Consider the following 72,089-nt stretch of genomic DNA (forward strand, 5'->3'; position numbering starts at 1 on the left):
CACCTCCAGGCTCGGGGTTCGAGGTCTGCATGTTCTCACCATGCTATATATGCTATGTACTTCAGTTTTTGTTCCAGAGCCCAAAGATATGCAGAATAAGTTAATTGGCATTCCCAATTTTCCTGTAGTGTGTGTGCCCTGCAATGGATTGGCACTCTGTCCAGAGTGTACCCTGGGATAGGCTTCAAGCGCGTTGATACTGTACACAGCATAAGCGGTATAGATGATGAATGAACTTAAAATTAAGTCTATTTTAGATCTTTCCATAAGAAATAAAATAAAATGAATAAAGAAAAAGGAAATATTTAGTTTTTTAGCCTTAGCTTATAAATTTTTTAAAAATACAAATTGTAAACTCTTTAAGACAGGCATTTCTTTATTTTTTGTGATGCCGTTCATTTTTTTTTTTTACTTGCAAGACAGTTTTCAAATTTTGTTGCGATATTTGTCTAACTTGTACAAACGTCACATCAGCTAGTCACTTGTCTGTTGTTTCCTACAGTGTGAGTTGTTTATTTGCCAGAGGCAAATCATTTTTACTGTTTTATACCGGTTTTCTGTTGAATAATTTTACTGCCAAAAACAAACCAACATCAAAGGCCCGTTTAATGCAGAAGTCGTTACATGCAAAATGGTTGGACCAGCTGTAATAATCTTTCTAGAATATTTTCTAGACATTTTTATTAGATTTGTTCTGTAAATTAGTTTTTCATGTTCTCCTTTTTTCTTGTTTTTTTGTGCTTTTTGGGGAACGGACGAGTTTCTTCTTCTAAGAAAAACAACGGAATTTAGCTCCAAACAACTAAAATCCGACTCAGGTACGATATAATGGATAATATTCAGCTTGTTCAGTGTGTGAAGTGCAAGATGTTTAGACATTCTTCCTCCGTCGTTAGTGGTAATTTTACTTGTGATAGGTGTGTGTTAGTAAGCACTCTGACGGAAAAGATATCAGCGTTAGAGGAGCGCATCCAGACTTTAGAGAGGGTTAGAGAGTGTGAAAGCAGCGTTATTCCTGTAGCGGACAGTCTGGGTGCCGCAGGCGGAGATAAATAACCGCCGACTCCGGCATTAGAGCCCTCACAGCGGGGCGAGTGGGTGACGACTCAGCGGCATAGTCGTTCAGCCAAAGCAGAAGCTTTACGTTTCCAACAGGTTTGCTCTCCTCAGTGATGCACCCACTGAGAAACCTGAAAGAGCTCTGGTTATAGGAGACTTTATACTGAGACATGTGAAATTAGCCAGGCCTTTAGGGGCGCCAGTGGCAGTGGTTAGGTGTATCCTGGGAGCCAGAGCACCGGACATAGCAGGTAATCTTAGGGCTCTAGGACAGCATAGGTTCTCCAAGATAGTGGTACATGCTGGAGCGAACGATATACGCCTTCGTCAGTCAGAGGTTAGCAAGAATAACTTTTCAGAGATGTTTACATTAGCGAAGGCGATGTCCGATGAAGTAGTATGCTCTGGTCCGATCCCAATGAGACGTGGCGACATAGCTTACAGCAGGTTATGATCGCTGAACCGCTGGATGTCCAGGTGGTGCTCCGAAAACAACGTGGGTTTCATAGATAATTGGAAGCCCTTTGAGAGCAAAGCTGGCCTGTTAGGGCGGGACGGTGTCCATCCCACTTGGGAAGGTGCTGCTCTCATTTCCTGTAGTATAGCTTATGGTCTCAGAAGAGGCCTAGTTAATCGGTGACAATCCAGAGCGCAGGCCAGGGAGCAGACAGACAGGCTAAACCAAACATCAGCTAGCTGCATAGAGTCGTCACCCAGGGTTCATCATATTGAGACTGTGTCTGTTCCATGAGCTAAGCAAAAATGTAGAAAGACCCAGAATGTCTGTTTTAGTAATTTAATTAACATAAATACCACATACTCGGATCACACTGAATGCGCAGCCGGCACCTCTGATCTGAAGCTAGGACTGTTAAATATTAAATCTCTCGCATCTAAAGCAGTTATAGTTAATGAAATTATCACTGATCAGGAATTCGATATACAGTGGAACCTTGGATTGCGAGTAACGCGGTTTACGAGTGTTCCGCAAGACGAGCAACAATTTTTTATAATTTTTTACTTGAAAAACGAGCATTGTCTTAGTTTACGAGCACCGAGTATCATGTTTCACACATGTGCTTTTTGTTTTAACACCGAGCGTCACGTCATCACAAGTGAGCCAACGGTTTTTCTCTCTCTTGCAGCGGAATTGTAGGTAATCGTCTCTCCTGCTGGGTGAATACACACACGCGCGCGTGCTGTGTATGTGTGTGTGTGTGTGTGTGTAATGTGCGTGTGCACACACACACACACACACATTAACGAAGAGACCGTTTTTAAAACCGTTTAAAAATTAGCAAGGAACATCGCTAGTCACACTCGTGTGAGCGCATACTAACGGGATCACTACTGTAAAGTAAACCAACAACAACAACAAAAACAAAAATAATTAAACAGCTCCTCACCTTTAAAAACAGTCGCAAAAGAGAAAAGTGTGTTTGTTTGGCAACCTGAGAGGAAGGGAGCTGTAAAGCCGAGACCTATCGTCTCCCCTGCTGGGTCTTAGTGCTTGCAGTGTTTTTCAGTGTGTGTGTGTGTGCGTGTGTGTGTTTGTGTCTGTGTAAGGCAGAGAGTTTGTGTGTTTGTTTGGCAACCTGAGAGAAGGGGGCTGTAGACGCGAGCGAGCCCCCCTTCAGCCCCCCTTCTCCCAGGTTGCCAAACAAACACACAAACTCTTCTCACAAATTTAATTCATTTGAAGTTCTCTATAGTAACATAACAAGTGTAGCTACAAATATTAAGTCAGCTCAGTCGATTCCACTAATTGTTATTTACAGACCTCCAGGGCCGTACTCTAAATTTCTTAGTGCATTTGCATACTTCTATCCTTGGTATAACGATCATACACGCTGTTTAAAACAGACTGCTCGGAAATTAGAGCGTAAATGGCGTCAAACTAAATTGTTAGTATTTCAAATAGAATGTAAGGAGAGCATCCTGAACTATAGAAAAGCTCTTAGTGTAGCTAGATCAACGTATCTCTCCACTCTTATGGAAAATAACAAAAATAATCCTAGATTTTTATTTAATACTGTAGCCAAATTACCCAGAAATAAGACCACTGGAGAAATCTCCACACCAACTTTGTGTAATAGTGAGGACTTCATGAACTTTTTTAATAATACAATTGTAAATATTAGGCATAAAATTGAGGCTTTAAAACAATGTAAGTTATGCAGATGTTAAACTAGCCATGTCAGATCGGAACTCAGAATACTTTACTCCCCTTAAAGAGAATAAACTCATCTCTTCTGCAAATTCATTAACCTGTACATTAGATCCTGTACCGACACTTTTTCCTAAACAGATAGTACCAGCAACAACAGAACCCCTGTTGAGAATAATTAATTCTTCACTCAGCATTGGGTATGTTCCAAAATCTTTTAAATTAGCAGTTATTAAATCGATTATAAAGAAACCCGACCTTGACCCCTGTCAGCTGTCCAATTACAGGCCGATATCAAACCTCCCCTTTATCTCTTAGATTCTGGAAAAGATAGTAGCGGATAGTACCTCCTATTGGCCTATGATCAAGGTTGTGTAACCAAGCTTGTATTACTCGACCACAGTGCAGCTTTTGACACCATTGATCATAGTATTCCTCTTCACAGATTAGAAATTGTAGTAAGGGGGGGAAGGTCACGTGACCCAGAGCAAGATGGACACTTGAGACTTGGCCCTCTCCAAACCTCGGCATATTGTCTCGTTTTCTTTAAGTAAACGTCATATTATTGGTCAAATTTGGTCTCAGTTATGCCAAAGCCACAGCGTGACAAAGAATTTCCTATCTTTTCTCCGTCTGGCTCGTCCTCTGGTGTGGGGAAAAAAGCGGTGCTTTAATCCATCTGGTATGGCAACTACTGATCAAATTCTAGCAGAAATAAAATCTGTGGCCTCACGTGTTAATAATATGGACGAATCGGTTGAAACGCGGCTGGACACGATTGACACAGCTTTGGGCGATATAAAAACATCTGTGGCGTGACACTTGGCTTTACGAAATGCAAAAGACAGTGGATATGTTATGGCTAAAAGTCGATGACCTGGAGAACCGCGGATGTCGGAAAAATGTGAAGATCATCAATCTTCCGGAGAGGGCAGAGGGCTCTACCCCGCTCGCGGCCTTTCTTCAAAATCTCATCCCGACTTTGGTCGGCCTACCTGCTGACTTCCCGCCGCTGGAGATTGAACGTGCTCATCAGAATTTGGCTCCAAGCCCGTTGGCAAACAAGCCTTCGAGAAGTGTCCTGGTTCGATTTCTCCGGTATTCTCAGAAGGAAGAGGTGCTTAAGGCAGCTTTAAAGAAGCGTGATATCCCCTACAATGGCTCTAGCTTACAGTTTTATTCTGACCTGTCTGCGGAGGTTTTGCGCAAACGCCGCAAGTTTGATGCCGTGGGGAAACTAATGGCCCGTCATGACGTATCGAGGCTTTGCTTATCCAGCACGGTTTCGCTGTCTTTATAATGGGCAGATTCATCTTTTGACAGTCCCGAGACAGCTGCTGCTTTCATGGAAAATCTTGACTGAGATATATATTTATTTTTTTTTCATTTGTTTTCGTTTGTATTGGAGGAACGTAGACTTGACTTTCACTGAGTCCCTGCCTTCACTCTTTACAGTTTTAAATGACTGTGCAACTCATTGAAACTGAACCCATCCTCTTATTTGTTATTGTTATTATTATTACTACTATTATCTTTCATTTCTCTCTTATTTTTATTAATTTATTTGTACTGTTATTGGTCTCAAAACGTTACGCATATAAGGTTTTAGTTTTTTAAAGCACACCTCTTTTATTTATTTAAAGGGGACCCTGATTTGAGTTTTTTCTATTTAACCCGGGGTTTGGATGTTGTCTCTAGCGACTAAGTTCTTATTGTGGTCTTTCAGTTGAGTTAGGACTACGGTATGTCTAATGTGTTTGGTGACTTCATTAGGGGTTGTTTTGTTCTATCGTTTGGGGACAGAATAGGGATGGGTAAGCGCTGCAATTTTGTTTACTGTGTTTCATGGTTTAGTTTTACAAGGTTGACTCTCTGCCATTTAAATTTTCAATCTGTTGCTTTTCATGACTGGTTCACTTAAACTTTTTACCTGGAATGTTCAAGGGATTGGCCATGTAATAAAAAGGAAGAAAATTTTACCTCATCGGAAAAAACAAAAGCCCGACATAGTACTGCTCCAGGAAACTAAACTGTCTGATACTAAAAGCTTAAAGCTGAGGAGAGATTGGGTAGGTCAGGTTGATTTCTCTTCTTACTCACAGAATAAGAGAGAGGTGGCCATTCTTATAAATAAGAATCTACCTTTTAGCCTAGAGCACAAAGAATCAGATCCTGAAGGAAGATTCACTATGATTACAGGCTCGATTTATAATCATCAAATAACGATTCTGAATGTCTAAAAACCAAATCTTGACTCGCCTAAGTTCATATCACATATTATTTTATTGTTTAATTATTATTGTAAAGGTCTAGGTTTTCTAGCTGGAGACTTTAATTGTGTAATGAATGTCTCTCTAGATAAATCCTCGTTTGCAAATGTATCGAATCCCAAATCATCCAAGGTTCTTAACGAATTATGCATAGATACAGGTTTGATAGATACATGGCACACGATACATTATTTTGTCTTTTTGTTTCAGACTGTTTATCTCAATTCTGGTCTGATAATAGAGTCTCCCCAGTATCTTCCGCCATGATTTGGGATGCAGCTAAGGCCACTCTACGCGGTCATCTCATCTCTTACACTTCTCACCTTAAAAGAGTCAGGGAAAGGAATACGAAAAAGCCTGAAAAAGAAGTTTCCAGTTGGTCTCTCTAAACTTTGTAAACCAAGAGATTTGGGGGGTCTCTCGCTGCCCAATTTTTAGCTTTACTATTGGGCTGCTCAACTCAAAATCATAACAAGCTGGATTATGAATAGGCAGGACGCTTTATGGATTGACCTTATTTTGTTATCCCAGAAGATTAGAAACTCTTTGGTTTATTAATAATATCGATCAGATAAAAGGTCTCATTGATAATATAATTATTTATAATACATTACTGATTTGAAAAAATGTGAAAAAATATTTGGGCATTCCTCACATTATTTCTGTCCGTTCTCTCTTTGTATTTAATTCTGATTTTCCAATTCAGATTAGGAGTATTGGGCTGTCGGAGTGGGGTTCTAAGGGCGTGTCTGACTTTTTAGACCATTTGGCTTGTGATACCCTGAAGTCATTTGAAAATTAGAGCAGAGTTTAATATCCTCTCTGTAGATTTCTTTAAGAACCTGCAGGTCCGGCATTTCTTTGAGTCCCTATTAAGGCAGAACAAATTTTGTACTATTTTATCAGAAATGGAAGAAACCATCATTTCAACTAAAGCTCTTAAAGGGGCCACCTCTAAGTACTATGCTTTATTAGCGCACTCAGATTCCTCAGCCTATGACTCTCTAAAATCACTGTGGAAACAGGATCTGGGGGTATTATTTAATCCAGCAGTTTGGACCACAATTTGTGAAGGCATTTTCCCAAAAAGCACTTCAATATCTTTACACGAACAAAATTTAAAAATTTTTCATAGAATTTACTTTACACCTGTTCGTCTTCACAAAATGTATCCAGGCAGTTCTAATCTTTGCTTTAAATGTAAAGCACATAGGGGTACATATTTTCATGTATTCTGGTCTTGTGACAATATCCAATCATTCTGGAAGGGGTTTACTCTGTAACTCAAGAGATAACTGGAAAACATTTTATCCTGTCTCCTGCACTTTATTTGTTGAATCATATTCCTGAAGGCCTTTTGACTTGGACTCCAAGCTCTTGTTTACAACCCTATCATTTTTGGCAAAAAAATGCATTTTGCTGAAGTGGTCCACTCCCCAGGTTCCAACTATTACTATGTGGATATCCCAGCTGTCATCTTTTCTTCCCTTGGAGAAACTAACTTATGATCTTAATCACAGGTCGAACAAATTTTGGAAACTCTGGAAACCTCTCCACTGTTTTTTTGCAAAAACTGAATGTTTATTTTAATAGAGGTTTCTATTTTCCCATCATGTTTTGTTTTGCTTTGCTTAACTTCAGCAGGCAGAAATTTATATTTTCTTGTACATTGCATATTGTTATATTTTTTCAGCGCTGTGGGTGGATGGGTGGGTTTGTTTGTTTGTCTGTCTGTTTGATTGTGTCTGTATTATTTGAAAATCCTTAATAAAATTAAAAAAAAAGAAAAAAAAAGAAAATGTAGTAGGAATTAAGGATACAGCTCTCTCCTGGCTTAGATCCTATTTGACTGATCGGTATCAGTATGTAGACTTAAATGGTGATTATTCTGAATGTTCTCTAGTGGAGTTTGGTGTTCCAAAGGGTTCAGTTTAAGGCCCACTGCTTTTTTCCCTTTGCATGCCTCCTCTGGGCAACATAATCCGTAAGCATGGTATTAGTTTTCACTGTTATTCTGACGACACACAGTTATATGTCTCAGCAAAACCTGATGAGATAAACCAGCTTACTAAAGTTGAGCAATGTGTGCAGGACACAAGAAATTGGATGCTACAGTAATTAACTTCCTTCTGCTTATCCCAGATAAGACAGAAGTTTTAGCCATAGGACCGCGTACAGCCTTTCATTTGAAGAATAGTATTCTTTCACCTCAGAAATATTGCCAAGATAAGAAATATAGTGTCGCTAAACAATGCAGAAAAACTAGTTTATGCTTTTATCACCTCTAGGTTTAACTATTATATTTACATTTAGGCATTTGGCAGACACTCTTATACAGAGCGACTTACATTTTTATCTCATTACATATCTGAGCAGTTGAGGGTTAAGGGCCCAACAGTGGCAACTGGGTGGTTGTGGGGTTTGAACCTGGGATCTTCCGAACTGTAGTCCAATGCCTTAATCACTGAGCTACCCCTGGCCCATTATATTATAATGCCTTACTGTCTGGTTGTTCAACTAGGTGCATAAACAAACTTTAGCTAGTCCAGAATGCAGCAGCGAGAGTCCTCACTAGAACCAGAAGATACGAGCACATCACACCTATCTTATCTTCACTTCACTGGCTCCCTGTGAAATTTCACATTGATTTTAAAATACTACTTTTGACATATAAAGCATTAAATGGTCTCGCACCGCAGTATCTGAGTGAAGTGCTAGTGTCTTAGGATCCGCCAGGCCTACTTCGATCAAAGAATGCAGGCTGCTTATCAGTACCGTGTATTATGAAAACTACAGCTGGGGGCAGACCTTTTTATTACAAAACCCTGAAATTATGGAATAGTCTTCCAATTAGTGTTCGGGACTCAGACACAGTCCAGGCTAAAAACCTATTTATTTAATCAAGCATTTTATAAATAGATTTGCCTTAGGTAAAGGGGCAGATCTGGGGGACTCATGGACGTAGAGTATTATGGTGAACTGGTATGTTTAGATGCTGTCCTCCCCACTCTCATTGATCACTCAGGTTTGTTGACGGTGAGGTGATTGGTTGCTTTACATCTCAGGGAGCCCTCATGTCTGTGTTTTCTTCTGGCTCTCCCTTTTAATTATGCTGTCATAGTTAGTCCTGCCGGAGTCTCTGCTTGCACTCTACAGTAAATATACATTTACATTATACATTACTGTATATGACTGTGACCCGACCTAACTGTTATCTCTTCTCTTCTGCTCTCTCTCCTGCTCTTTCTCTTCCCTCTCTCCCCTTCTCTCTCCTTCCCTCTCTCTCTGCCGAGCTACACATGTTGTTCCTGAGCTGCCAGTGATCCAGACTCCCTCTGCCCTCCGGACCTGTCTGACCCATCCTGGTGCCCCGCTTCTGGTTGGAGATCTCATCACATGGATGCCCCTCTTTTGGTGTGTCTCTTTGGGATGCGTCTCATGTCTGGGGATGGTTCTCTCTACCTAGAAGACGGTTCTGGCCTCGACTGGTGTTGGCAGCTGTTTTTTCTGAGGACTTGACTGTTCAACAGTTCAGGACTGGAATATACTAGACTATACAAGTCTACCTGACTTTTCAATAACTAACTGGACTCCATATTAACATCAATTAACATCAACTGTTATGCTGAACTGCCTGCCAACTAACACACAGTATGAATGCAGATCAATTCCTGGTTTCCTTACCCAAATGAGGATGGGTTCCCTGTTGAGTCTGGTTCCTCTCAAGGTTTCTTCCTACTAACATCTCAGGAAGTTTTTCCTTGGCACTGTCGCCCTCGGCTTGCTCACCAGGGACCATCTGACCATTTTTATTCATACACATTCAAATTCCATACAAACTTAAATAATTCTTTTAATTGTGTAAAGCTGCTATGGGACAATGCCAATTGTTAAAAGCGCTATACAAATAAAATTGAATAAAATTGAATTGAATTAAGCTACTCTCAGGCAATCTTGATTTACCAATGAAAGGGAATGTTTAAAATGTTAGATTAACCAATGATTGATGCAGAGTGTACGGAGTCACAACAGATCTTTACAAAGGCTGAGTAACACATACCAAAAGACATGCAGATCAAAAAAAATTCAAAAATTCAAATTTTATTTGTCACATACACAAACATACACAGTACGAAATGTAGTGAAATGTATTATACGACTGCTATTGACCCTAAAAGAGAATTAAAGTTTACAAATAAGAAATAAATATAAATAAAAGAATACGATAGAAATTAAATAAAAAAATTAAATTAAACTAGGAAAAAAAAATAGAACTAAAAATAAAAATAGAAATGTGCTAGAAAAAAATGGAACTAAAAATAAAAATAAAAATAGAAATATGATTCCATGCTGCATTGTTGTATTTGGATACGAATCTGTGGCACAACAGACATGTACATCAGGAGGTTTAGAAAGACTGCACTGTAATTTTCCACACTGTGTTGCAGTTGTGCCTTCCGTTTTCCATGAGCACAATTACTTTGTATTTTACTTTATGCAATGCTGTGCAATAATATAGTTTTGTCTTTTTCTTTTTTGTATTAGAAAGACATAATCGGTCAATAAATAACAGTACAAAAGCATAAATAAATGCTGTTCAATAATTCAAAATAAATTGTAGGGTGATTGAATGGAAAAAAGTAGGTCAATTGTTAGATTTTAGTGAGGAAGAAGGCAAAATGTCAGAGGCAGTGGGTTGCTCTGGAGAATGTTCTGCTGGGACAATAGAATAGAATTGGTTTAAGAACATGCCAAAGTGTTGACATGCCCTCCAAATTCCCTAGATCTTAGTCTGCGCACATACTGGACAAACAAGTCTGTTTTATGGAGGCCCACCCTTCAACATACAGAACAACATACAGCTGCTAACGTTTTTATTTTGTTTTGTTTTTTTGCAGATACAACAGCACACCTCCAAAGGTCTTGTAGATTTCATGCCCCAACAGGTCATAGCTGTTTTGGCACAGGGGCGGGCACACACAATATTATGCAGGTGGTTTTTATCTCCTAGCTTACTGGTTTACAGTAAAGGGTGTAACTTTATTACTGACTGCTTTTCATATGACATTACTGTATATATGACTTCTTATCAGGAAAATATAAAGTAAGCAATTCTTTGGAATCTGTCACATTTAGTCGGGTTTTTCAATCTTTCATTGGTAATAGGCTGCTAACAGCACATCTTCTCTAAGAAACACTTGTTTGTTTGTTTTTTAACCTTCAGCCAAAGGATATTTTGTGGCAGTTCCAAATGCAGGTACCATTTTCTCCATTAATTTAACAATTTTAATGTTGTATGAAGAGTTACCAAGTGTGCAATAAATGGTGTAACAACTTTTGTAAAACAGATCAATAGATAAAATATTTACATGCTCAAAATTAATCTTGATGGGAAGTTTGGTTCAGTTTTAAGCAGTCAGTTAAAAACCAATCCCATGTTGTTACAGTAACTCTATCAGAGCACTGGAGGTAAAACCTTAAAATAAATAAATATGTGGTCTGTGGCATTTGTGAAAACTGCCTACAGTTGTGATATAGAATTTAAAGAGGTGTGGTATTTTAAAAAGTACTTCTGACATTTTCTAACAACTTTCTGAGTATAAATATATTCAAAGCACTCTATTACATCTGGCATCTGAAAAGATAAAAGACTTTATTGTTGTTGTAGTAATATTACAAAAAATTTTAGTAGCATGCATAGATCAGCAGTAATAAAGATAATATAAGGATATCTATAAAAATAAATTATTATGATGAAAATATAGACGTAAATACAACAGCATACAGTATTTGTTGGCAGTGTGAATGGTGCAAAAAGGCATTGTCAGCAAGCAAAACACATTGCACAATTTATTATAATTTTATTTACTGTACAGTCCTGAATTAAAAGTGTTCAGTGCATTAGGAGCAGCTTGGGAATAAACAAACATACAGACAAACAATCAAACAAAGAGATGAAAAAGATGGTGGCTAAGACAGGGTGATTTTTATTCTGTTAACAGTCTTCGGCAGTTACAGTATGAGTGTGTACAGTATTGTATGTATGGGGTGTGTGAGTGTATGTATGCATGTGTGTGGGTGGAGTGGTGTTGTAATAGAGACTACAGCTCTGGAGAAGCAGTTGTTTCCCAATCAGTTAGTGTGTGTTCCCTACTGAAAAGATACACTTTACTGTATTACAAATATATTTACATTTTCTATAGTACATCGCAAAAATACTAACAAAAAAGTGTACCAATAGGTAATATATTAAACATACTAACATGCCTTTTACCAATTTTTGGAATTAAACTTTTAACATACTTCAAAAATATTGTATTGTATTATAGCAAATTTTCCAGAAATATATTTTCAGGAGGCAGAATGGACAAGAGATCAATCATTAAATCTGGGGCACATGGAAGGTGCCATTTATGAACTACACATGGACAATGGCAGAGCAAGCTTAACTAAGCATGGGTTGATGACATGGGAGATGTTGATTGGGCCAATGTATGTGCTGGTCAATTTCCTTGATGTAGTTTTAAGGAGTATGTCACATGTGGACAGCATTACTCTTTGACCTACACAGGTATTTTGGAGCTGCAGAGCAGTTGGTCTTGCGTAGAAAAAAATCACGAGCATAGTAGTTACAGATGCCCTTATCCAGAGTGGCTTACATTTTAATCTTCCTATACATCTGAGCAGTTGAGGGTTAAGGGCTTTACTCAAGATAGTCTCAAGATACTCTTGATAGTGATCTCATTTAGCCACCTGTTCCTCTCCACAAGGAAAAACTCCGCTTGTGCTGGAGAAGAGAAGGGATAAATGGTTCCATTCTTCACAAATGTGGCTTGTATGGGATGGTTGCAATAAAAAAGCCACTTCTCGAGAAAGGCTACATGCAGTCACAACTGAGCTTTGCAAAAGAGATAAAAATGTAATTATTTGGCCAAAACACCAAACGATATTTCCAGCATAAATCCAATACAGCTTACCATCTAAATAACACTATTTCTACAGTAAAGCATTGATGTGGTAATATCCTGTTATGGGAATGTTTCTCTGCAGCAAGGACTGAAGCACTTGGATGGGGCAAAATGCCTCCCCATTCAATTCTTGAAGAAAATGTGTTGCAGAAAGTTGTCAATGGCCAACGTGACAATAATGCAAAGAACACAGCAAAACTGACCACACAGACCACTTTATTTTAATTTAACTCAACTTGGGCAAAAACTGGTGTGCCATTGAGGAGGTGATAAGCTTCATCTGATTGAGTTTACATCTTCCAATATGTGCCATCCACAGCCTCCTGCAGAACCTAATGCTCGTCCAGCAAATGACCTCCCTCTGAATCATATAAATAGCATTAACTATGACCAAAGTAAATTCCTGGAGAATTGTACCCTAGAAAGGGTGATATTTATTGTTCCAGACTGGGTGTAAAGACTGGGCATGCAGGAGAATGTGAGAGGTCCAATGCTCACACTGTTGTATGTTGTATGTAACTACTGTTCACCATCAGAGACATGCTACCTGCCCTTGACTTCATTGTTCTGTGCTTGAACCAAGAAGGACTGAAATGAATTGCCAGTGATGTAGCGATGACCGAGTTGATGACCAGAGTCCATTTTAACCTGTTGCAATTTCTGCCAAGAAGTCACCTGAAGGTGTTTAAACATTACTTAAAGAGTGAAGGAGATTTGAATGTGATCATGTTATATTGCCAATTTTTTTTTTTTATATTTTATGTTTACTCAAACACATTAATTGCCCTTTGGGTGTGTGCAGCAAGCAAAGTAGGCTAATTTACTTTTGTTTTATTTGGCTTACATGGTGCATGATATGAATGTGTTTATTTTGTATGCTGTCTTGTGTTTGAACAGTTCAACGGTGGATTAATGTGATTGAAGTGTGTGTGAGAAGAGTAAGTCAGTAAGTCAGTAACAGAAGAACCATAGTTTTGTGTACTCCTTTAAGGCACTTAAGTTACTTTCTTAGGAGGCTGAGAAAGTTTGATATGTCTCCAGACATCTTCTCAAACTTCTACAGCTGCACGATCAAGAGCATCTTGACCAACTGCATCATTTTGTGGTACAGCAGTACTACTGTCATGGACCGCAACCACCTGTGAAGAGTAGTGAAGACTGCTGAAAAGATCACAAGGACTTTGCTGCCATCCGTGCAGAGCATTTACTATCGCAGAGTTCGCAGGAGAACTGCCTCCATTCTAAAGGACGCCACCCATCCCAAGCACTGACTGTTCTCACCTCTTTAGATACAGAAGTGTGAGGTGCAGGACTCGGCTAAAGAACTCATTCTTTCTCACTACCATCAAACTCCTAAATAGCTGACAGAAGCTAACAATCTTGGACTACCAACTGTATCTGACTGTTGACACAGATCTCAGGACATTCATTGTGGACTTTGCACAATCATGCACAATAATAATCAATAACAATCATCTGCACAATCATTTGCACAATAATAATCAATAACAATCATCTGCACAATTATTTGCACAATCTGCACAAACCTTTGCAGCTTTGCACACACACTGAATCTTTTTCTTAAAGATATTGCAAACTTTTCCATACACTTGCATAATTTACACACTATGTGGACTGTTTACAGCATATATATATATATATATATATATATATATATATATATATATATATATATATGCTTGCTGACCGTTTTCACCACCTGCTTGCTGGAAAAAAAAGAAACAGTTTAAGCACACCTTCTACTTCCATGGTCTTTTCTGATTTTTACAACAAAATTGAAGGGATCCAAAAATATACAATAATCTCCTTTGAACAGTTGATATTGAGATGTGTCTTATGCTCTGTAAATCTTTCATAATGACTCTCATCTGAGGTGCTCTCATTTCTGAGGCTGGTAACTGTAAATGAACTTCTCTTCCAGCAAGAGCTAGCCATTATATCTTAAAATACTATTTGGCTTGTTGTTCCTTTATTATACAATTCTATTTGTGATATTTGATAGTTTTGAAATCTCCAGGATTGTTCTAAAATGTAGAATATAGATCACTAAACAAAAACACTGAATTAGAAGGCGTGTCCCAACTTTTCATTGGTGGTGTACATACACATACAGCTTGCATGACGGTATGTAAATTTTCTCTCTGGTTTGTTAACAGCAAAGACATTATTTAATTTCTGAGCCAAATTACTTGTTTCTCATACATCTGTTACTTAAGCCCTACTTAAGGCTTGCTCATCAGGGACAATCTGATCATTATGAGTTATATACATTTTACTTGCTCCCATATTTCCATAATTTTCTTTTAACTTTGTGGAGCTGCAATATAAAGTGAATTTTTTTCAATTAAAATAAATAGAAAATTGAATTAAGGGAATAATGAGGGAGGAAAACTTAACAATGTCTAGGGAAAATGTACAATATAAAATCATATAACAGTTGCCCCCCTAAATTTTAACAAAATTCACAACAGTCTGTTAGTCACTTCAAAACACAATCCCTGAGATCTAAATCAAATTAACACTGCATAAGCAATCAGGTGTTGGCAACAAGATAATTACACAAGAATCAAATGTGAAAAATTAAGCTAATAAAAGATCAAAGCTACAGCAGATGTTTACTGTATGTGTAAAGGGGAGACGAGTCCACTTCATTTTTGGTGTGTTTACAAGATGTGCATTCGAAGAATACTTTGAAGTTGGTGGCTTGTTTGCATAGCAGTTAGCACTGTAGCCTTGCACCTCCAGGGTAGTGGAGTTTGCATGTTTTCCCTGTGTGTGTGTGTGTGTGCGTGTGTGTGTGTGTGTGTGTGTGTACGTGCGTGCGTGTTTGTGTGTGCGTGTGTGTGTGTGTGTGTGTGTGTGTGAGTGCGTGCGTGCGTGTTTGTGTGTGCGTGTGTGTGCCCTTTCAACAATAAATCTGGAAATGGAATGAAATTTGACCATTATTACAGATGTTTACTGTAATGCTGTATGTGTACACCTACTGATTGAGATAAATTATAAGTGCAATATACAGTATATGCTTAATATAAATATGTCAATTAATGTTAATATCTCCGTTCTTTATATTACCTGTGTTACAGAAGGAAGACGCACGGCGGTGGAAACTTTCTGTCACAGTGCTACGAGGAAGTTTCCAGCATTCATATGACCTCTGTATGTCGGTATTCTCACACATTCAATTTTTTATAATTTCATTAATAATAAACATGAGCTACTTTTAAATATAAAGTTTTTTTATTTGTTTGTTTTTTTAAAAACTGTTAATATTAAATAAGGGATAAATTATTTAATGAATGGAAAAACAGAACAACAGTGGCTTTAAAATTGTACTATGAAAATTGACGGTGTATTAAAAGACATCCTTTTCACAACATAACAGAACTGTTTTTTTCTCTTATATTGTTACCTGTCTGTATGCTAACGTACTAGTTGTTGTTCACATTCCTCCACAGTTTCATGGCCTGACCTCTATGTGACCTTACACCTACCCACGGCCTCAGTTTGTACTCTGAGAACAAGGACAATCAATAACTGCAAGACACCTGAGTGGAATGAGACCTTCTGCTTTCATGTCTACAGCCAGGTCAAGGTGAGTCAACTAACAGGCTAAAAATGAGACCTTGTCAGAAGGGTTTAAGGGCCTGTCCACACGAAGACGCGTTTCGCTGTATACGTATACATTTTTTATCGTATTGGCGTTTCGTCCACACGGATCCAGCGTTTTAGGAGACTGAAACCGCTATTTTTTGAAACCTGCTCCCAAAGTGGATAAATCTGAATAAGTGGATAAACCCTTGCGTCTTTGTGAAACGATGATGTCATTACATCACGTGTCGGCTGCGTCACACGTAACAGCAACACCAATAATGGCGGACTACATGATTGTGTTTGTGTTGCTACAAAGCCTACTAGCTTTATTAAAGCAAAATCTATTGCTTCTTTGCAACTGTTATGAGCAACAAGCTATAATAGACAACACCATCTTGGTTCGTATACAGCGCGCAAGGTTATGCGCATGCTCAAAGTCTTCTTCTCCGTGTATAGTGTATCTCTATGACAGAATTACAGCGCCCCATACTGGTCTGGCATATATACTACACTGTTTTCAGTGGTTTCGTGTGTACGCAGATATTTCTTGAGATGACGCCGTGTTTACGCAAAAAGATTATCGGATAGGGAACGCACCGGCTTCGTTTGGACGGAGTCTAAGTCTCCTTTGGATTAAGTAGTCCAAACCTGATAAACCTTATATCCTCCATACATGTATATATACACCATTATTTACACAGCCCTGGTTAGCAGCATCTCGGCAGATACTGAGATACTATTAGTGTTTTTTTCATATAGGAAAAATATAAAATTTTGTAAAAAGCACTATTTAAAAAAAATTTATAATAGTACCCTAGTGAAAAAAATACACTTTAGTGTATTACAAATATATTAAAATATTTGCAAGTACATTGCAAATATACCAACAAAAAATTGTACCAGTTAATATAAACATAAAAAGCATACTTATATTATACTTTTACAATTATTTTGGGATTAAACACTTTCCAAAAATATGCAGTAACAGTAAATACACTAGGAACTGTACATAATGGGGTTTTTCTAAGACAGCAAAATTCGAAAAAACTTATCATTAGTTACTTAATATGCTTTGGCATGGTAGGATATGGTATTAATATGTTTAACATAATTTTTTTTACCTGGGTATTAAAATTCCTGTGTCATCTCCCCTACCCATAACGTGCAAAAATCTGCATTATTAGTGTTAATTCCTCGGATTGTTTGTCTGTATGCACTGTATACTTTTCTAGTTTTGACAAAAATATGTGTATTCTTTAAAAATTAATACTGTCTTAAGACTCTTAGTTTTATCCACTAGAATATACTGGAGCTGAATTTGTATGATGAAGACCTTGTCAAGGATGAACTATGCACCAGTATCCTGCTTGACATCAGTACTCTCAAACTGGGTCAGAAAGAGACTAAGGTCTTCATTACAGATGATAAGGTCAGACACCCAAGACATTTACAAGTTCAGAAATGAGTTATCTCATGTTTAAGGTATATGCTGTTTATAGGCATGGTATAATGTAATGCCAATGAAACCTTAATCACCAATTAACAATATTAGAAAATTAAATAGTTAAGGCACAGATATGCTTCCTAATAAAGGCTTTGTGAAGGTTTGGTGAAATTGCCATGAATAGTTTTAAAGTCAGATGATAGAAAAGTGTGATGGTGACGCCCCCACCTCCAAATGATGACAGATAGTGAATCATTTGTGTTGGCTATGCTTCACGGGCGGCAAAAATATTAAATGTTATATAAAATCTTTGCTTTTTGTTCTGGATATGTGCATTGGTTTAAAATGATAAGCTGTTTTAAGGCTGTATGTAGGTATATACATATAAATAAATTAAATCTTTATTATCATTTGCTTAACTAAGAGGAAAAAACTCCATATGTAATATTTACCAGGTTCACCTCATAAAAAAGTTAGCAAGTCACAACCAAACAAAAATGTAAATATTAACTTTGTTACACTTCAACTCTCTTTATACACATTTCTGCACACATGTAAGGTTTAATAAGCTCCATGAGAAGTAATTTAGATTGTTACTGTATAAAATATGCTAGCAAATTATTGTACAGTATATGGGGGAGTTCATGTAGGTACTGTAATATTATCAATATGGTACAACACATACAGTACTTAAATTTGAACTGTCTAGGGAAAAAAGAAATTTTATTAATGATTTTAGCATTTTTGTTTCATCAAGTATATCAGGCTGTTCACACTATTCATCTAAGCATGCTGCTGTGGCTGAAAATCCCTGTTCGGTTTTTAAAGCAAAAAAATGCTTTTACAGAAACCTTAATGTTCAATGTTGACTGTTCAACCATGTGCAGTTCTAAGGAAACAATACACCATGACATTCACAAAGTCAAACAGATCCAAGATAAGATTCTTGAAAAAGCACAGGAGAACTTTATATAAGGCATATTATATAAGGCACTGAAGCACAGTGAATTTCATTATTAAAAAAATGTGATGGCTATCTAGAATTGTCCAGCTTCCAAAAAAAGGGCAACAATAAAGGAGCCAGCAGAAAGCTTTAGAGGTTTTAAGTTTTTAATAAAAACAAGGGAAAGAAAGGGTAACAATACATTCTCCTATATCAGCTGCATTTTCAAATTCAAATTTTTATTTGTCACATACACAGTCATCCACAGTACAATATGCAGTGAAATGATTATACGACTGCCAGTGACCTTAAAAGAAAAGAAAAGTAAAAGCTTATACATAAGAAATAATAGGAATAAAAGAAATACTTTAAAAAATAAAATTAACTAGTAAAATATGCTGTACAAAGTAAAGTATACTGTAATAAGAGAAATACGTTAGAAAATAAGATTAACTAGTGCAAATGTACTGTACAAAGTAATAGTAAAATAAACTTTACAAATAAGAACAAGATATCTATAAAAAAGCAAAATATCAATATATCAAATATAAAAATATAGAAAAGAAAATAGAAATTTGCCAAACAGATTTAGAATTTTTAAATGGCTGTGGTGTGCAAGTATGCAAAAAAGTGACTTTGTAAAGTGTCTTATTTAAAGTGATTTGTGCCGTGGAGTTACAAAAAGATGGTACTTAGTCCTGTGTTGTGTTGTGGTTGAGAGACCTTATCGCCTGCGGAAAGAAGCTCCTCCTCAGTCTCTCTGTGTTGGCCTTCAGGCAGCGGAATCGCTTCCCAGACCGCAACAGAGAGAACAATCCATTGTTGGGATGGCTGAGGTCCTTCACTATCTTTCTGGCTTTGATCCAGCACCGCTTGCTGTAGATTGAGTGCAGGTCAGGGAGCTCGGTACAGATGGTGCGCTCAGCTGATCGCACCACTCTCTGTAGAGCGCGTCTGTCCTGCAAGGTGCTGTTTCCAAACCAGGTAGTGATGTTTACGGTCAGGATGCTCTCTATGGGGCAGGAGTAGAAATTCCTGAGCACCTTGGAGGGCAGTCTAAAGTCTCTCAAGCGTCTGAGGTGGTAAAGACGCTGCCGGGCCTTTTTTACCACGGTGTTGATGTGACAGGACTATGACAGGTCCTGCGTGATGTGAACACAGAGGTATCGAAAGCTGTCCACTCTCTCCACTGGGCTCCTGTTGATGATGGGGGTCTGGTAGTTTCTCTCCTGCTTTGTACAAAAGTCCACTATCAGCTCCTTTGTCTTGCTGATGTTCAGGAGGAGATTGTTCCTCTGGCACCAGTTCTCCAGATTTCCAATCTCCTCTAGGGCTCAGAACACAACCCTGGAGGGCTCCAGTGCTAAGAGTGAGGGAGGCTGAGACATGTCCGCCCATCCTTACTGCCTGTGGTCTGCCAGTCAGAAAATTGGAGATCCACTGACACATTGATGAGCTGAGTCCCCCGAGGCGAGTCCCGTGTTGTAGGCAGCGGTGCGAGATCTCAGAGCGTCGTGGATGGTTTTATCCACCCACGGCTTCTGGTTGGGAAATGTTCTAATAGTCTTTTTTTCCACAGTATCATCCGCTAGTTTCCCAATGAATCCCACAACCGCTTCCGTAAACATGCTGAAATCATCAGCGGAGCTGTTTCTGAACATGTCCCAGTCTGCGTCAACGAGTGCGTTCTGTAATGTGGCCACCGATTGGTCTGTCAAGCGCGGCCTCCCGCTGAACCGGAACTTCCTGTTTCAGCCTTTGTTTGTATTTTGGCATGAGAAAGATGGCGGCGTGGTCGGATTTATTAAACGGTGGACGAGATTGTGCCTTGTAGCCGTCCTTGACCATTGTATAGCAATGATCTAGTGTCTTTTACCCCTGGTGGGGCATGTGATATGCTGATAAAAGTTCGGCGCTGTGTTTTGGTGCTGTGTGAGTGCCTCATGCAGCTCGCATAAGGCAGTGTCCGTGTCCGCTTGTGGTGGAATATAAACGGCACTGATTATGACCGATGTGAACTCCCGAGGTAGATAAAAAGGACGACACATGATGGAAAGGTTTAGTGTGCAGGAGCGTGTGAGAGGAACAACATCAATATCATTTGCTTAACTGAGAGGAAAAAACTCATATTTCCATATGTAATATTTACCAGGTTCACCTCATAAAAAAGTTACCAAGTCACAACCAAACATAAATGTAAATATTTACTTTGTTACACTTCAACTCTCTTTATACACATTTCTGGACACATGTAAGGTTTAATAAGCTCCATGAGAAGTAACTTAGATTGTTACTGTATAAAGTATGCTAGCAAATTATTGTACAGTATATGGCGGAGTTCATGTAGGTACTGTAATATTATAATATGGTACAACACATACAGTACTAGAAATTTTATTAATGATTTTAGCATTTTTGTTTCATCAAGTATATCAGGCTGTTCACACTATCCATCTAAGCATGCTGCTGTTGCTGAAAATCCCTGTTCGGTTTTTAAAGCGAAAAAAAATGCTTTTACAGAAACCTTAATGTTCAATGTTGACTGTTCAACCATGTGCAGTTCTAAGGAAACAATACACCATGACATTTCCAAAGTCAAACAGATCCAAGATAAGATTCTTGAAAAAGCACAGGAGAACTTTATATAAGGCATATTATATAAGGCACTAAAGCACAGTGAATTTCATTATTAAAAAATTGTGATGGCTATCTAGAATTGTCCAGCTTTCAAAAAAAAAAGGGCAACAATTAATGAGCCAGCAGAAAGCATTAAAGGTTTTAAGTTTTTAATAAAAACAAGGGAAAGAAAGGGTAACAATACATTCTGTATATCAGCTGCATTTTGCATACAAATCTTTCATATCATATTAATGAATATGGATTGTAAAAATATAGACATGCAGCAGTTGTCGTGATGGTTAAATAATAAATAAATAAATAAATACATATAATTAGATGAAAACATCAGATGAAAAGATACATTTTAAATGTTAAGATAATTATTTTGTGACAAACCATTAAAGAGTGGTTTTAACTACTAGATTAACTGTAGGGTTAATTAATAATAATCCTATTGCTAAAATGTTGTGTTTTCATTGACTAAAACTAGACTAAATTACTAAAGGGTTTCTCTGACTAAAATATCCAGGCTAAATATGATAAAGACTAACAGTGACATTTAATCCTGAGATTAATACTAAGCATAAAATTAAAAATAGCCCAAAAAGAAAAAATTATAATAAACCCTAGTTGACACCATGTCAATAACAATGCTTCACTACAGCCAGTAAAGATAATGATAAGGTAAAAATCTTATTTTGTACCGGAACTGTAAATGTCCATCCCTCCATCTTCAACCGCTTATCCAAAAAACGCGGGGGTAGCAGTTCTAGCATCCAAAACAACGCCGACCCCCGTCATCCTCTTGCAACAGAGGGTGAATTAGTCAGGTTCAGGAGCTCCTTAAAGTGCTCTTTCCACCACCCGATTACCTTCTCAGTCGAGGTCAGCAGTGTCCCATCCTTGCTGTACACAGCTTGGGTGGTTCCCCGGTTCCCGCTCCTGAGGTGCCGGACGGTTTTTCAGAAGCTGGTACCTTGCAACTGCTTCCAGAGGGATAACATATCCCTGAAGGACTCTTTTTTCAGTCTGACAGCTTCCCTAACCACAGGTGTCCACTCCACAGGGAAGGTACATGTGGCACCGGAGTGTCTAAGACATATGACCTCAGGTCAGGTGATACGATCACGAAATTAATTAATGACCTTCAGCCTAAGGTGCTCTGGTACCAAGTACACTTATGAGCAATCCTATGTTCAAACATGGTATCTAAACTCGAGTTTAGACCAGAAAACCATTCTCCCAATCACGCCCCTTCAAGTATCTTCGTCCCGGATTGCCCACATGTGCGTTAAAGTCCCCCAGCAAGACTATGGAAACCCCTACTGGAGCCCGATGCAGTACTCCATTCAGACTTCTCCAAGAAGGAAGAATACTCTGAACTTCTGTTTGGAGCATAATCACAGACCACAGTGAGAGCTCTCCAACCCCCCCCCCCCCCCCCCCCCTGGTCCTCAGGCGCAGAGAGGCGACCCCCTCGTCCGCTGGAGTGGTACACCAACGTCGTGGTACTCAGCTGGTTACTTATGAGTATCCCCAAACCCACCTGATGCCTCACACCCTGGGCACCCCCGGAGAGGAACAAAATCCAACCCCTATCCAGGACTATGGATCCAAAGCTATGCATCAAGGTAAGCCCCACCAGGACTAACCGACAACACTCCACCTCCCGCACAAGTTCCAACTCCTTCCCCCACAGAAAAGTGACGTTCCATGTCCCCAGAGCCAGCTTCTGCCACCTGGGTCTGGTCCGTCAAGGCTCTCGGCCTTCACTGCTACCCAAATAACAGCGCATCCAACCCCATCGGTTTCTCTCGCAGGTGGTGGGTCCACGAGTTGGGGGAGGACAGGGGTCAATGCCACGTTGCTCTTTCGCGCTGTGCCCGGCCGGGCCCCATGGCAGACCCGGCCACCAGGCGCTCGCTGTCGGGCCCTCTGTCCAGGCCTGGCACCAGACTTGGCCCCGGGCTTCCTCCGGGAAGGGTCACTTCCTCTTTTTTTTTATTAGATTGCATTTGTCAAAAAGTGTGAGTGTCAATCATTTATGTTGAAGTGTGAAGTGTGAGTATCAATCATTTATGATTTATGTAAACAATAGTAGTTTTTATTTACTGTATAGCTGGTGTACTTGCTTAGGATAAATAGCATTATTACTGTTTGTTTGAATGATGTGTGAGCTATTATTATAATGAGCAAGAGAAATGCTGGCTGTAACGATTACTAGATTTTGGGTAGAATTAAAATAAAAAAATTGCAGTGAGAAAATTAGTACTAGTCAGATAATAGAAGCGAACAGTACTACAAGTGATGAGTCAATATTCCTTAATATAATAATAATTGCCATATACAAAATAAATCTTTAGTGAGGTATTCCTAAACATCAAGGCAGGCAACACCATACAACACTATTCTTTCACTTTGGTGCATTTTACGTACAGAGAAGTTGTAGGGTGAGTAGGATAGGAGGAGAAAAAGGATGTTTACAAAGCAGAAAAAACAACTGCCATGATGTGAGGAAAGAAGCATATACTGATGATTTGACCAAATACTAACTGGTTAAATAGAGAAAGAAAGAAAAACAATATATTACAGTAGGATATTAGAAAATATTGTAAAATTTGGTGGGGGTTGCCAGGAGGAGGGAATTAGGGATGGATTTTGTCTTTCCCAACTACTGACTTTATGGCCATGAATTTCACCATACTTTATGATCCTATTGTGCACTAAAAAGGAAAATAAACCTATTATTATAATGTGTTATGTAATATTTTATATAGTATTGTAAACATAATTACTGCTGTTAATGGCATAATTATTGCTGTTCTTGTTGTCAGCGGAAGGACAAGCTGTGGGTGGAATTTGAGATCACAGAGAGGTAAAAAAAAAATTGCTACTGATCAAAAAGCATGGAGGGGGCTTTTAGTAAAACAAAAACAAAAACTTTTTGTTTATAGTTTAAATCTATGCTAAAATACATCAGACTATAGGAATTTTAGCTTGTCTATAAACAATAAACAAATACTGAACTCTTTACATGCAAATCTAAACTCCACATGTAAATCTAATGAATAATAACTATAAAAAAAATTATCAAAAGCACTTTTGATGTCTGTGATGTAATAGTAGATCTACTTTGCATTAAGACACATCAAACCAACAACTGATTTGCTTTATGTTTATTTTATTCCTTATAATAGATCTTCTTTGCATTGGACCATATCACACCAACACTTGGTGTGTTTTATGGCTCTTTTATTGCTTGCATTAACATGCTTTGTCAATAAGGATATTACTTTTCTAAGAAATATTAAACTTAATGCTTCAATTTTTACTCTCTATACTTTTTTTAGTTCAGAAATTAAAATAAAAAGATTTAAATATCTATAAGTCTTTTGGTTTGTGTTACAGTGTTGAAGCATCTGGTCAGTACTGCTCTAATGGCGTGCTAGTGGTAAGCACTTGTTCTAGCTATTATTTTTTAAACAAAACCAACTACTTAAAGGTGTAATGTGGGGGAAAATATTTTGATATAAGTATGTATTGCTGTTTAATAAAGTTAAGTTCAACAAGGAATTAAAGTTCAAAAGAAATTTGGTAAACATATAGATTGGTGATTAAAAGTTTGTGAAAGTTTTAGAATTTTGTTTTCGCACCACTGTGACCCAAACATAATTTGACTTACACTTGAGTAATAAAAGTTAATAAGCAAGATAAGCAAATAAATATATACTTGGTGATTTATGCATTAAGGAAAATTATCCCAAAAGTATGTGCACCTAACCCTATCTTTTGCAACTCACTTGTGCAGCAAAAAGTGCAATTAACCATTGTCAATAACAATGCAGTCCTGAACGTTGGCTTAGATGAATGAGGAATTTTAGTCCACTCCTCAGTATAGCTCAGGACAGAACAGGATCAATGCTAATACCCCTATCTCACCTACGCGGTTTGACTCACGATGTGATGCGGAGTTAGGCACTGTGAGTCGCTGCGATTGCTTGCCGACATTCCGCTGGCGTTCCGCGAAGTTCTGTAAGGACCGCAAGCTTCTGCGAGGGCCGGCAAAAAAATTTAACGTTTAACTTTTTAACTTTTCGCTTGGAAAAATGGAAACATACTCACAGTGTCAAAAACTTGCGGTGAATCATGATAAACCATACTTATGGCCACAGCGCGAAACCGCGTAGGTGAGATAGGGGTATAAGGTGTTGGTGGGTTTAGAACAGTATTGTCAAAAATGGCAGATAAAAAAATCTGAAGGCTTGTTTAAAAGTTTGAGGTTAAAAAATGTAATTTTAATTTTAAAGTTGTAATTGTAAACATTGCTTTAGGGGTTATTTCTATTACAAGCTTTCTGTACTGTTTTACATAATCAAATAAAGCCTGTATGGAGTAGACACACACACACACACCCATACATACCATTCTAAAATATGGTTTTAACATACACACAAGATTCGCTTAAAAAGGGAATTATGTGTGCTGGGTTTATTCATCTTACTCATTTTGTTGTGATTTTAGGCCGCCCCTCTTTCTACTCTGGAGGTGAAGCTAAGCAAACTGCCAAAGGACTGTAAGATACAATGTGTCCACTAAAAACTATACAGTATATAATAATAATCATACTAATATAATATAATATAATATAATATAATATAATATAATATAATATAATATAATATAATATAATATAATAGTTAAAAGTGCTACATAAGCAATTAAGAGGGATGTATTATGTAATTAGTTGTATAATAAATGTTACACAGAATGATTGTCCGTTAATTTTGTGTATTTTAGTTCGACATGACATGTTGTTAACCTTAAGAGGGGCGTATAATGAAAACCAAGTGATCTCAATGTCCAAGAACAGCAACCTCATGCAGATTCTTCACTACTACATCAACAGATACCTGGAGACTGAGATTGGACTCTGCATGGTACAATTTGTGTTACATTATTATGCATTTAATATAATTATAAAATCATATGTTACAGTATTTACTTTGCTCTTAAAGAAACCAAGAATAGTTTATAATCAGTAAAGCACAGAACAAGAGCCAGTACTATTTTTGTTTAAGGCATAGATATACAGTATTTGCTATTATCTGTTTTCTCTTTTGGTTGTTCACATGTCTATCTGTTTTGTACGAGGATAGTTGAAGAATGATAGAACCTCCAAACCAGCAGTAGTCCCTGTAAGCCTTTTTGCAGCCACAAGTGAATTTACACTTACTCTTCCTGTGGAAAAGGTAAGACAACTCAGGATATTCATTTTGACTAATGGTAACATTTAACACTAACTTTAAGTTTTTTTTTTTTTTTTTGCTTAAAACCTTCGCAATCAAAATATTTTTTTCTAATGAAATAGGAGTACATTTAGGCATTTGGCAGACGCTCTTATCCAGAGCGACTTACATTTTTATCTCATTATACATCTGAGCAGTTGAGGGTTAAGGGCCTTGCTCAAGGGCCCAACAGTGGCAACTTGGTGGTTGTGGGGTTTAAACCTGGGATCTTCCGAACCGTAGTCCAATGCCTTAACCACTGAGCTACTGTGAGAGTACTTGTAATACGCACAGGAAGACTTTTTTTACTTTGGAGAGAGCATGGGATTATTAATTAGAAACTTAAAAGAAAATAAAAGAAAACTAAAAAAAACACAATAAACAGAGCTCCACCGTCTACACGAGAACAGACAGGCTCTGAAAACTAAAACAAAACTATATTCTCACGGGGACTATGCCCTTATTAAGGATTTATCGGAAAGATAATTTGTGCTTTGCATTATAACGAAGAGCGCACGCTGAACTTAAGCGTGTCGCTCTCTCTCTCTCGCTCACGCCAGCGTTTTTGGGAGACAGAGGCTGGTCTTTGCCTCTCTCTCCCTCTCTTAAGCACGCTCATCTGGCTGTCTTGCTGTCTTTCCTTGTTTGCTTCTTTGGCCCTGATACCTAAATGATCGCACAAAGTTTGGAGGTATCAGGACCCTTAAATAAACATGCCGGCAGATGTGGCGCCTTCAGGCCGACTGTGGTGTTGCCTGGCAACTGCGTGTCTATATGTCCGCGCCTCTGCCTGTTCAGAACGCAGCGGGGTAGCAACCTGCGGAGTTCTGAACAGTGCAGAGTATTTTTGCACGGCTAAGCAACTATGTATGTAACATAGTTGGAAGTCAATTATTATACTCAATAACAGTGAGCTCTTATTTATATAATATTGCGAAAATGAGAGAACACTTACCACAGTGTATTTAAATTGCATTCCACATCGAATAATGACATAATTTGATGCTGGTCACTTGGCAACCTAATTAGCTGGCTAGCTGAGACAAGACAGATTGACATGACAACATAAATTAACACCATAAATTAACAAAACCTAGTTGACAGAACTTTGGCAGACATTAATACATTTTATAGGTGATTTCTGCCTCAGATTCCTGTGCAGGTTACATGTTCTCTATGTGCTTGGTGACATTCCTCCAGGTTCTCTGGTTTCCTCTAATAGTCCATGGACATGTGGAGTAGACTAATTGGCCTTTCCATATTTCCCATAGTGTGAGAGTGTCTGTGTGCCCCGTGATAGACTGACATCTTTCCAGGGTGTACGCGCCTCATACCCTGGGTCCCCTGCGATAGGCTATAAGCTTTCTGTTTCCTATGCAAAAAAAAAAAAAACAGAATAGAGATGGAGTTCTATTTTTTTTTTTTTTTTTTACTATTTAGACTTTTAAAATCAATTAAATGTTGATTCATGTTTTGTTAGTCTGGTTTAGGAACTATTTTGAAATCCTGAGTTGCAAAAGCAGACAGCAAAAATTGCTATTTGGTAATTATTAAAATATTCTGCCAAGCTAATCGAACCATAGGATGCACATAATGTTTGTGTGATATTATAACAAATTCCCTTAATAGATTAAATTATAAAACTTTTGAATAAAATCTTCTTCTTTGTCTTCCGGCTGTTCCCTTTCATTTTGAATAAAATATTTAGAATAAATTTACTTATCATCAAGAGACATGGAGCATACCCAAAATTATAGAATGAGTGGAATATATAATATTTGGAATAGGTTTAAGTACTAAAATAAGTACTAAAAAAATGTTTGTTTTACTCCACAGGACAAGGTAGAGTTGAATTTAAACAGAGTGGACAGGTATTGCTAAACAAATGTCATTTTTTTCAACATCTTGTTCAAATTTGGCAACTAGACTTATTTGGACTTATAATAAAATCATTAATTAATTCATTCTTTAATTTATTCTTTATACGCTGATCAGCCAAAACATTAAAAAAATATATTATTTAAAAAAACTAGGTTTAGGTTGTTCTTGTGTAGCCAGGGTGTTTCTGTAACCTTGGGGCTTGACTACACAAGACCACTGTGGATGTGCTATGGTGTAAGGAAACAGGACATTAGGGTGGATACTTCGAGTGCTGTGGGTTGGCGGCGGGGGGAGGTCTCTGTGGATCAGGCTTATTTGTCCGGGCTGACCTTTGGTCACTGTAAACGTTGAAGAGTGTTAAGTGTGCCTGATCCTGTCCTGTCAACACTTGGTGGTCATAGGATTTGAACCTGGGATCTTCCAAACTGTAGGCCTATGCCGAAACCCCTGACCCAGTGTTATGACTGATCAGTGTATAAAGAATGATGTAAAACTTAATAATGTTTTAAACTTTGATTATTTAATTATTTTGACTTCTGTGTGTGTGTGTGTGTGTGTGTGTGTGTGTGTGTGTGTGTGTAGCTCTGAGAAGGACATGAAGGTGCGTCTGGATTTTGATATACCTGCAGAGGAGAAGGCGTTTCTGGTGAAGAGGAAAGAGGTGGTCTCTCGTGCACTGCAGAAAATTCTTAACCTTCAAACTCCTTTGGATCCCACAAAGGTATTGTACAAGTCAAAAATGTACTGTGCCTTGCAAAAGTATTCACCCCCTTTACCATGCCCACATTCTGCACCGCCACCCTCTTACTGAAAAAGGAAATCAATAAATTCTAGTTTATATTTAACTAATTTTTTATGTAAATGTTGTAATTATAAAACTATTTAACCTAGAATAGAATAGAATAGAATAGAATAGAATAGAATAGAATAGAATAGAATAAAATAATATGATATGATGTGATGTAAATCTAACCTAAATCTTACCTATCACATAAAAGGATCCTACAACATTTGCATATTGAAATGGATTATAAAAACTAAATGGGCAGCATGTAATCAATGTGATGGAGATCTTTACTGTACTGTTGCATTACTTACAGTAAGCAGAGCTGTCAACTTTCATGCAATCACTCATCTCCACACACTCTTACACCACACTTTCAATTACTCACACTTTCATATTAAAAACAGTTATTTGAGGAAGATGCATTTCATTTGAGAAGTGAAATCACTGAGCTCCAACCTCTTTCTAATGATTCTATACATAGCTTTTATTTTGAAGTCGAAACACTACATCATGCCCTCCAAAAGATACAATGGTTATAGAAAATAATTACCCCCTTTTAAAATAATTGCATTTTGTTGCTTTGAAGTCTGACATGAAGACAAAAACCCAGTTGTATTTACTTAGTGTAATTCCTTTCATCAGAAGATCAATCCCCTCCTAAAATGACTTGTAACCAGAATAAATATAGCTGGATAAAACAAAAAGGAACTGTTTTTATTTTTGGCTGCCAAGCAACAAAATGTGAATATTTTTAAGTGGGGTGATACTTTACTGTACCCACTTCCACACTGTATTGTGCATTGAGGCCAGAGCGAACCAGCATGAAGATCCGCCACTTATTTTCTTTCCAAATAAAGAGAAATAATTTTTGCATAATGCATCAATCAATCGCAAAAGAAGGGATAATAATTAGAACAGTCACAACAGTCCTAAACAGATTAACAATCTAATAAAGTAAATTGACATTCTAACTTATTTATAGATGGCACCAAAGTAACACACCAGCTGGAGCATTAATAGAGTGATTGAGGGGCGTGGCATAATATTATTCAAAGAGGAAAATACATGTTAATATTTATAGTTACAATAAAATATTGGCACTAAGGTTAATCATGTGGTCCTTTTTATATTCATAAGAACACTAAAAGGCTAACAAACAAAATAAAGATAATCGGGAGAGAAAATTTAATTTTTGACTGCACTAATGTGTGTGTGTATTTTTTAAATCTATGTTTGTTGTTATTTTGTGTCTTGATTCTGACCCTTGGCTATACAAGTGTCATATGCCAATAAAGCATTTTTTAAACTGGTTGATCTCTTTCTCTGTCTCTCTCTCTCTCTCTCTTTCACCCTCAGTACCATCTGCTGATCCATTTGTTTTGGGACTACTCTACAATGTATAATATCTTGAGTTTCCTTTTTTTTCTGCTCCAAGTATTCTTGCTGCCTTCATACACCTTCTTTGTGCCACAGCTCCTGCATGACTCCTGTATTTCACAAAATATTGCATGTTTTATAGCAACTGAGTGTTCTTACATATATAATTAGTAATAAGTCACTTTGTGTATGATTAAAGTCAATGCAAAAATAAAATTTTCTTTATCTTGTGTGTAAACATTTTTACTCCCCTTAGAGGCATCATAGGGAAGGGGGGAATGAGGGTGGTAATGACTACCCAGGGTCCCATTGATGGGATTGCCACTGTAAGTCTTAAATTAAATATGAGAGATCTGAATCAAGAAGAAAAGGGGGCCCAGTGAGAGCGTTTACAGTAAGTTTAGGGCCTTGAATTCTATGCAATGCCTCTGCTACCCTACATTGAGTTGCTGGAGAGTAGGTAGGTGGTGTGGCTGGCAGGTAAGATAGGCCCTGCCTAATTTTTATTTATGATGAATATTACAAATGTCAGTAAATACAGTCACTTGCATCTGTTGTTTTGCTTTAACACATGCAATAATAAAATATACAGTACAGAGCCATGATATAAAGAACCATGGATAATTTTAGACAAAATGGATAGTAATGCACAGTGGGGACGTTGTGTGCTTGTACATGCTTGTACAATGCCCTTATTTTCAGAATCTCACTCTGAAAAGTAAGCAGCCCTTCTTAGCATATAAAGCTGCGTGCATTTGTGAATGTGTGTGTGTGTGTGTGTGTGTGTGTGTGCTTAGGTGCCAACAGTGGCTGTGGTGTGTTCAGGAGGCGGCTCCAGGGCCATGACAGGCATGTACGGCTCCCTGAAAGGACTGCAGAGCCTCGGCCTGCTCGATGTCATCACCTACATCACCTCAGTTTCTGGCTCCACCTGGTGGGTGTAAAAGCACATCACAAGCTCAAATACATTTTGGGGTACAGTACAGGATGCTGTGAATCCTCAACATACAAATGCCCCAGCTTGAGAATTTTCGACTTACAAACCAAAATTTTGCTTCGAAGCAGTCAAGCCAGTTGCGTGTAGCCATTTAAAACTTGTAAACCCATTCACTGATGCAAACATGTTTTTTGTTTGTTTGTTGGTTTTTGCATTTTGTGCAAGATTTAGTGAAGACATAGTACCATTGGTCCCAAGAATGTTTGTTATATTCATTAATTAACTAAGATTATGTGTATTCTTATACGTGCAGAATTTAGATGTATCTGCACAGAAACAGAAAGATTTACAGTCTTATGCAGCGACTGGAAAAATGGCGATCGGTGTAAAAATGATCCGCAGCTTTAGAAAAACCCATTATGTGGCTGCGCTACATGTAATCAGGGATGAAGGAGAAATGGAAGCCACTTTTAGTTTTGTTTTAAAAGCAGCCAGTGCCAAGAGGAATCATAAATTCCCCTTACTTTAACAGATTATCTGCATTTACATTATTTCCTATTAGAAAAACCGCTTCTCAATACGAATTTTCTCCATTATTATGTACAAAAACGTACAATACTGATACAATACTGTGTTATATACATTTCATATGCAGTCATGTGATAAACAAGCTGCATTTCACCATGATCTACCCTGAGACTCGTCAGTGAATTCAACTAAAGATTTGCATTATAATGTCAGAAAATCAAAAGAACACATTCATCTCTTCAGTTTTGTCACAGATGGAAACATGGATAACAATATATAAACGGTTTTGTGTTGCTGGATTAATATTGTGTGTCAAAAACCATTAAAAACAATAATAATAATAATAATCTGATGCTACCTTCTTCCTTTTTCTTCCTTTGTTTAAGGGGCACTGCTAGTCTCTACTCTGACCCATTTTGGTCAAAGGAAGGCCTGGATAAAGTGATAGCATCTACTCAGAAGGAGTTGGCTAAGAGCCCAGCCAGTGTCTTCTCTCCTACACGCCTTCATTATTATCACCCTGAGCTGGAAAACAGGGAGAAAGAAGGCTACTCAGTCTCATTAGTTGATACCTGGGGACTTGTTATAGAGCAGCTCATCTTTGGAAAGGTCTGCTTCTCTATTGGCACAGAAATCCAAGTACACTGTCAGTGAAAGGTTAAATAATTTAAAAATACACCAGTGTTAAGAATTTTAAATGAGTACATATATAAAAACCTGTGATTTTGTTTTATTTTATTTTAGATTACATGCAACTTTATTGTCATTGTGCATGTACAAAGCCAATGAAATTTAGTTAGCTTCTAACCTGAAGTGCATACATGGTCTGTTACCAGTAAAAAAACAATGTGAGAAATAGGGGTATGAGTTTAGAAGAACAGGGGTGAGAGTAATTAATGTACAAGGTGCAGTAGGTAATAAAACTATGGTATTGTTATGTACTGTACAGTATAACTGTGCAAACATTGTGCAGTGAACAAGATATAAAAAAGATAACATGCATCATAACTGTGATGATATTCAGCAAAACTGCATGATGTCAACTGCAATATTGCTTTCATAAAACAGTTCCACAACGGTTCAACAATTGCTATTGATTATATCCTTAATTTATATTCTTGCTTGTAAAATCTAAGAAGAAAAGTAACATCAAAAATTGTTTTTGGTTCAGGAACATACAGATACACTGTCTGACCAGAAGAAGGCAGTCTCTGAGGGCCAGAACCCACTCCCAATTTATACAGCAGTAAACATGCAGGACTCAAGTGGTTCCACCATCCCTGGTAAAAACTGCACATTAACCCTTCACCTTATACAGTATTTCAGAACACTGGTATCATTTATTACATTCTGGTTTGAGTGCATTTAAAATAAATGGTAGTAAGAATTTTTATTTATTTATTTCTTTGCTTTTGTTTCCTGGTCCATGTACTCTAAGAGTGGTGTGAGTTCACCCCATTCGAAGTAGGATTCTCCAAATATGGAGCATTTGTCCCTGCAGAAAATTTTGGGAGTGAGTTCTACCTAGGTCATGTGGTGAAGAAGCTGCCAGAAACGCGCATCTCCTTCCTCATGGGTCAGTCCTGTGTTTGTGATAGAGAAAGCTTCACAATCCCCTGCTTCGTCTCCATTTGCCACATTATAAGTATACTGTCAAACTAATACTAATGTAACTGTGTGTGTCTGTGTGTAGGCATTTGGAGCAGTGTTTTCTCTAATAATTTGATGCAGTTGTGGAATACATTTACTGGAGTGACACCATCCTCCACTGGAGAAATGGTAGACAAGATTGGTAAGTTCATGTTCATATCAGCTTTGTTACCCTTTATTGTCAACTTCATTAAAGGTACAGACACTCAATGTTTAAAAATGATCTTTTCCTTAAATAAAAAAAAAATGACAACTACAAATAAACATATGAATGTGTTTATTAAGCAATATCACATAAGAGTGTGCTGTTGTATTGAATATCAGCACAGCATTGATACAGCTAGATTTGGTTGGTAGCCTGCACTAGCTATGAAAAGATCAACATAAACAAAAAAAGAAGGATGAAAAATGTTTATTGGAAGATGGAAAACAAGGATGGAAAAAAAGGGCATATATAAAGGGGATAAATAAACAAACAAGGATGACAGAATCTAAGTAACAATATAGGGAAGTAACAAAAGAAAAGAAGGAAACAAAGAAAAAATGGAAGAAATGTACAGTAGGAATGAAGAAAATAAGGATCAACTTGGAGGACAAAAAAAGCACAACCCATCACACACACACACACACACCTTCACACATTACAGGCAATTTATGAACACCAATTAGCCTAATCTGCATGTCTTTTGACTACAAGAAGAAACACATTGAGCACAGAGAGAAAAATACAAACTCCATACACACAGATATGAGGCTAATCGAAATCCACTGTGCCAACCCAGGTCTACAAACATTTGGGCAATATTTAGAATAACAATTATTTCAGATTTTTTTTTTCTGCATGTGGATGTATTATTTGTTCAGCTAGTTCTAGTTACATTTTCCTTTTTTTCTACTGACAAAAATCTTACTAGTCCTCTCGTTTATTTTATGTTTTGTTAACAAGCAATTTTCTTGGCCTTGTAGAGACAGATGGGAAGCGTCCAGCACTGGATACTTTACGGGTCGATTCAGATGCTTCAGCATTTTCCAAGTTTTTGAATGATCGCCCCATCATCAGCCGTGTGTTTAACTTCCTTAGAGGATTCTTCCTGCACAACTTGTACACCAAAAGTCCAAATTTCGACATCTCAAATGGTCAGACCTCAATTTTTCTCATTTGATTTGTTTACAAATTTACTAGTTTGAATATTTGCACTCCACTATTTTTTCTGTTGATTTGTCCAGTTTCTCTCATGCTTTGTATATTTTTAATCATTTGAATCATTTACTCAATTAACATATACATTTTATAAAAATGGACACTCACTGACTACTTAAATAAGATTGCCTGTTTACCTGCCCATTCATGCAATTATAGTATTGTATCTAGACGACCAATCATGTAATAGTAGGATCACATTTCAAGGATCAGAATGGAAAATAAAATGTGATCTTCTCAAGTTGGATCATTAAAAATGTGGCAATAATTCTACTGGCAATTCTACAGTTCAGAGTACAATGGCCAGACTGGATTAAACTAACACGAATGCTGCTTCGTGCATACGGGCTAACTCAAATTATCACTGATGATCCGTAAAGCATCTTAGAATGCACAACAAATTAAGTCTTAAAGTGAATGGGCCAACAAAACCTGAAGGAAAGATATCTGACACTACACTGCTTGCCAAATTTGGAAAATGTGGGCTAATAATATAGCAGAGCTAAATTGAAAAGCGCTTACAAACATTTCATCAGATTATTTACCTGTTGTATTTTTTTATAAGGTCATGAGGTTTTGAAAGCTCTTTAGTTACTGGATAAATCTCTGCTGTATTATCACGTGGTAATATACGTTCTTGCCCTGTCCACAATGACTGTAACTTACGTACTGTACATGCCCACAATCATTTTGTGAAGTTAAGTGAATTACTAAACAACAGTAGGGATTAGTTTAACAAGTGATTTGGAAGCATTTTATAAATTTATAAATTACGTATTTATAAAAAAAAGTTTTTCCTTTTTAATCTTGTCATCTTGTTGAAACTCACCCAGTGCCGTGCTACCTAAGACACTTAGCTGGCTAGCTAGCCAATGCTAACTAACATTAGTCACTCCATCCTCTACAACAGATGCCATTGACAGAGAGACAGAGAGATGAGTGATAGTTGTAAGGTACAGTCATCCTAGCTGGATGACTGACAGTATTTGGTCATTATTATCAAATAATCCTAGCAAAGCACAGCTAATGTACCCATGTACCCATAGCTCCAGTTTAAATCAGAGTGTTTACATGGTTACCTTATCACAAATGTATTTCTAATAATAGTGGCTGGTGAATTTACTGTATACGCTGTATTAATAATAATAATAATAATAATAATTTTAGTAATCCCAGAGGGAAATTGCTTCTTCGCAAATCCCAGCGTAACTGGGGTCAGAGTGCAGTGTCAGCCAGCACCTGGAGCAGTTAGGGTTAAGGACCTTGCTCAAGGGCCCAACAGTGGCAACCTGGTGGAGCTGGGGATCGAACCGCCGATCTTTTGATCAGTAACTCAGTGCCTTAACCCTTTGAGCTACCACTGCCCCCCAAATGTTTATTATGTAATAAACATAATATTATGTAATATAAATATTGTGTAATTGTTACCAAATGTAACCAGACAAAAATTTTCTTTTGATTGCCTTTTTTGCTTTCACTGTATACTCTTCACAGAGACAAACCTGGATGCCTTTCCAAACAAGCTGACACCCACGGACCCCACACTTAGCTTAGTGGATTCTGGGTTTTACATTAACATAGCCTTTCCTCCTGTGCTGCGCCCACAGAGATGTGCCGATTTCATTCTTTCCCTCAGCTATTCCTGGGATGATGATCCATTACAGGTAAATATATTAGCAGAGAAATTTTAAAGGTTTTACAGTTTTTGTTTTTTTTACACTGTTACAAATGGTAGTCCCAGACATGGTGCAAGTGTAGATGCTGAGATGCTTGATTAAACTGAAAACCAACACAAACCTAAAACAAGAAAAGCATCAAAACCAGGATCAGCACAAGAACCAAGCAAGATATCAAACTAAACAAAACAATATAAAAAAAAAAAACACAGATGATCCAAACAGGGACAAGGAACTAAAGAAAATCATGGGCTTACAGTAAATAATGCTACTAATCAGGCCAGTAAAGTATGACACGGCTGACCAAAAGCAGGCGCGCAATAAAATTTTTATCTAAAAGTTCCAAAAAACACCACCACCAAGGGTTATCCCTGACAAACATCTTCTGTTTATTTATTACAATATTTCAATTCACTTAATCTGTGTACTACTAGGATGCTTTTCACACTAATGTCATGAAGTAAGTGGAGTAAATAGCTTCAGTTTAATTTGATAATTACATATTCAGGATTCAGTGTAGAGTTAGTGGAAATCTTGTTGGCAACATTGTACACCAAGTTACTGAACGCAAAGTAGTCCCACAATTCAGTCTCTTTGAGTTGTGTTTGGCTAGTGGTCTATGAAATGGTAAGTGTGATGTCATCACACATGATGAAAGAATTAGCATAAAGGAAGAGATCACCCAGGCACCACTATCAGCAGACAGTAGGGCTGCATTGTGGAGGATGTAGGAAACCCTGTAACAAAAGTGAACTAAAAAGATTCAAGATATTTTTTATTTGCAGTGTGTGCACTTCTTGTACCTTAAGGGTCGAGGGTTCAATTTACACATTGGGTCTGTGGAGTTTGCATGTTCTCCCCATGCTCAGTGAGTTTCCTTTGGGTTATCCGGTTTCCTCCCTCAGTCCAAAGACATGTAGATTCGATTGAATTGCATTTACAAATCCTCATAGTGTGAGTGAGTGTGTCCTTGTGTACCCGAAGATGGAATGGCACTCCATACAGGATATACTGTACGCTGCCTCATGCCCTGAGTCCCCTGGAATAGACTCCAGGCTCACAAGACTTTGTACGGGAAAAGCAGTATAGACAATGAGCGAGAGTGATGAGAGAATTTTTTCTTTAAAGTAAGAACATTAACAAATTAAGCTTTTCTCTTGACATGTTTCTATTGTGTCAGGTCGTGAAGGACACTCAGCAATACTGCATTGTCCACCAGGTGCCATTCCCAAAGATAGATTTCAGCAAGTACACATCTCAGCCCAAAAAGGAAGTGTATGTTTTCATGGATGAGCAGAATCCTGATGCTCCCATAGTGCTCCACTTCCCGCTGGTCAATGTCTCATTTAAAGAATACAAAGCACCAGGTAATTATCCTTTATGTACTTGCATTTTGGATTTGAGTTATTTTATGAGTTTGCTTAAAAATTCTTACATCAGATTAAGTAAAAATATTAATAATTAAAAACAATCTCAGAGGTGTCAAGTAACGAAGTACAAATACTTCGTTACCTTACTTAAGTAGAAATTTTGGGTTTTCACGCAATTACAGTATCTGTACTTTCTACTCCTTACATTTTAAAAATAGCCTTGTTACTCCTATTTTATTTCAGCTTGTCATTCAAAAAACAAACAAAAAAAACATCCAGATAAATCGCGCCATCTGAATGGAGCGAATTTGATTGTGGTTGGATGAAAAGTATAAACATACCATTCCGACATACGATTGGTTGGTACGCGATTCATCGCACCTGCACATGATGTCACGTCACACACTTGAGCAAAGACGTTTGAATAAAATTGCATTTTCGGTTGATAACGTTGTAATAAGTAGACGAAGATGTCCGTGATAAAGACTTAAGATTCGAGCGAAATGTTACAACCAAGCACCAGCAAGGAGTTTGGTAGCAAGGAAGAACATTATATATATATATATATATATAATTTTTTTTATAATCACTTCGATTAATCATTTATTCTGATGTTTATTGTAGACAACCATAATTAGTAATTGTTACTAAGCCTGCCCTGCGTACACTAATGTTCTTGTATGTTGCCCTCACAGATTCCTGCAGCTAAGCTTGGATGTACATTTACATTCCAATTATGGTTACTGATGACATGCCTATGAAGTTTGACTTTTTGCACTATTAATATACTTATAGATAACTAGTTATCATATCTTCTTCTCCATGAAACATGCTAATGCTCAGTAGTACACATATATGGTTCTTTAATGTATTTGCATTGTACTAAAATGCATTCTTTTTCAATTGCCATATACAGTATCCCAAATCACTATGGCCGTTAAAAAATACAACAAACAAACAAAAACACATTTTTCTTTTTTTATGAGGTGTTAGTGCAGTATATATGCCCGTGGCACAGCCTAAGCTTTTATCCTTAAAGTAGTTTTAAAACCAGTACTTTTACACTTTTACTTGAGTAAAAAGCTTGAGTTGATACTTTAACTTTTAAAGAAGTGTTTTCAAACCCTAGTATCTATACCTCTACCCAAGTAATGAATGTGAATTCTTTTGACACCACTGAACAATCTCCAAATCTAGAAATGGTCAATTCCCAGCTGACAAAAGAGTGTGTTACCTTTTACACCCAAAGAGCATGGTCAATATTACTCTCTTGGTCCTAATGACAGATCAAGCTTGTGATTTCAGATCAAACACTTTGTTCAACACTGGAGCTTTCATGATTCATGCTTTTAACAGGAACTCAATAAAGTTAACATCTAAAATTATTATTATAAATAATTAGAAGTAGAAAGTGCCAAAACGTTTTACAACCTTTTTGTGAAGAAACAATTCGAGTGAATGAAGGAAGACTGACAATACTGAATGTGTGTGTCTGTGTCCTCATACTGCAGGAGTAAAGAGAAGAGGAATGAAGGAGCTAGAAGAGGGAAATATTGATGTGAGCACAACGTCCTCTCCATACGTAACCTCAAACCTCACATATTCTTCACAAGAATTCCAAAGAATGGTGGACCTCTCCTACTACAACATTGTCAACAACAAAGAAACCATCATAAATGCACTAAAGAAAGTTTTAAACAAAAAGGGCTTGTTAGCATGACCTTAGCTGATTATACAAATGATTGCAAAATAAATTAATGGAGTGTAGGACGAATGAAGGACAAAGTCGCTAAGTGTATCTTGTGTTAGTAAGATTTAAACCACACCACAGTTATTTCCTTGAATCTTTAACCATAAATAGATTTATATCAGTACACTAGATGTAATATGGTAGTTTCTATAGCTACAGTTTATTCACAGGGATTTAATGGCAGATGATGATGTGTCTTTTTAATACTGTCAAATTTTGCTTTCTGGCTTTTCTGGTGATGCTTAACTTTGTGTGATGTGAAGTCATGTCAGTCTGGGTTATTTTCATGGTACAGCATAGCCTGTAATGTGTAAGCGAATTACTTGCATTTATTATTATCTGAAGATGAGCAAATCTTGTCTATAATGAGGTTCTGGAATAAATTTTATCTAATTCACTTACAGTAATGATCTGGTATTGTTTAATCTCTCTAATAAATGACTAACAGATTCCCTGTATTATGCTTATACTACAAGACACACAGTCAATAAAGGATTCGCTGCACCTTGAAGCTGTCTGGCTTTTAATGTACTACAGGTTTTATTGGGAAACAAATCCTGAATGTTTTACTTTTGTGAAATACATACCAGTGTCTGCTTTATGTGTATTTATATAAATTGTGCACACCAGCTGTGATTTCAGAATGCAGTGCTCCTGGGTACATTTTCTGGCATGCAGTACATGTTTATAGATACTTTGGAACTATTTTTGCCAATAAAAAATATATTAATTAATTAATAAATATATATACAGTGAGGTCAATAAGTATTTGATCACCCTGTGATTTTGCAAGTTCACTTACTTAGTAATCATGGAGGGGTCTACAAATTTCAGCATAGGTGCATTTCCACTGCGAGAGACAGAATCTAAAAAGAAAAATCCGAAAATCACATTGTATGATTTTTTTTTAACTATTTATTTGTGAATTACTGTGTCAAACAAGTATTTGATCACTTGCTTATCAGCCAGATCTTCGATCCTCAAAGACCTGTTATGCATATTAGACACAGGAATGATTGTAGATAAAGTGTGTTAGCAACCACATTGACAGTCTTTACAACCCTTTAGAACTTTACTATAAAAATTAACTGTCACTGGGTGGAGCGGGACGTGATGGATCCAAACGCAGAAGATGATGGCAGACAGAGGGGGCGTGGGCGAGGAGCGGAAGCAGAGTCGAAACCAAAAGTCAGGCGGCAAAGCATCAGAGCAAAAACGTAAGGCGGGAGGCGTAGTCAAAGTGGAGAGCGTAGATTCGAGAACCGGGAGATCAAAGAGCGAGGTGTTTAATCCAAAAACGTAGACGAGAAAGCCAAAACCAGAAATAAAAGCGTAAGGTCAAAACCGGGGGATCAAAGAACGAGGCAAACAAATCCGAGACGAGAAACAAAGCGAGCTTGGCAGCGTGAAATCCGAAGAGAAAATAAACGCGAGAAAATCGAGGTATGAAAACATACAATAATCCAGCGATCTGAGCAGTGCGCAGCACATGCTTAAATCAGTGAAATAATCAGTGGAGGGAATGAGAAACAGGTGAGCAGACGGGGCGGAAACAGGGGCGTGGGTAATGCGCATGACTGGCTAGGGGAAAACATGAGCACGTGAGAAGAAGTGACAGCATGGAAAAAAGATGACAGACAGGGCGTGAATTATGACATTAACATAGCTATCCCTTTCACAACATGACAGAGCCACTGTTTCTTTTTTTTCTATATAGTTGCCTGTCTATATGTTGACTTACTAGTTGTTCACATTCATACACAGTTTCACTGCCTGACCTCTATATTACACCTACTTACGGCCTCAGCTTGTACTACGAGAACGAGGACAATCCATCACTGCAAGACACCTGAGTGAAAAGAGACCTTCTGCTTCTATGCCCATAGCCAGTTTAAGGTGTGTCAAATAACAGGCTAAAGATCAGACACTCTGAATTTACCCCTTATGTTATGTTTCCTTTGTCATTTCCTATGTCCATGGCATGCAAAGATCTGCATTGTTAGTGTTAATTCCTTGGATTCTTCATATGGAACCTTAGCTCTATTTACTGTATATACATTAAATATAACATTTTAGGCTTATCTTTTACGAAATACAAAGAAGACTGCTAGAGAAAAAAATACTTAACTAAGACTCTGTTTTCTCCACTAGAATATTCTGGAGCTGAATTAGTATAAAAAAGAAACTGTCAATGATAAACTATGTACCACTATCCTGTTTGACATCAGCACCCTCAAAAAGAGACAAAAGTCTTCATCACAGATCATAAGGTCAGACATCCAGGACATTCACATAAACAGAAATAACTTATCTGATGTGTGAGGTATATGGCTGTTTACTGAAACTTTAGCACCTTTATTTTTATTCAAATGTACTGAACAGTATAGAAGTACACAAACACAAATAGTCAAAGAAAAAGTAAGGTATGGGAAAGCTATGGTCCTATAGTGGGACCATATAGCTGAGCATATGGTCAGGTGTTTGAGTCTTGATTACCAAGGTGTGTCTGATTAAGGACAATGTAAAAGAATGTTCTGCATTTATAGTACCTGTTGCAAAACAGGATTTGTGACAGATATTAATATACTGTAGATGAGTATTCCAAGAAAGGCACGGGGAAGAAGAGGGAAATGTAACTAAGAAAGGCTAACAAAGAAATTTCCTATATCAGCTACTTAAAAAAAAAAAAATCACATTTGAGGTCTTAGTCCTTAATGGAAAATCATTTTAGTGCAAACATATTGCAGAACTTAATGGTAAAAACATCACCTGAGTAGTGAAGCATGATGTTGGAAACATTTAGAGTATACACTGCAAACTTGTGGAATAGTTTCAATATTTAATAGTTCATGAACCCGGAAGTGGAAGCACACAATTTTTTTTCGGTTTTAGCGAGAGGCATGGGTTGCGCAACTAAACTGTCGTGATGGGGTCCTGACGCTGGTTTGCTCCACGAACAGGGAGAGGAGGGCAGAGGGCTTCGTTTTGCTTTCTTGAGGGGTAGGAGCAAGTTGCATGTCATGATAACCCCTTCGAGATGGCGGAAGCGCTTACAGATGGAGCCGGGAGAGTGTTACTAGCCGTGGAGCAAGGAGAAAGAATCAGCGTTGTTTGCCAGGTAAGGGTCGATAGGCAAAGGTCCAGCCGCGAGAACTAACAAATCCAAAGGGGCGAGTACGGAACCAGATTTTTAACACAGAAAGGTTCACACACAAAAATCAGTCCAAGAATAGGCGAGGTAATCAGGGGAAAAGACCCTGGACCCAGAAAGAGGATTCCGAAGGACAGCTGGGTCGACAGCGAGGTAAAATTCAGGGAACAATATGAAAGGAAGACGAGAGGCACACGAGCGAGACACTGCGGCACAGACTGGTGCAGTCAGCATGCTTTTAGGGCCTAGGGATGATACAGTGGAAAAAAACCAAACATCAGAACATTTCCTAATCAGAAGCTGTAGGTGGATAAAATCATTTGCGGGGCTTGCGTCAGGGGACCTGGACCCATGCAAGGCTGCGTCTTACAATGTCCAAAAGGTGGTAAAAAAGTCGAAGCAACGCTACAGGAGAAAACTAGAGTCACAGCTCCAACAGAGTGACTCTAGGAGCCTGTGGCAAGGACTAAGGACAATAACGGACTACAAAGCACCAACATCTGGTATGACTAACTCTGGAAGACAAGCTGAACACATTCCATGCCTGCTTTAATGCTGCAGCTTAAGACGCTGCAGACAGGAAGACAATGCCAGCACCGGAAACGCGTTCATCAGCCTTCAGGAGAGTGAACACCAGGAAAGCAGCAGGACCAGGCAACATCTCAGGTTGAGTCCTCAGGGCCTGCGCAGACCAGCTAGCACCTGTGTTTACAGAGATATTCAACCTCTCCTTGTAACACTTGGATTTAATTAAACCACTAGTTACTTTGCTACGGGGTCGAGAATCAAAATACGGGTTTTTAAACAACACTTCCGGTATTGCGCAATCAAGACAGGACAAGTAAAGAAGCGACACAATAACTATGTATAAACCAAAACAAAGTGTATTAAACCAACAAACAAACAAACAAACAAACAAGGTGCACCAAAAACCAATATATACAAAATATATACAAATATAAACAATGTGTATGGTGTATGCGGGTGTGTGAGTGCGTGTATGATTGTCCAGAGTTAATGATAGGTGAATTGTTAGTGTCTATGAGGAATAATCCAACCGGGGAAAAGTACTCCTTTTGAACCATCCAACAAACTCTCTCTCAGAATAAACAGCGCGCTAGGTAAATCTCTCCGTCCCGAGCCACTTGCCAGTTCCGGCTTTAGACCGGCACACGTGACCCGACGCCGCTTTCGGGTTCCCTCGCGCTGTGATCGCGCATGCTCGCGAGAGCTTACCCTGTGACCAACACTGTCAATGGGGACAAATAAAACCAGATCGGGCAATTTTATGAGCACAGAGGAGCAGCATTAGCTCCTTAATCCATTTCCCTGTTAGTTAAAATGCCCTTTTATTTGGCTGCGCTACATAGGCCCCCCCCCCCAAGCCTCCGGCGTCTGAGGAGAACGTCCGTAAAAGCGCTTCAGATTAACCACGTTCACTATATCAGTTTTTTGTGGATTGCCCCAAGACACAGTGTAGTTAATTGGTCCCTTTTTGTTTTTTATTTCTGCTGGTCCCTCCCACTTGGGCGCTAGCTTGGCAGAAAATCTTTTCGCTGCGGAGGAGAGTGGGTGAGTTTTTTATCCAAACTAAATCTCCCGGTTTAAAGTGCGCATCTTTTCTCCGGGCATTGTAGTATCTAGCTTGTTTGGACTGGTAATGTTTTACTCTTTGTCTCACCTCCTCCGTGATAAGTCGTTGTCTGTCCAGTAGTGAGTAGGCGTTGTGATCAGGTGTTGGAGGGTGATTCATGAACCTTTCAAGTGGCCCTTTTAGTTGCCGACCCAGTGTGAGTTCTGCAGGTGTCTTTCCCGTAGTTTCCTGTTGGGCTGTATTGATGGCGAATCTGAGCTCTGGTAACCATTGGTCCCAGTTTTGGTGATGGTCCCCGACGTATGAAGCGATCATTGTCTTCAGAGTTCGGTTAACTCGTTCCGTCAGGTTCGTTTGTGGGTGGTAGCTCGTAGTTAGCTTTTGGACGCTCCCCCAGGTTTGGCAGAGGTGTGCCAGCAGCTGAGACGTAAACTGTGGTCCTCGATCGGAAACTAGATATTTGGGGACTCCCCATCTAGTAAAGATTTCCTCTCTTAGTACCTTCACCAGTTTTGGCGTCTTTACATCCCTGAGGGGAAACATCTCCACCCATTTGGTAAAATAATCTACCACCACCAGCAGATATTCATTTTGCCTTTTACTTCGGGGAAAAGGACCCATGATGTCCAATCCCACGGTATGTCCTGGCTCTGGAACCTCCGTGCTCTGTAGTAGCCCACTAGGTCTAGTGTTTTCCGTTTTATACTGTTGACACACGCCGCAAGTTCTCACATAGTGCCAGACGTCTTTCCGCACCATAGGCCACCATGCTACATCTAGTAACCTCAGCAGGGTTTTTAGTTGCCCCAGGTGTCCTCCCAAGGGATTGTCATGATAGTAGTGTAAAAAGTTTTTTATTAATAACTGGGGGACAACTAGTTGAAAATTTTCTCCGTGTCTTACCGGTACCCGGCGATATAACGCCCCTTGGTGACGTTCGAAAGAGACCCTCTGCTCTCTTGTGCTTCGTGGCTGGTCTTTCGAGAGCAGCTTCGTGATGGTGGGGTCCTCATGTTGGGCTTGAGTTATCTCGCACAGGTCGTTTGGTAAGTCAGATGAACATTTAGAGGTTGTGATGGCGAGACATGGAGCGGTGCCCACTTCTAACGGCGGGGGCGCCCGGGATAGCGCATCTGGTCCCAGATTTAAGCAGCCTTTTCTATGATGTACTGTAAAAACGAACTGTTGTAGGCGTAACGTCCATCGGGTGAGACGAGAGCTGGTTTTCGGGCAGTTGAAGGCCCATGACAGGGCGGCATGGTCGGTAAAGACCTCAAAAGCACGACCTTCTAGATAGTGCCTCCATTTTTCTACAGCCCAGACCACGGCCAAACACTCCTTTTCTGACGTGGAGTAATTCTGCTCAGCTCCTCTCAACATTCGTGAGGCGTAAGCTACTGCTTGTTCTCCTTCTGCTGAAGTTTGGGTGAGGATGGCTCCCAGGCCCACTTCGCTGGCGTCGGTGTGCAATTGGAACGGCAGATTTAGGTTGGGTTGTATTAGTACTGGTGGGTTTTGAAGTGCGTGTTTGATGACATCCATACTGTTCTGGCATTCTTCGGTCCACTCCCATTTTACTCCCTTCCTTTTTAAATTATTTAATGGAGCTGTTATGTCGGCAAAGTGGGGAATGAACTTGTGATACCAGCCGGCAAGACCCAGAAAACGTTGAAGAGATTTTAAGTCTTGCGGAGGAGGATATTCTGCCACCGCCTTTGTTTTCTCCGGGTCTAACTGCACACCTTCTTCAGAGATGACATGACCAAGGAACTTCAGCCGCCTTTTGAAGAAATGACACTTCTTCATGTTGAGGGAGAGATTGGCTTGGGTGAGTCTGGAAAATACTGCGTTGAGATGCATTTTATGTTGTTCTAGTGATTGTGAGTAGATAATGATGTCATCTATATAGACAAAGCAATATTTTCCTCTTAGATCCGCCAAAACTTTCTCCATCAGTCGTTGGAACGTTGCAGCTGCGTTTCTGAGTCCGTAGGGCATGGACCGGAATTGAAACAGACCTTTGGTAGTGATGAAGGCGGTCTTCTCACAGCTGTCTCTCTCCATCTCCACCTGCCAGTAACCGGATTGCAGATCCAATGTTGAGAACCAGGAGGCGCCATCCAGTGATTCAATGATGTCGTGTATTAAAGGCATTGGATATGCATCAGGTTTGGTTTTGCTGTTCAATTTTCTAAAATCTACACAGAAACGGTAAGTCCCATCGGGTTTAGGTACTAAAACAACAGGTGACGACCATGACGAACATGAAGGTTCGATGATGTTGTCCTTCAGCATCTGGTCGACTTGATCTTCTATAATCTTTTTCTTTAAGGGTGATACTCGGTACGCTCTGGATCTAAATGGGGTGTCGTTGGATAAAGTGATTCTGTGTCTCTCTAATGCTGTTTTGCCCAAGATGTTGGAGGTTGTGCGGGGCCAAGCGGCCATTGGTTTCAGCAGCTCCTCTTCATTGTCGGTGTCCCAGGATGTCACACTTTTTGTGTTTTCCTCCGCACATAGGAGATCATCAGGAGTCACCGGTAAGGCTAGATACAGGTTAGCGGTAGCCGGGCGATGAGAGTGGCTCCTTTGAGCAGGCTTAGATGGCGCAGAGTGGGGTTGGGACATTATAAAGGGATGATAAGTGACTCCCTCCTCTGTTTTCAGCCCGTACTCCCCGCGTGCGACGTCCAAGGTGGCTCCTGTGGCTTTTAAGAAATCCAGCCCCACGATCAGAGGGAAAGCCAGGTGAGAGTTGCTCATGACGTAAGTGTTCAGCTCACATTCGATCGTGTGCCAGTTGTAACGCAGCCTTCTCTGGGTTTGCGCCTGGTGTGTTTTCCCATCAGCCATCACAAACTTTTGAGGAGAAGGAACATCACACCAGACTTCCCGTTCGCAGAGCTGCCTCCATAGATGTTCCCTCATCAACGTGTAGGAGCTCCCTATATCGACCACAGCGTTCACCTTCCTTCCTCGCACTGTTACTGGAACCAGGAGAAGCAAAGGAGTTGCCAGAGGTTGAGCAATGGAGAGTCCTGCTGCGTGCTTTGAAGGAACTCGCTCACCTGCCTTCTTATGACCCTTTTCCTTGTTGTGCTGGGAGTCCACCTTCTGCCAATAGTCTTTGGAGCTCTTGCAGTCTTTTTCCACCCTAGACCCTATCTTCACCAGCTGTTCCACGGTGTTCACTGGTCCTCTCAGACATCCTGCCACTCTTGGGTTGATGTTGTTCAGGATTCGCCCCACTAGTTCTTCCTCGGAGATATCAGGCTTCCACTTCATACAGAGGGCGCGGTAGTCATAGGCGAAGTCTCTAAGGCGTTGACTCGGCTGCTGTACCAGAGACCTTAAGTTTTTTTTCAACTTCTGTGAGGTAGTCATCAGGTAAGAACGCCGCCATAAATGCCTGTTTAAAAGACTTCCAGTCCTTCACCTTGCCTTTCTCTGCCTTCCACCAGCTCAGAGCAGGTCCTCGTAGCACCGTGCTGAGGGTTCCTAACAGTTCTGGGCTGGGCAGTGGTCTGATCTCCAGATAGTTTTCACACTGTTCGATGAAGTTAAGAACATCCGCCGTCCCTGAAGCGTCGCCAAAGGCTGGACACTCCAGGCGGATGGGTGGTCCGCCATAAAAGGAAGAAGAAGAGGGTGAAACTGAGGAGGTAAGCTGGGCAGAAGCGTGTGGTTGAACACAAGGAGGAATGTCGTATGTTTCATGACTGCTTATGTGCTTTACCTTTGCCGTAGGTGCTGTGATCGCCGTGCTGGGAGAATGTAGAACAGGAGATTGGGGAGATGCAGGGGTGTAGGCCTTTAACCTTTGGATGGTGGGCGTACTTGTGAGCCGTAGTTTTTTCATCTGGTTTTCCCAGATTACGTCACGTCTCAGAAAACAGTCAGTGACAGCTCTTTCCAGTTTCTCCAGGGCCTCTTGGCAGTAGCGCTCCAGCCCCTCTAAGCTAGCGTCCACTGCGTCCCGAAAACTGGTTTCCCTGTTCAAACTGCTGTTTACGGATTGTCTAAAATCCTGCTCCAACGTGTTCACTTTGTCAGTAAGCGCCCCCATATCCTTCTTGCATTGATTCAGTTCAGTTTGCAATGTATGCACAACATTAATATCAGACACAACATCCTCATCATCATCATCATCATGTCTGTCAGATATATATAGTGAACTAATCAATGAGGTTATTTCAGCTGTAGGGTTACGGCGTGTAACACTTCCGGTATTGCGCAATCAAGACAGGGCAAGTAAAGAAGCGACACAATAACTATGTATAAACCAAAACAAAGTGTATTAAACCAACCAACAAACAAACAAACAAACAAGGTGCACCAAAAACCAATATATACAAAATATATACAAATATAAACAATGTGTATGGTGTATGCGGGTGTGTGAGTGCGTGTATGATTGTCCAGAGTTAATGATATTGCAGTGTGTGAAATGATGCACGGGAGAGATTGGCTCGGCCTCACCGGTATCAATGACAAATCCGGGAGCTCGAGCAACGGAACGAGAGGTGAATTGTTAGTGTCTATGAGGAATAATCCAACCGGGGAAAAGTACTCCTTTTGAACCATCCAACAAACTCTCTCTCAGAATAAACAGCGCGCTAGGTAAATCTCTCCGTCCCGAGCCACTTGCCGGTTCCGGCTTTATACCGGCACACGTGACCCGACGCCGCTTCCGGGTTCCCTCGCGCTGCGATCGCGCATGCTCGCGAGAGCTTACCCTGTGACCAACACTGTCAATGGGGACAAATAAAACCAGATCGGGCAATTTTACGAGCACAGGTGAGCAGCATTAGCTCCTTAATCCATTTCCCTGTTAGTTAAAATGCCCTTTTATGTGGCTGCGCTACATCCTTATCTCAGTCGGTGATCCCCACATGCTTTAAGGAGTCTATTATTGTTTCTGTCCCGAAGAAACCCCATCCTGCTTCCCTCAATGACTATCACCCTGTAGCCCTCATCTCAGTAGTGATGAAGTGCTTTGAATGGCTGGCTAGAGACGTTATCATTTCTTCACTACTTGACACACTGGACCCATTACAGTTTGTAATGGGTCCAGTGTAGAAATTGAGAGTGAGAGATGGCATCATTTGCTGTACAGATAATGCCGTCTCTCATCTCCTTCATACATCACTTACTCACCTGGCCACTCAAAAAGGAAATTATGTTAAAACGCTCTTACTCAACTATAGCTCAGCATTTAATACCATAATTCCCTCCACACTCACCATCAAGTTGGAGCACCAGGGACTCAGCTCATCTATGTGTCAGTCGATCTCCAATTTTTAGACTGGCAGAACGGCAGTAAGGATGGGCGGACATGTCTCAGCCTCCCTCACTCTCCAGGAAGAAGGCCAGGAAGATTGTGAAGAACCTCAGCCACCCCAGCAATGGACTGTTCTCTCTTTTGCAGTCTGGAAAGTGATTCTGCTCCCTGAAGGCCAACACAGAGAGACTAAGGAGGAGCTTCTTCCCGCAGGCGATAAGGTTTCTTAACCACAACACCACACAGGACTAATACCATTTGATAAACATCCACAATTATAACATTGTCTCTTCGCATTCTCCTGGACATTCATGGACACTTATGGACACATTCATGCACACTTACCAACCCAGGCTTCGTGGGTAAATCCAATTGTGGAGGTGGCCCGAACACAAGGTCCACGGGCGTGCGCAACTCGCGACCGAACATTAACGCAGCTGGCGTCAGCTGTGAGGACTCCTGCACTGCTGTTCGATAGGCCCAAAGCACGAGAGGCAAATGTTTGCCCCAATCCTTCTGCCAGTCGCTGGTAAGCACGGCGAGTTGGGTGGTGAGCGTTCGATTGAACCGTTCCACGAGGCCGTCACTTTGCGGATGGAGGGGCGTGGTGCGGGTCTTTTTCACCCCGAGGCACTCGCACACCGCCGCGAACACCTCCGCCTCAAAGTTACACCCCTGATCGCTGTGCAACTGCTCTTTGCCGTGCAGACGTCGCATCTGTGCACAAAGAGTTCGCTATCAGTATGACAGCCCGGCCTGTAAAAGCGAGCGTGCAACCGCCGCAGAGTTTTCATTACCTCGAAGTGTCCCGCACCCGCATGCCCATGAACTATCCCTAACACACGTGCCCACAGAGTCTGTGGCACCAGCAGCTGAAAACCCTCCCGCAACGCTATTTGGTTAAACTGTGAGTGGAGAGCTTTTACCTCTGTGCCCAGGTGAGCAACCGCGGTATAATCCGGTCTTCGGACTGGTTAGTTTAAAACTAAGCAGCCACACTAGCGAAGCGTGATCGGTCCGCAGCAAGAAGGATTGCCCATATAAATACAGCCTTAATGACAGTACAGCCCCCAGCCCTACATCGCTTGCATCTGTGTTGAGGATGAACATACAAGATGCGTCAGGATATTCGAGAACGGGCGACAAGACCAGAGCTTCCCGTAACTGAGTGAACGCACGCGCGTGCACCCTGTCCCAGCGAAACGGCTGGTTCTTTCTCGCGAGCCCGTGCAGCCGGCTGGCGATCATGGCAAAATCCTTCACGAACCGGCGATAGTAAGAGGCTAACCCGAGAAAGGTGCGTAGCTACGACACATTTAACGGTTCAGGCCAATTCTGTACCGCAGCAATTTTGGCTGAATCGGTGGCAATCCCTCGAGAACACGGTTTTAGGTCGTGCTTCTGGGGCGAGCTCTACTTGCCAGTACCCGCTACGCAGATCCAACGAGCTAAACCACGCCAAGCCCACAACGTGTTCCAGTGCATCATCTATTCGCAGTAACGGATAAGAATCTTTGCGCGTCACCTCGTTTAACCGCCAGTAGTCAACACAAAACCGCCACGATTCGTCCTTTTTACGCACAAGCACAAAACCGGTAAAGACCACGGTCCGGACGCTGGCTCTATGATGCCCGAGTCGGCCATCTCACGCAGCTTCTGTTCGGCAATAGCTTGTTTAGCTAATGGGAGGCGTCTCGGATGTAGCCGAACAGAAGCTGCATTACCCGTATCGATCATGTGCTGCACCAAATTGGTATGAGTGCACTCACGCAAAAGGGACTTCACGGTGTCGGTCTGTGTCGGACTTAACTACTTGACTACCTATAGTTCATTTGCAGACAGGAGCTAGTGGTTATTAGTGCCCTGGATGAAATGATACATATTCCGGAAGATGTCATGACAGCCCTTTCAAATCTAAGCAACCTCATACAGCGTCGGTGGATCAGACAGATATAAATATAAAAAAAGACTACAGTAAAATGCTGTACTCTGACAAGTTTTGCCAGCTGCTATGTAATGCTGGTGTTATTTTATGTTATCAATTAACTCTTGTCACCTGTTAAAACAGTCTTTTATAATTATTGATAATTCACTCTAAGCTGCATAAATACAGTAGATAAATTGTGAGGCATGATTTAAAATTTTTCCAATAAACATAATTTTCCCACAAGATTTAAGGCTTTATTTATTGTATTACTGAATAAATCAACATTTTTAACTAATCTGTTGAGCTTGTTGAGCTGTTGATAAAATCAAAGCAGATCTGGTGGCATTCAGATAACAGAAAACCCTGTGACCCATAGAAACATCTATTCTCCAAATTAATTCAATTCAATTTTATTTGTATAGCGCTTTAAACAATTGTCATTTTTGCAAAGGAGCTTTACACAATCAAAATGATCATTTAGGTTTGTATAGAATGTGAGTGTGCATGAATCAAAATGGTCAGGGCGACAGTGGCGAGGAAAAACTCCCTGAGATGGTAAAAGAAAGAAACCTTGAGAGGAACCAGACTCAACAGGGAACCCTTCCTCACTTGGGCCACATCTGATTGGCTAAAAAGTACGAGTAACCCACGCTGCTGCCAGGGCAAGTCCAGGGCAATTCACACACAAAAGAAGATTTTTAAAAAATTTAAAAAATTTTGTACACAGTTGTACATCTGTAAATTGCATTTGTGAAAGGTATTTATTTTATGCACGTGAGTGGTTTTTTTGTAAATATATGTATATATATATATATATTTGTGCACATGAATTGGGATACGCATGTGTGCATTGTGTCTTTTGTGTGAATTATTAATGAGACTATTTTGCTTCCATAAATTACATATTAAATAGCCAGAACATTAACACCACATAGCATTAACACATTAACATTGATTTTTAATTATATACCAGTGAACTTGCAAAATCTTTTATATCTGTGGGGAGCAAAGGCTAACCTGTGTAATTGGATCCCACAGAAAAGCCAACTTAAAGCAAATCACGGAAATGTCAATGCTGGTGTAAGCGTTTTTAGTGGGCACAAGAAAACAGACTCTCTCTCTCTCTCACACACACACACACACACACACACACACACACACACACACACACATTCACACACACATTCACAAAAGTTCCATGGGAATTTGGTGTGGAGAAACAGGGTGATATGCAGAATATACAGCCTCGGGTTGGTGATCCACGATCTGTAAGCTGGTAAGCTTTGCTGAGCGCGTGAGGCAAAAGGTAAGTGTGTTGAGGAGGCAATCAAGTGTGAGCTCTGGTCTCTTCTTGGCAGTGTGCAAGTCGGGGGATTTTAAGGCAGTCTTAATCTGTGGGGAGATGAAAGTAGCGTAAATGGCATACTCAGAACATCGTACTCACAGGACTGAGTTGTTGCAACCCTATTATAGGAAGCGGATGAAAGCAGACCCCTCTTTTGGATGTGGTAGAGCTGTCCATGGTACTGTATGTGCACAATGTGCTTATTCCCCTGGTCAAGCAAGGAGTTAATGTATTGTGAGGTGCACCGGCTGTAAGCATGATATTACAGTGGGCCATAATAAAAGATATTCAACTTCCAAACTCCACAGACCCCAATCCAATCAAGCATACAAGAACCACGAGACCATGTAACTCAAAGGATCTGCTCACATCCTGAAGCAAGACAGCAGAGCACACTTCTTGTGGAGGTCTTGTGGAGTCATTCCCTAGGAGGCCAGTGCTGTCCTGGCTGCACAAGGGTAACCCACACAACATTGGGCATAATGTTTTGCCATGTAATGTTTTGGCTGTTTGGTGTACTATAACTCTTGCTATGATTTATTTATGTAAAAATAAAAATAGGCTTATTTCAGATGAGATTAAATAAATGACCACTAGTAGGCACTATCAGTATCAGATCAGTATCAGGTCATGCTGCTTGAATTTATTAATATCCCCAAATATCTTCTTCCCCAAATATTTTGCAGTCATCTCTTGAATTACATTATAAGGCTATTTGTGGTTATTTAGGTTAATCCATTTATTCTAAAAAAAAAAATAATAAGTAAATAAAACCCAAATTATATATATATATATATATATATATATATATATATATATATATATATATATATATATATACTGCCTGACTTATGAAAGAAAAAAAAAGGCTGCATTTTCAGAATTTTCAGATTATTGGGCTTACAGATCTCACTGAGCATGTTAAATGGTAAAGTCTAAGACTGCACAATTAGAAGATGATTTAACAAAAATAGTTAGTTTGAAAGCTTCCAGCAGTGGGCTTTTTTAAAAAGAACACAGAAGCACACAAAACTGCAAGTGAAGTGATTTACTTTGGTGTTTTTTTTTTTTGCATATTTTAGCATGCTTTACTTTGTCAGACAGGTTCTATTTGAGTGATTACCTGATTCAATAAGCCTGACAGTAATCAGGCCTGGGTGTGGTAAGTAAAAATTTACTCAGCTTTCTAAAAATCACAGTTCATTAATGATTTAGCATGGGGGTAATTACTTTTTCACATACGGCCTGTTAGGTTAGGACAGCTTTTTTCCCAGAAATAAATGAGATAATTTATTAAAAAGCAGATTTTTAAAAGCTTTTAAAAGCTAGTATTTTCTTAGGTTATTGGTGTGTAATAGTACAATTCGTTTGATCTTAATCATTTAAGTGTAACAAATTTTCAAAACATGATAATAATAATAATTCAGGATGACTTTGAAGGCATTTGAAGCTGATAAACCTCCACCTGGTTTTCATAAAAAAAAATTCACACATTTTCAGTTCGTGTGGTAGCAGTCAATTATTTGCTAGTTTTGTTTTTAGAAATAACAATTATGGAAGATGACATAACAGAGATAAGTAAAATTGTGGCTGTACGTGCATGTCATTCACAAGTTCTGACGCTAATCTTTCTTGTTACACGATGTTACTCAGGACTCCAGACGTCCGTTGATTTCTTTGTCTCTTGTTTTATTTTCAACATCAAAGTACAACGGTTGTTACAGTTTCTTGCATAAGTCCACTGTAGTCACGACAAGTCGTTTGCTGTGTTCTGTAACAACTGAAGAACTAACATGCGTGATAGACATGCAGCTACACAACTGTAGGATGATTTCACAGAACAACTTATGAAATGATGTCACAATACAGCTTACGAGTATAATACTAAATACTTAAACTAATAAACTTAATGGACTTAATGTATAATGCTTAACTAACAGACTTACTGTAATGCTTAATGCTTAACCAGTAAATTGAAATGAAATGAACACAACAACAAATCACAAGAATGAAATATGGCCCTTACAGTAGCTTTTTTGTTTTAATTTAAGTTAAATGGTAAGTTCTTGTATTTGAAGTTATGGTGTATTATTTAAATGCTGTGCTTTGTTTTTAATTAAGAAAACTAATGATATAAGAATGAGCTACATTTAATTACTCATGTTCAGTTGTGAAGTTGTTGAATAAAGCAAAAATTAAAAAAGAAGAATTATGGCTTCCTCAAGCCATAATTAAGGATTTTTTTTTTCTTTTGTATGTCTTATTGTCTATCCTTGGTATCAATGTTTTATAAAAAGCACAGAGATGTTAGGAAAGACTTCAAACTAAACATAGGTCAAGATGCCATGTACTTGTTCTCACATTAATCTAATGTTCTATATGACACCCAAACACACAGTGTAGTGAAGGGAATTTTATACAAGGACATCAGCTATAATTAGACACCTAGACGGCCGAGAAGAGAAAAAAACTTGCGTGTGTGTGTCTTAGAGTACTGTAGATAGAGAAGAATAACTCATGCTTTTACTGGTCATGAAGACTCTACGTCTAATTTAGGTCCACTTTGCAGTGTAAAGCATTAATAAAACTTTACCTCTTCCCTTAATTCAGTGTCACTGCTTAAGATTTCCACAATAAAACAACATGGTTTTATATTTATGAATAGTGTTGTGGAACCGGCTAATATTATAAGGTGTCATATGTCCCAGCTTACTTCAGGAGATGTATTGCATGAAGCTAAATATGTTTCAGAGATGAAAACTCAACAAAGACTCAGGAAAAGGTGCCAAGGCCCATTGAGGGAAGTTGAAGCAGAGGTCCCTTAACCGGACAAAATTGTATCATGCTGTATCACCGCAGAGAAGGAAGCCGTTGGCATCTGCAAGACTGCGGTTACCAGCAATGTCCCTTTCACCTAACGATGAACTGTATTGCACGAGTCACGTTTGCTACTGCTGTACAATGTGTGCCAGTTTGGCAGGAAGCCAGCCCTGAGATAAAAAAAATATGTGTTTTGATGTGTGCATTAGGTCTAGTTAGAAGCAATATAAGCTTAGCTTTGTGTGCCAGTATTTACCTTATAAGGTCAAGGCCTGCTAGTTGGTTAATAGCATAAGGCTGTTAGAACATGAGTCACAGGACCAGGGTATAAGAGAGTTCTGTTGTACTCCTGAATTGTTCCTGTACTCTGACAAGTTTTGCCAGCTGCTATGTAATGCTGGTGTTATTTTATGTTATCAATTAACTCTTGTCACCTGTTAAAACAGTCTTTTATAATTATTGATAATTCACTCTAAGCTGCATAAATACAGTAGATAAATTGTGAGGCATGATTTAAAATTTTTCCAATAAACATAATTTTCCCACAAGATTTAAGGCTTTATTTATTGTATTACTGAATAAATCAACATTTTTAACTAATCTGTTGAGCTTGTTGAGCTGTTGATAAAATCAAAGCAGATCTGGTGGCATTCAGATAACAGAAAACCCTGTGACCCATAGAAACATCTATTCTCCAAATTAATTCAATTCAATTTTATTTGTATAGCGCTTTAAACAATTGTCATTTTTGCAAAGGAGCTTTACACAATCAAAATGATCATTTAGGTTTGTATAGAATGTGAGTGTGCATGAATCAAAATGGTCAGGGCGACAGTGGCGAGGAAAAACTCCCTGAGATGGTAAAAGAAAGAAACCTTGAGAGGAACCAGACTCAACAGGGAACCCTTCCTCACTTGGGCCACATCTGATTGGCTAAAAAGTACGAGTAACCCACGCTGCTGCCAGGGCAAGTCCAGGGCAATTCACACACAAAAGAAGATTTTTAAAAAATTAAAAAAAAATTTTACACAGTTGTACATCTGTAAATTGCATTTGTGAAAGGTATTTATTTTATGCACGTGAGTGGTTTTTTTGTAAATATATGTATATATATATATATATTTGTGCACATGAATTGGGATACGCATGTGTGCATTGTGTCTTTTGTGTGAATTATTAATGAGACTATTTTGCTTCCATAAATTACATATTAAATAAACGAATTAGCCAGAACATTAACACCACATAGCATTAACACATTAACATTGATTTTTAATTATATACCAGTGAACTTGCAAAATCTTTTATATCTGTGGGGAGCAAAGGCTAACCTGTGTAATTGGATCCCACAGAAAAGCCAACTTAAAGCAAATCACGGAAATGTCAATGCTGGTGTAAGCGTTTTTAGTGGGCACAAGAAAACAGACTCTCTCTCTCTCACACACACACACACACACACACATTCACACACACATTCACAAAAGTTCCATGGGAATTTGGTGTGGAGAAACAGGGTGATATGCAGAATATACAGCCTCGGGTTGGTGATCCACGATCTGTAAGCTGGTAAGCTTTGCTGAGCGCGTGAGGCAAAAGGTAAGTGTGTTGAGGAGGCAATCAAGTGTGAGCTCTGGTCTCTTCTTGGCAGTGTGCAAGTCGGGGGATTTTGAGGCAGTCTTAATCTGTGGGGAGATGAAAGTAGCGTAAATGGCATACTCAGAACATCGTACTCACAGGACTGAGTTGTTGCAACCCTATTATAGGAAGCGGATGAAAGCAGACCCCTCTTTTGGATGTGGTAGAGCTGTCCATGGTACTGTATGTGCACAATGTGCTTATTCCCCTGGTCAAGCAAGGAGTTAATGTATTGTGAGGTGCACCGGCTGTAGGCATGATATTACAGTGGGCCATAATAAAAGATATTCAACTTCCAAACTCCACAGACCCCAATCCAATCAAGCATACAAGAACCACGAGACCATGTAACTCAAAGGATCTGCTCACATCCTGAAGCAAGACAGCAGAGCACACTTCTTGTGGAGGTCTTGTGGAGTCATTCCCTAGGAGGCCAGTGCTGTCCTGGCTGCACAAGGGTAACCCACACAACATTGGGCCTAATGTTTTGCCATGTAATGTTTTGGCTGTTTGGTGTACTGTAACTCTTGCTATGATTTAATTATGTAAAAATAAAAATAGGCTTATTTCAGATGAGATTAAATAAATGACCACTAGTAGGCACTATCAGTATCAGATCAGTATCAGGTCATGCTGCTTGAATTTATTAATATCCCCAAATATCTTCTTCCCCAAATATTTTGCAGTCATCTCTTGAATTACATTATAAGGCTATTTGTGGTTATTTAGGTTAATCCATTTATTCTAAAAAAAAAAAAAAATAAGTAAATAAAACCCAAATTATATATATATATATATATATATATATACTGCCTGACTTATGAAAGAAAAAAAAAGGCTGCATTTTCAGAATTTTCAGATTATTGGGCTTACAGATCTCACTGAGCATGTTAAATGGTAAAGTCTAAGACTGCACAATTAGAAGATGATTTAACAAAAATAGTTTGTTTGAAAGCTTCCAGCAGCGGGCTTTTTAAAAAAGAACACAGAAGCACACAAAACTGCAAGTGAAGTGATTTACTTTGGTGTTTTTTTTGCATATTTTAGCATGCTTTACTTTGTCAGACAGGTTCTATTTGAGTGATTACCTGATTCAATAAGCCTGACAGTAATCAGGCCTGGGTGTGGTAAGTAAAAATTTACTCAGCTTTCTAAAAATCACAGTTCATTAATGATTTAGCATGGGGGTAATTACTTTTTCACATACGGCCTGTTAGGTTAGGACAGCTTTTTTCCCAGAAATAAATGAGATAATTTATTAAAAAGCAGATTTTTAAAAGCTTTTAAAAGCTAGTATTTTCTTAGGTTATTGGTGTGTAATAGTACAATTCGTTTGATCTTAATCATTTAAGTGTAACAAATTTTCAAAACATGATAATAATAATAATTCAGGATGACTTTAAAGGCATTTGAAGCTGATAAACCTCCACCTGGTTTTCATAAAAAAAATTCACACATTTTCAGTTCGTGTAGTAGCAGTCAATTATTTGCTAGTTTTGTTTTTAGAAACAACAATTATGGAAGATGACATAACAAAGATCAGTAAAATTGTGGCTGTACGTGCATGTCATTCACAAGTTCTGACGCTAATCTTTCTTGTTACACGATGTTACTCAGGACTCCAGACGTCCGTTGATTTCTTTGTCTCTTGTTTTATTTTCAATATCAAAGTACAACGGTTGTTACAGTTTCTTGCATAAGTCCACTGTAGTCACGACAAGTCGTTTGCTGTGTTCTGTAACAACTGAAGAACTAACATGCGTGATAGACATGCAGCTACACAACTGTAGGATGATTTCACAGAACAACTTGTGAAATGATGTCACAATACAGCTTACGAGTATAATACTAAATACTTAAACTAATAAACTTAATGGACTTAATGTATAATGCTTAACTAACAGACTTACTGTAATGCTTAATGCTTAACCAGTAAATTGAAATGAAATGAACACAACAACAAATCACAAGAATGAAATATGGCCCTTACAGTAGCTTTTTTGTTTTAATTTAAGTTAAATGGTAAGTTCTTGTATTTGAAGTTATGGTGTATTATTTAAATGCTGTGCTTTGTTTTTAATTAAGAAAACTAATGATATAAGAATGAGCTACATTTAATTACTCATGTTCAGTTGTGAAGTTGTTGAATAAAGCAAAAATTAAAAAAGAAGAATTATGGCTTCCTCAAGCCATAATTAAGGATTTTTTTTTCTTTTGTATGTCTTATTGTCTATCCTTGGTATCAATGTTTTATAAAAAGCACAGAGATGTTAGGGAAGACTTCAAACTAAACATAGGTCAAGATGCCATGTACTTGTTCTCACATTAATCTAATGTTCTATATGACACCCAAACACACAAGTTCAAGTTCAAGTTTCAAGTTCAAGTAGGCTTTATTGTCACTTCAACCATATACAGTTAGTACACAGTGAAACGAAACAACGTTCCTCCAGGACCAAGGTGCCACATGCAACATAAACTTACAACATAAATTAACAAAGAAGCTAAACTAGCTAGCTAGGAGGCCTAGTTAGCTGGCTAGCAGAGACAAGACAGATATTCCTAACATAAATTACAACATAAATAAAATTACCAAAAAAAAAAAAAAAAAAAAAAAAACTAACTAAAAGACTATCTACAGGTTTCTTCTTCCCAGACAACAGACAACAACATAAAGTGCACGTGCAAATGTGCAAAACGAGCAACAACAAAGTGACAGTGCGACGACAACGGCATATCAGAACAAAAAAAACATAAGACATAAAATATGGTGTTGAGGTAGTAAAAAACATAGCAGCAAGAATTGGTATTTGTGCAAAAAGTAATGAATATTGTGCAGAAGAGATAAACAGTGAGGCATTTACAGATGTGTGTAGGATAGTTTGTGTGGGTCAGTGTGTCTGCGCTTGTGTTGATTTGTCAGTCCAGTCACAGTGTTTTGATGTATTAATGTAGTTGAGTTGTAGTAGTTAAGCTGAGTGATAATGTTTGTGTGTGTGTGTGTGTGTGTGTGTGTGTGTGTGTGTGTGTGTGTGTGTTTATCAGTTCAGTCCCTTTTTGTTGAGGAGACGGATGGCTTGTGGAAAAAAGCTGTTGCACAGTCTGGATGTGTGTGCCCGAATGCTTCGGTACCTTTTTCCAGATGGCAGGAGTGTGAAGTGTGTGTGAGAGGGGTGTGTCCGATCAGCCACAATGCTGTTGGCTTTGCGGATGCAGCGTGTGGTGTAGATGTCTTCAATGGAGGGAAGAGAGACCCCAATGACCTTCTCCGCTGTCCTTACTATCCGCTGTAGGGTTTTGCGGTCCGATATGGCACAATTCCCAAACCAGACAGTGATGCAGCTGCTCAGAATGCTCTCGATAGTCCCTCTATAGAAGGTGATCAGGATCGGTGGTGGAAGCTGGGCCTTTCTCAGTCTTCTCAGAAAGAAGAGACGCTGTTGGGCTTTCTTGTGTAGGGAGCTGGTGTTGAGGGACCAGTTGAGGTCCTTCTCCAGGTGGACACCCAGGAATTTAGTGTTTTCGACAATCTCCACAGAGGAGCCGTTGATGCTCAGCGGAGAATGGTCGCCTCGTGTCCTCCTGAAGTCAACAACCATCTCTTTTGTCTTGTCGACATTCAGAGACAGGTTGTTGTTGTTGCACCAGTCCGTTAGCCTCTGCACTTCCTCTCTGTACGCTGACTCGTCGTTCTTGCTAATGAGACCCACCACGGTCGTGTCATCAGCGAACTTAATGATGTGATTTGAACTGTGTGTTGCTACACAGTCGTGAGTCAGCAGTGTGAACAGCAGGGGACTGAGCACACAGCCTTGTGGGGCCCCAGTGCTCAGTGTGGTGGTGCTGGAGGTGCAGTTCCCGATCCGTACTGACTGAGGCCTTCCGGTCAGAAAGTCTAGGATCCAGTTGCAGAGGGAGGTGTTCAGGCCCAACAGGCTCAGCTTCCCGATCAGTTGTTGGGGGATGATAGTGTTGAATGCTGAGCTGAAGTCTATGTACAGCATTCGAACGTATGCGTCCTTCTTGTCCAAGTGTGTGAGGGCAAGATGGAGTGTAGTGGAGATGGCATCGTCCGTTGAGCAGTTAGGACGATACGCAAATTGCAGTGGGTCCAGTGAGGGGGCAGCAGCTTCTTGATGTGTCTCATGACGAGCCGCTCGAAGCACTTCATGATGGTGGGTGTAAGTGCAACGGGACGGTAGTCATTGAGACAGGACACAGTAGACTTCTTGGGCACGGGGACGATGGTGGTGGCTTTGAAGCACGTGGGAACGACGGCGCTGCTCAAAGAGATGTTGAAGATGTCGGTAAGAACATCTGCCAGCTGTTCAGCACATTCTCTGAGCACTCTGCCTGGGATGTTGTCTGGTCCAGCAGCTTTACGTGGGTTGACTCTGCGTAGAGTTTTCCTCACCTCAGCTGTAGTGAGACACAGCACCTGGTCGTTCGGAGAAGGGGTGGACTTCCTCGCCGCCACGTCGTTCTGCCTGTCGAACCGAGCGTAGAAGTTGTTCAGCGCATCTGGGAGGGAGCCGTCACCGTCACAGGCAGGTGATGTCGTCCTGTAGTGAGTGATGGCTTGTAAGCCCTGCCACATGCGCCGTGTGTCACCACTGTCCCTGAAGTGATTGTGGATTCTCTGGGCGTGTGCGCGCTTTGCCTCTCTGATGGCCCGAGATAGTTTGGCCCTTGCTGTTCTGAGGGCCACCTTGTCTCCCGCTCTGAAGGCACAGTCTCGGGTCCTCAGAAGTGCACGCACCTCCGCAGTAATCCAGGGTTTCTGGTTGGGTCGTGAGATGATGTTCTTGGAGACAGTGACGTCATCGGTGCACTTGTTAATGTAGCTGGTCACTGATGACGTGTACTCCTCCAAGTCAGTGAAGTCACCGTAAGTTGCAGCCTCCCTAAACATGTTCCAGTCAGTGCTCTCGAAACAGTCCTGAAGAGCAGAGATGGCTCCTGCTGGCCAGGTTTTCACCTGCTTCAGAACCGGTTTTGAGCGCCTGACGAGTGGTCTGTATGCTGGAATTAGCATAACAGAGATGTGGTCTGAGTAGCCGAGGTGGGGGCGGGGCTCTGCCCGATATGCGCCGGGGATGTTTGTGTAAACAAGATCCAGCGTGTTTTTCCCTCTCGTTGCAAAGTCCACATACTGATGGAATCTAGGAAGCACTGACTTGAGATTTGCATGGTTGAAATCTCCAGCAACAATAAACAGTCCATCCGGGTGTGTATTTTGCAGTTCACTGATCTTTGTATACAGTTCCCATAGCGCTTCCTTAGCATTAGCGCTAGGTGGAATGTACACTCCGATAATAAAAACAGTGGTGAATTCCCGTGGTAAATAAAAAGGTCTGCATCTAACAATCACAAACTCCACTAGCAATGAGCAATAACTAGAAACTAGCACAGAGTTCTTGCACCATTTCGTGTTGATGTAAACACACAAGCCGCCACCACGAGTCTTACCGCACAGAGCTGCATTTCTGTCGGCGCGAAACGAGGCTAGCCCGTCTAGCTGAATAGCGGCGTCCGGTACTCTGTCGCTGAGCCATGTCTCCGTGAAAACAAAGACACAGCAGTCTCTAACCTCACGCTGTGTAGCCTGCTGGAGTCGGATGTAGTCCAGTTTATTGTCCAGGGAGCAGACGTTGGATAGGATGATGGACGGGAGAGCCGGCCGGCTAGGGTTTGTTTTTAGGCTAGCACAGACTTCCGCCCGCTTGCCGCGCTTCTGCTTCCTCGCGCACCGCTTCCGATGACCCTTCCTCCGGCCGCCGGCATCAGGCAACGCCGAGGCCTTGAGGCCTGGTTCGCGCAGCAAGCCGAGGTCGCGTAGCTTTTCCCGCAGCTCATCGTGGATGTTGTTACCCGGGTTATTTAGGAACAAAAGTGTCTGGCTGTTGTATGTACGGACACCAGTCGCGACGGTATCCATACACGGAGTAAAATAACCGCGTTACACACAAAACGTAAACAACGTAAACAACGTAGCACCATTTTGGCTCCGGAGCGGCCGCTGCGTGCTACTGCCGCGCCGCCATCTTGGATCCCTAAAAAACAGTGTAGTGAAGGGAATTTTATACAAGGACATCAGCTATAATTAGACACCTAGACGGCTAAAAAGAGAAAAAAACTTGCGTGTGTGTGTTTTATAGTACTGTAGATAGAGAAGAATAACTCATGCTTTTACTGGTCATGAAGACTCTATGTGTAATTTAGGTCCACTTTGCAGCGTAAAGCATTAATAAAACTATACCTCTTCCCTTAGTTCAGTGTCATTGCTTAAGATTTCCACAATAAAACAACATGGTTTTATATTTATGAATAGTGTTGTGGAACCAGCTAATATTATAAGGTGTCATATGTCCCAGCTTACTTCAGGAGATGTATTGCATGAAGCTAAATATGTTTCAGAGATGAAAACTCAACAAAGACTCAGGAAAAGGTGCCAAGGCCTATTGAGGGAAGTTGCAGCAGAGGTCCCTCAACCGGACAAAATTGTATCATGCTGTATCACCGCAGAGAAGGAAGCCGTTGGCATCTGCAAGACTGCGGTTACCAGCAATGTCCCTTTCACCTAACGATGAACTGTATTGCACGAGTCACGTTTGCTACTGCTGTACAATGTGTGCCAGTTTGGCAGGAAGCCAGCCCTGAGATAAAAAAAAATATGTGTTTTGATGTGTGCATTAGGTCTAGTTAGAAGCAATATAAGCTTAGCTTTGTGTGCCAGTATTTACCTTATAAGGTCAAGGCCTGCTAATTGGTTAGTAGCATAAGGCTGTTAGAACATGAGTCACAGGACCAGGGTATAAGAGAGTTCTGTTGTACTCCTGAATTGTTCCTTGGTACTTGGGCAGTGTTAGCATACACTGTTAGTTTAAGTTCAAAAGCCTTTGTGTTCTTTATTTTCCATTGAACCCTTTGCTTAGTATTTACTATTGTATTCACTATAGATCTACCTAGTTTTATTTGCTTTAAGTTGTCGTTGTTTGTAATATAAAATAATACCCCATTGAGAGGCCAGTACCCCCAGCACGGTGCCGAAGGTGTGAGTTTTGTTTTGTGTTTGAGAGCAGACGGTCCCGGGGCTCACATTTCCAAGGACCTTTTCTAAGGTGAGTCTTGCGCTTATCTTTACAGAATTTGACACCGGTAATTTTTCGTCCTTTGCATATAGACATGTCCTATTTGTGTAGTTTAGGTTATGTTTATTAAATACACCAAACAATAGTAATATTTGAAGACTGTCACTGTGTAATGTGTTTACTGTACAGTTGTATTCAAAAGTTAGCATATCTTGAAATATGCTATGATATAAATATTCAGTGAGTTTCTCAGCTCATCCGGTGGGGCACAGACTTGGCTGGATACTGCACCATCAGATATTTTTATTTTCATCCCGTGTGGTAGGAGTCAATTATTTGCTAGTTTTGTTTTTAGAAATAACAATTATGGCAGATGACATGACAGAGATCAGTGAAAATGTAGCTTTTTTTATTTTAATTTAAGTTAAATTTAAGTTTTTGTATTTAAAGTTATGGTGTATTATTTAAATTATAAACACAGAGTAATAACACAGTAATAACACAGGTTGACACACACTGATTTTGAAATGTGTGAAGAAATATGTATAAATCAAAATTATCAAATTGTCCCCGAGATTACTTGAGTGATGATCCTGTCTACCTTCTTCTAGCTATCTACAGTCTTTATATGACCTTGTATTTTCCTGTCTCCTCTAATCCTGTTTTATTAGGTTATAAACCTCAGTTTTGTTTAATTGGAGCTAAACCTCTAATGCTGATTATTCAATTGTTCTTTGAGTGGCTGAATAGTAAACATGGACAGCATAAGGTTGAAGATTTTATTTTAAAATTAGTTCTATGAAAAATTCATACTTTAATTCGTCAAATAATTTGTGCAAATGATAGAAATTGCGTATAAGGTATATATTTTAAAACAAAAATTTCTGCTTGTATTAAGAGCAATTACAGTTTTACAGATCTTTTCACTTTGTCACTGTCAATTTATTGAGGTAACCTGCATCAGTTCATCATCAGGGCCGATGTGATCTAAAGACATTGAGGATGCAAAATTGTTAAGGGATTTTTGATATGGTAAACGGGTCAGCCGTGATAATGCCCTAAACTTACACTGGAAAGTGGTTAATAACTATTTTTGTGACATTAAATTGATTGACATTATATTCAGGGACATCATGTTTATGACATCACACTGAGTAACATTATAGTGTGATGTTTTTTTTTTCAGTATCTGCAGCCTATTCTACACACGTACACATCACAAATGTTGTCACTCTCACACACACACACACACACACACATATACATCACATACATACAGTACACACATACATACTGTATGCACACATTACAGATGGTAACACTCACACAGACACACATGCATGCTCAAACACACTCATATCACACACATACACACACGCATCCCAAATGTTAACACTTACATCTTTCTCCCACTCACATGCATGCACGCAGAAACACCCATACAGTGGAACCTCGGATTACGAGCAACGCGGTTTACAAGTGTTTCGCAAGATGAGCAACAACTTTTAATAATTTTTTACTTGAAAAACGAGCATTGTCTTAGTTTACGAGCAGCGAGTATCATGTTTCACGCATGCGCTTCTTGTTTTAACACCGAGCGTTACATCATCACAAGTGAGCCAACGGTTTTTTTCTCTCTTGCAGCAGAATTGTAGGTAATCGCCTCTCCTGCTGGGTGAATACACACACACACACACACACACACGCTGTGTGTGTGTGTGTGTGTGATGTACGTGCGCACGCACACACACACATTAACGGAGAGACCATTTTTAAAACCGTTTAAAAATTAGCAAGGAACATTCCTAGTCACACTCACGTGAGCGCAAACTAACAGGATCACTACTGTAAGTAAAACAACAACAAAAAAACTAATTAAACAGCTCCTCACCTTTGGAAACAATCGCGAAAGATAGAAGTTTGTGTGTTTATTTGGCAACCTGAGAGAAGGGGAGCTGTAAAGCCGAGACCTATCGTCTCCCCTGCTTGGTCTTAGTGCCTGCAGTGTTTTTGAGTGCGCGTGTGTTTTTGTCTGTGTAAGGCAGAGAGTTTGTGTGTTTGTTTGGCAACCTGAGAGAAGGGGGCCGTAAACGCAAGCGAGCCCCCCTTCAGCCCCCCTCTTCTCAGGTTGCCAAATAAACACACAAACTTTCTGTTTTTAAACTATGGAGTACCCAGAGGAAACCCACCAAACATGGGAAGAACATGCAAACTCCATGCACACAGAGACAGGAATTGAGCCTGATCAGGAATTGAACCCAGACCCTGGAGGTGCAAGGCAACAGTGCTAACCACTACACCACCATGCTGCCTTTATCTGTTTAATATGTTAATTAATCTCTCAAACTGAAGAGGAAAAATGTTTATTTTGTTCACAAACACAACCAGTGTGATGAGATTTGGAGGATATGCTTGTTTGTGTGCACAAATTAACACAGATTGGCAGAAACCACAGCACACCTTCAGAGGTCTTGTAGAGTCCAAACCTCCACAGGTCAGAGATTTATTGGTGCACAATACATGTGGGGGCCACAATATTATGCAGCTGCTTTTAATATTACAGCTGATTGGTGTACAGTAAGGGGTGTGGCTTTCTCATTGCCTGCTTGTCATATTATTAGTTTCCTAGATTCTCTGTAATATTTAGTCACACATTCAAAATTGTTCAAGGTTTCCCTTGTATTAAACTGTTTTACTACTTCTCTTTTAAGAAACACTTGTCTTCTTTTTTCTTTTCAGTCAAGGAAAGGTTTACAACAATTCCAAATGCAGGTACCATTTTCTCAATTTATTTATTTTTATTGAACAATTTTAATTTGCCACTATGAATTATTAGTGTCAATATGAATAGATGCTTTGCTTACTGCATAAAATGTATGCATGCTAAAAAATGTATTGATCAGAGCAATCAATTAAAACAAAATGGCATTTTGTTACAGATGCATTACTGCAGGTGTGTAATAAAAAACTACTGTATCCTATATATTTTCCGTGGTTTAATAATAATAATAAAGAAACTAAATAGATACTTTAAATGTGCATGTGTGTGTGTGTGTGTGTGTGTGTGTGTGTTTACTGTCTTTATAAACCTAAACCAAGTACAGTTTCTGACTTTATCCACTAAGGTTTGCAAGATAATTTTATGTGCTATTATTAATATGTGCTATTATTTCCTTAGTGACAAAATGTAATGGGTGATTGGTTCACAACTATTTTTTTTTTTGGCAAGAACATATTCAGATATTTAGATTCATTCATTCTGAATCACACAATGACAAATATTGGTTATAGAGGAGTCTTAATGTCCAATTTGGTATCCTGTATTTTTCTCATCCATTAATGATAAGGAGAAATCACTGAGCAGATATTATTTGGTTGTTAAATATTTTTTTTTTCACGCTTGTATCGGGTGTTATTGGTGTGACTGCTTTATTTCGAAACAAGATTTGTTCACTTCTGTTGTTGGCTTCATTTATTTGTCACTTATTTTTAATGGTTAAGGTGCAACCTTCAATTAGCTTATATGAAAATTGACAAGAAATTTAAAAATTCTCAACTTTTTCATTTTAATTGAACATCCCAGAACAAGTAATCAAATACCCCTTTCACAGGTGCTGTGTTTAGGAAGTACAGAAGGACACACATGCACAGTCACGTACTGTGTGCAAAGAATCCCTTCACACACAGCATTACAGTACTTCACTCTAAGCTGCTGTCTGTGTTGTTAAAAACACAGTTATATTCATTTAATGTTAAAATTGTTGGATGATCTCAATCATTTTAGTGCAACATGCAAAAAAAAAAAAATTAAATTTAGGAAGTTGCACATAGTGTATGTAATAAATTAATTTATGTATGTTAATTAATGCTTCATATCTTAGTTCTTCCAATTACCTGTGTGTTACAGAAGGAAGAGGCACTGCAGTGGAAACTTTCTGTCACGGTGCTACGAGGAAGTTTCCAGCATTCATATGACCGCTGTACAGTACATCAGTATTCTCACACACACATTTTTTTTTAAATAATTTTATTACTAAAAAACATAAACAGTTTGAGATGTAAAGTGTTTCCCATCTTGCTTACGTTATATGACAGATAAATGATGAAACTAATGGAAAAGCAACATATAGTGTATTAGAACCTTTTTGGCCGACAACACAAGCAACCAGAACAAGTTCAAAGCACCGTGACATATTTGTTACAAGTGTTTAGTACAAGAATTGTACTGTAAAATAAACACTATTCTTCCAAAAGATATCCACTGTTTATTTTTCCCATATTGTTACCTGTTTATATGTTGACTTGCTAACTGTACATCCACAGTTACGCTGCCTGACCTCTATGTGACCTTACACCTACCCACGGCCACAGCTTGCACCCTGAGAACAAGAACAATCAATAACTGCAAGACACCTGAGTGGAAAGAGACCTTTTTCTTCCATGCCTTCAGCCAGGTCAAGGTGAGTCAACTAACAGGTGAAAGAGCAGACTCTCAGGATTTATCCCTTGCCAGAACAGTGAAAATCTTTTCATTATTTGACGTAATAAACCTGATAGCAAAATTCAGACACTCCTGGTTAGCGCCATCAAACAAAGCAGCTGACGCTAACGCTTATTTCCTGTAAAAAGCAACATAATAGTATTACAAAATAGTATTACATTTATTGTATCATTTCCTATGTCTATGACATGCAAATATATTTCATTAGTGTTCATTTCTTGGAATTTTATGTGGAACCCTAAGCCTATTTACATGCAGACAATACAATACAAATTGAATCCAATGTGTAATGCAATATACACAGCCATAACATTTCAAGACAAAGCATTAAGTCCAATATTGTGTGTGTTCCCCTTAAGCCACTGGGGCAACTCTGGCCCCTCGAGGCATGACCCTACTAGACCCTATGCTTTAGTAATTGGCACCGGAATATTAGTGGCGGACCTTTGGGTGCTGTGGGTTGCAGGGTGGGGCCTCCATTGAACAAAATTTTTGTCTGGCACATCTCAAAGGTGCTCAGTCAGATTGGGATCTGGGAGTTTGGATCCTTGGGTGCACCGAGTGTTCTCGTGCCTCTCTAACGTGGCCAACATTGACTTGTGATTCGTGAGTTGTGCTGCATTGACCTTTCTGATGGCAATGGCATCATAGGTGAGCCTTGGGTGACCCATTATCCCGTAAACAGTTTACTGGTATATAATAAATCATTTATATTGATATGTTAATGTTTTGTGGTGTTATTGCTATGGGTAATCATGTTATATTAATCTAATTCTGACAAAAATGTGTGTTCTTGAAAAAAATATTGAAATAACAGACGTTATGTTTTCTCCACTAGAATGTTCTGGAGGTGAATTTGTACAACGAAGACATTGTCAAGGATGATCTATGCGCCAGTATCTTGGTTGATATCAGCATTCTCAAAGTGGGTCAGAAAGAGAAAAAGGTCTTCATCACAGATGATCAGGTCAGACACTCAGGACATTCAGTTCAAAAATTACTTATCTGATGTTTGAGGTATATGTTCATACACAAGAAAAACTTTAATGCTAAATAAGAGAAATGGAATCATGCTATAAATGAAAATTGTATGGCAGATTAAACTAAAGAATGAAATAAAATTTAAACTGTAAATTAAGCTATGAAATAAATGAAATTAATTATGTGCATAATTAAAATGTATAAATTATATGTAATATAAATATAAATTAGATAAGTAAAAAAAAATAAAAAAATACAAAGTGGTTATGACAGCAGGAGTATGATTTGAAACAGGTGAAAAAGGAATGTTTGTTAGCAAGAACGTAGGGTGTGTACAGTATATCTTTGTCTCTCTCATTCCCTATTGACTTTTGCAGATGTGTGCCTGCCATGATGCCAGTTATAACAGCAGACAGCATGAGCACTGTTACTGTAACTGTTGTTAGCCATGTATTTTCGCTGATAATTATGGAAGAGTTGTATAGGAGCCAAAAAGAAAGAATACCTGATGATTACCTGATTACCTCCAACACTGTTAGAATAGCAAATAAAATCATTACTGACCAGATCTGAAGCAATACAGTTTAGAGTATTATCGGTTTTTGCTGTTTTTAACATGTTTCGTGGCTAAGTATGCAATGTTGTAATTTTTGTGATTAAATGAACATAAGCAATTTCACCATACTTTAAGATTCAGTGGTGGACCAATAAAAAAAAGATTATATAAGACTTATTATGTGAACATAATTACATAAAGATGACGCTGATGGAAGATTTATGTTCTTGTTTTCAGCTAAAGGACAAGCTGTGGTTGGAATTTGAGATCACAGAGAGGTAAAAATAAAATTAAAAATTAAAATAAAAGATATACACTACAGTAAGTATGTAGGTGATTTTTATGGAAGTGACATTTACAGAAAAATATTTGTAACTAATTTTATATGTGAACAGTCAACATACTGCCAACACAAAATGTCCAACGTCAAGTTTAACCAAATAATTTGTGAACTATTATTTTGTTTACTGTTTATAAACACAATAGTTGTTTTAAAAAATTACATTTATACTATATTTTTATCATAGTATAGTATCATACCCTCCATGCTATGAGAGGATATGATACATCAACTGCATGGGAATTTAAACTTTTATACTAGTTCAGTTGGCAACTAATAAACTACCAGCAAATCTTCACATGTAAACTAATGAATAATGACTTATCAAAATATAAATATATAATATTTAATATATAAATACTGCTTATCTCTGTGACGTAAAAATAGGACTACTTTACATTGAGCCACATCACACTTGATGTATTTTACGGCTGTATTATTTCTTATTTTAAGAAGCTACAGTATGTCAGTTAATAGTAAGGACAATCAATTAATTAAGCAATTTATTTTATAAACAATTTAATCCTTTATGATCTTTCTAGTTTTTACATTAAATTAAAATGTTTATGTCTCTGGGTTTGTGTTACAGTGTTGAACTACCTGGTCAATACTGCTCTAATGGAGTGCTGGTCGTAAGTGCTTGTTCTAGCTATTATATTTTAAACAGCCAAACAATTGAAAGGAATAAAATAATGTGAGGTACACACACCACACACACACACACACGCATGCATACACATACATATCATGGATGGACTTCTGCAATAAAGTCAAATTTAAAAAGGAATTAAAATTTAAGTAAAATTGAAACGTCCAACCTAAACTTTGTGGAAGCTTTCAATTTTTTTTTACTTTTAAAAATAGTTTTATCCAAAAGAAGATGAAACAAGCAAAGTTAAACAAATAAAATAAAAGATATGTATACTGTGCCATTTGTCCCCTTCCCGTTTTTTCTTTTTTTTTTTTGCATATTTATTACACTTAAATGGTTGAGACAATCAAAGCTTTTTATATTATACAATGGTAATCTGGTAAATACAAAATGCAGTTTTAAATTTATGATTTCATTTAATTAGGAAAAAAATTTTAAATGCTGTTGTAGGATTATTAATAAAATCTTCAGGCATGGTCCTGAATGTAATCAAGGAATGTTTACAGTACATATACAAAAATATGATTTTAATACACACAATTTACCTAAAAAAGGAATAATGGGGGCAGATTTGTTAATCTTACATGTTTGTGATTTTAGGCTGCCCCGTTTTCTACTCTCGGGGTGAAGTTGGACAAACTGCCAAAGGATGGTGAGATACAAAGTATCCACTGAAAACTATACAGTATAT

At 39.0% G+C, this 72,089-nt stretch overlaps 1 protein-coding gene and 1 pseudogene across 1 annotated transcript; both read left to right on the forward strand.

Moving 5' to 3' along the window:
- The first annotated feature begins 10,666 nt into the window (after positions 1 to 10,666).
- Positions 10,667 to 39,514, forward strand: LOC128535351 (cytosolic phospholipase A2 zeta-like). Its single transcript, XM_053509224.1, has 20 exons — positions 10,667 to 10,753; positions 15,569 to 15,641; positions 15,941 to 16,077; positions 17,377 to 17,505; positions 23,917 to 23,957; positions 24,491 to 24,533; positions 25,604 to 25,655; positions 25,880 to 26,019; positions 26,239 to 26,331; positions 28,204 to 28,238; positions 28,831 to 28,969; positions 31,210 to 31,346; positions 32,264 to 32,486; positions 33,049 to 33,160; positions 33,316 to 33,453; positions 33,571 to 33,669; positions 34,494 to 34,664; positions 36,223 to 36,392; positions 37,585 to 37,771; positions 39,286 to 39,514. The coding sequence occupies exons 1-20, from the start codon at positions 10,748 to 10,750 to the stop codon at positions 39,492 to 39,494; spliced, it is 2,334 nt and encodes a 777-aa protein (XP_053365199.1). The 5' UTR covers positions 10,667 to 10,747; the 3' UTR covers positions 39,495 to 39,514.
- A 24,517-nt stretch (positions 39,515 to 64,031) lies between these two features.
- LOC128535354 (cytosolic phospholipase A2 zeta-like) overlaps positions 64,032 to 72,089 on the forward strand; it is a 21,920-nt pseudogene continuing 13,862 nt past the window's right edge.

Source organism: Clarias gariepinus, chromosome 13 (assembly GCF_024256425.1).
Source record: "Clarias gariepinus isolate MV-2021 ecotype Netherlands chromosome 13, CGAR_prim_01v2, whole genome shotgun sequence".
Classification (NCBI taxonomy): Eukaryota; Metazoa; Chordata; class Actinopteri; order Siluriformes; family Clariidae; genus Clarias; species Clarias gariepinus.

Bases quoted from the DNA above. Each gene is read 5' to 3' on its own strand.
- LOC128535351 (XM_053509224.1), top strand. The intron at 16,078-17,376 runs GTGAGTCAACTA...TTTATCCACTAG, and splicing joins ATGTCTACAGCCAGGTCAAG to AATATACTGGAGCTGAATTT. The intron at 32,487-33,048 runs GTCTGCTTCTCT...TTTTTGGTTCAG, and splicing joins AGCAGCTCATCTTTGGAAAG to GAACATACAGATACACTGTC.